This window comes from Mustela nivalis (genome assembly GCF_964662115.1).
Source record: "Mustela nivalis genome assembly, chromosome: 15".
Classification (NCBI taxonomy): Eukaryota; Metazoa; Chordata; class Mammalia; order Carnivora; family Mustelidae; genus Mustela; species Mustela nivalis.
In genome coordinates, this window is record NC_139034.1 from 65,793,822 (window position 1) to 65,865,910 (window position 72,089).

At 34.0% G+C, this 72,089-nt stretch overlaps 1 long non-coding RNA gene across 1 annotated transcript; it reads left to right on the top strand.

The window, feature by feature from the left end:
• The first annotated feature begins 13,119 nt into the window (after positions 1-13,119).
• LOC309849310 lies at positions 13,120-50,678 on the top strand. Its single transcript, XR_014303644.1, has 3 exons — positions 13,120-13,463; positions 50,306-50,369; positions 50,451-50,678. It is a non-coding gene; the product is annotated as an uncharacterized lncRNA (long non-coding RNA).
• The last annotated feature ends 21,411 nt before the right edge of the window (positions 50,679-72,089 follow it).

Genomic DNA, 72,089 nt, shown 5'->3' on the forward strand with positions numbered 1-72,089 from the left:
CATAAAACAATTTTAATTACAACAAAAGAAAATTTTAACATATATTGACACATACCTTTGTACATTGTTGATACTTTTTGAATAGAAAAATATAAAGATTGTCACATGAGTGATTCTCATCTGATGTGATATACATCACTGTCATACCATTATTTAAAACCGATAATTTCAGGGGTTTTTAGTTAGCTCAGTAAGATAAGTGTCCAAATCTTTGTTTCAGCACAGGTCATGATCTCATGGGTCCTAAAATTGAGCCCCAAATATGACTCCATTCTCAGCGGGGAGCCTGCTTGAAAAATCTCTGCCTCTGCCCCTCCTCCCAACCAGTGCAGGGTCTCTCCCTCAAATCAATTTATCTTTAAAATACATAAATACATACAAAGATAATTTTGCACATCTTCCACTAGATGGCAGCATAGTGTCACTATTTGAATCTCCGTTTACACTTAACTGGGCAAAACTGGAGGGTAAAACCACAAGAACAGAGAATATTGCAGAAACTTTTTTGGGGAGGGTGTGCAAAACATTTTTCTTCATAAAGAATATTATAACAAGACGTCATATTTATTACTGACTATAAATTATATTTAAGTATAGGAAAGATAAAATTCGAAATTGTGGTTAGTTACTCTCCAAATTATAATTTTTCCTAGAATTGTTTTCAATAGATAGTAGTTTTCTTTGAGAGAATATTATCACTGCCTAAAAACTTAAAAGTTAAGTAAAATATGTTCTATGTTTGCCTTAATTAATGAGAAATATTTATTGAATATAATTGTAACAAGTAGACATTTGAAGAATTTTTTTTAAACTTTATTTAATTTTTCAGTGTTCCAAGATTCATTGTTTATAAAGCAGACCCAGTACTCCATGCAATACGTACTCTCCTTAATACCCACCACCATCTCCCTCCCCTCCATCCCCTCCCCCCATCCCCCTCTCCTCCAAAAGCCTCAGTTTGTTTCTCAGAGTCCACAGTCTCTCATGGTTTGTCTCCCCCTCTGATTTCCCCCAACTCACTTTTCCTCTCCATCTCCCAGTGTCCTCTGTGTTATTCCTTATGCTCCACAAGTAAGTGAAACCATATGATAATTGACTCTCTCTGCTTGACTTATTTCACTTAGCATAATCTCCTGTTCCGTCCATGTTGATAAAAAAGTTGGGTATTCGTCCTTTCTAATGGAGGCATAATACTCCATTGTATATATGGACTGTATCTTCTTTATCCATTTGTCTGTCAAAGGGCATCTTGGCTTTTTCCACAGTTTGGTGACTGTGGCCATTGCTGCTACGAATATTGGGGAATGGATGGCACTTCTTTTCACTCCATCTGTCATCTGTATCTTTGGGCTAAATACCCAGTAGTGCAATTGCAGGGTCATAAGGTAGCTCTAAAGAATTTAAAGAATAAAGCATGGTATTAAACCACTTTCCAAAATGCCCAATTCTGTGTAGCATAGGCCAAAGAAAAAGAAAATTCCCCATTATCCAAACGGGCTCTTCTCTGTTTTCTAACTTAATATTATCACTGTCCAACTGATTTTACCAATTCAATAATGTCAATTTTTTTCAAACTGGCCATCTCCTTTTACCTTATTCTATGTATCAACTTTTGATCTGTCTTACCATTTTACCACTTAAATATTTATGGGGTCTGTCTGGTCCTCTCAATTCCCCTGTTACTTCCCTGGTCTGAGCCACCATATCACCTAGATAACCTAACCAGCCTCATAAAATACCTACCAGGCTCAAGATTTGACTGTTATGTAACAGTGTGAGAGAAATCTCTAAGACACAAATTGCAATATACCATTTCTTTTTAATATCCATTTAAATATTTCTCCTTGTTCTGGGGGTATATTTAACAAAACAAATGAAGAGAAACCTGTTGGTGCTTGAGATTAAGTATTGGGTAAAAGAGAAATTATCCCCAAATGTGGAGTTTAAATGTTTCAGGGAAAGTAAGTAAAAAATAAATATAACATTAAAATTATGGTTTGATAGTGTTGGAAAAATTCAGGATATTATAGGAATATAAAATAAGAGATGGCCACAGAAATTTTCCCCCAGAAATGACATTTATTTTGAGGTATTTTGATAAGATCAAGGAAGAAAAAAAGAAAGAACAAGAAAGTAGACTGTTTGGAGACTGTGGTACTGTCTAGGGGCTCTCTGTTCTCCCACGCAGCATTAATGGCATACTGAGGAGATTCTGGGCTGTATTTGAATTTTATAGTCATGGAATCCCTGATGCATGAGGAAATCTTTGGTCACATTTGTACTTTAGAATCTCCAATTTTGTGAGAAGAATGATTTGTGGCTGAGAGAAAGGAGAATACAAAAGAAACAGGGAGGTGAGTGAATAGTGGTTCTTAAGGCCTGATTTAATCTCTTTATTCATTATTGGTCTGAACAGGTTTTCTGTTTCTTCATGATTCAGTCCTAATAGGTTGTATATTTCTAGGAATTTGTCCATTGTTTCTGGGTTACTAATTTGTTTGCATATATTTCTCCATAGTAGTCTCCTATGAGCCCTTGTATTTCTGTGGTATCAGTTGTAATGTCTTTTCTTGTATTTACACCTCTTATTTGATTTTCTCTATCATATAGAAAATGTGAAAACTCCTGATATTTGCTATTTTAGCCTCCTTTCAATATGTAGTGAGGTATGTAATTTAGGTTTCACTGGTTAAGCATACCCACCACAGACTGAAATTACTATCTAATGGTGTGATAAATCAAAGATTATAGTGGTGCCACAACAGCTGTATTCAGTTCCTGTAACCGCAGGTACAGCTCTTTGAATGACAGCATCAGTGTCCTGTGTTTATGGATTCAGTGATCCAACCTATATTGTCTGTTTCAGTAGAAAAGAGAAAGAAAATAATTTAAACCCAAGAGAACACCTGAGTGTAGCATACAGTGGCAACACATAACCCACTCTCCTTCGACCTTTTATGTGCTCCAGGTGGTTTCCAAGAGGTAGTGTCCACATCCCTGATGTTGAAGGTCCTGTAATCTTAGATTTTAGGTAGGCTAACTTCCTACACAATGTTGGCAGCAGTCTGGACATGCCAAGGGAGAAGCACTCAACAAGTGATTCTTACCCCAAAAGGAGAGTACATAAAATGGGAATGTGCATTTGTTCTCTTTCCAAGAGTTTTCCCAAAAGATTAAGGCTGAAAAGCATTTTATTATAGCTGGCCTAATATCACATTCATTACTGATAGTTATTCTTTCACTTATCAATATCCTTTACCTCTTTAATAAGTTCATTTTACAACTAAAGAATTTCACTTGAATTCTGGACTGAGTCTGTTACTTGGTTAATGCAAATTGTGAGGCCAAACCAAATGTAATAATGTATCCTGATTTCTTTTTTTTTTTTAAAGATTTTATTTATTTATTTGACAGAGAGAGATTACAAGTAGACAGAGAGGCAGGCAGAGAGAGAGAGAGAGAGAGGGAAGCAGGCACCCTGCTGAGCAGAGAGCCCGATGCGGGACTTGATCCCAGGACCCTGAGATCATGACCTGAACCAAAGGCAGCGGCTTAAACCACTGTGCCACCCAGGCGCCCTATATCCTGATTTCTAATGAGAATCTAACATTTGCTTATGTAATAGAATTTGGAAATATTTTCACCCAAAAATCTTAGAGAGAGTTTCCACTACTTTATCAGATTTGCACGTATGTGAAAATGGGCTCAGGATAACATGAGAATAAGTATTTTTACACAATTCAGATATCCTGGACCACTTTAGACTCAAGCAGTTTTTATCTAAAGGCATTTTTATATCTTTCTGTATTTATCTCCTTTATAATGGGAAGAATAAAGAGGTTTCTGTTATCACTTTTGTAAAGCCACTGTTCCTTAGATCTAACACATTTACTGATATTGTATATTATATAAAGATTATTTTGGCTATGACCGGAGTATTTATTTTTCCTCAGCAGAGAAGGATCTCTGTATTATCATTTATATTTATATTTTGCTGTGTTTGATATCAGTTTTCAGAAATAATTAGTTTATGAGAAATGTATCTTTAAAAATCATATCCACATCTTAAAAATGTATCATGTGAAATTTACTTTCAAGCTATTTAACATGAAAGGATTCAATATTATCAAGTATACTAATTGATGATGTGTCCAGAGAGTTGTTTTTAAAAAGCATAAATATAACATAAACAAATATAAGCATATGCTAGAAATGATGCTTATTTTCAAAACAAATCATATTATGTTATTCTTTTCCTTCAGAAAACTACCTAATGTTTGTATGGTACATTCCTCATTTCATTCCATGCATGGTAATTAAAAAGAAGCTAAGTGACTTGTCTTAAGTTACAAGAATAATGAAAGGAGTGAGAGCCTAATTATTTAATTCTTCTATTGCATATTTGCATTTCTTGACCATTTTGTCATTGAGTCTAACATAATGCATTAAACCTAAGTTTAGATGTTAGACTTCATGTTATTATTAAAAGTTTAGTGAATCTATTTGAGCTCTAAATAATAAAACCCTGGGAATGTATGTGTGTTATGCACACATATTATTAGTTTCTAAGTAAAATTCCAAACAAAATTAGAAATAATGTAGTGTTAAATCTCAAAACCTGAGAAGAAAAAATAAAACAGAATTAGTAAGAAAAAGAAATAACAATTCCAATTCAAGGAAAACTTGCCACAGATATGCTTAATTAATCAACAAATAACTAATCATTGGAATAAAAATGTAAGTGTAAAATAATCTGTATTCCACTCATGGGTATTTCATAACTATTAGATTGCAAAATCATTATATAGCATTCTATTTTTTAAATCTGGTAGGTAAAAAATGATATGAAACAGGTCCTTTTGCTGCCTCATAACTAAATGATTTGCCATATTGCAAGGAAGCTGTTATATAATTAAAGGCTTCTAATATTTTGTCACTGGTATATACTAACATTGAATGCTGGTGAGGATGTGAAGCAACAGGAACTCTCATCCATTGCTGGTGGAATGCAAAATGATATAGACACTTTGGAAGACAATGGCAGTTTCTTACAAAACTAAATATATTCTTAACATACAATCCATCAATTGTGCCCAATGGTGTTAACCAAAATGAGTTGAAAATGTATGTACTCAAAAATGTGCACATAAATATTCATATAATTTTTATTAATAATTTCCAAAATTTGGAACCAGCCAAGTTGTCCTTCAATAAGTAAATGGATAAACTATGGTATATCTATACAATGGAATATTTTTCAGTGAATAAAAGAAATTGGGTCCAAAAGCACAAAAACACATGTAGGAACCTTAAATGCATATCTTTTAGTATAAGGAGCAAGTCTGAAAAGTATATATATTGTTAGATTCTAACCCTTTGGGATTCTGGAAAAGGCAACACGATGGAGACAGTAAAAAGATCAGTGGTTAAGGGGGTATATCAGGGAGGTGTGAATAGGTAGAGCAAAGGGAAATTTTAGGACAGTGATTTTTTTTTTTTTTTTGTATAATACCTAATGGGGGATATATGTTATTAGACATTTGTTAACCCAGAAAATGTACAAAATAAGAGTAAATAAATTTAATAACATGTATCAATCACCAATGTATCAATTCAGCCATAAAAAAGGAAAGAAATCTTGTTATTTGAGATAAGGATGGACTTTGAGGGCATTATGCTAAGTGAAGTAAGTCAGATGGAGAAAGGCACTTATATGTGGAATCTGAAAACAAAACAAAATGAAAACAAAAACACAAGTTCATAGACACAGAGAGCAGTTTGGTAGTTGTCAGAGGTGGGAGATGGATGACTGGGTAAGAGAAACGGGTGAAGGGGATAAAAAAAGTACAAGCTTCCATTTATTATTATTTTTTTAAGATTTTATTTATTTATTCGACAGAGAGAGATCACAAGCAGGCAGAGAGAGAGAGAGGAGGAAGCAGGCTCCCTGCTGAGCAGAGAGCCCGATGCGGGACTCGATCCCAGGACCCTGAGATTATGATCTGAGCTGAAGGCAGCGGCTTAACCCACTGAGCCACCCAGGCGCCCCCAAGCTTCCATTTATAAAATAAATAAACCATAGGGATGTAATGTATAGCATAGTGACTATATTTAATAACGCTAAGAGAGTAGATCCTAGAAGTTCTCATCACAATTTTTTGCTGTTGTTGCTCTGTAAGGTGATGGATGTTAGCTGTACTTACATTGGTGATTAGTTTGCTGTGTATACAAAGACCAAATCATTATGTTGCACACCTGAAACTGATATAACATTATATGTCAATTATACCTCAATTTAAAAATTGCTGGGCGCCTGGGTGGTTCAGTGGGTTGGGCCGCTGCCTTCGGCTCAGGTCATGATCTCAGGGTCCTGGGATCGAGTCCTGCATCGGGCTCTCTGCTCAGCGGGGAGCCTGCTTCTTCCTCTCTCTCTCTGCCTGCCTCTCTGCCTACTTGTAATCTCTCTCTGTCAAATAAATAAATAAAATATTTTTTAAAAATTGTTAAAATTGGTGCACCTGGGTAGCTCAGATGGGTAAGTATCTGCCTCTGGTTTAGGTCATGAACTCAGGGTGCTGGGATGTAGGGAGCCCTCCATTGGGGTCCCTGCTCAGCAGAGGGTTTGCTTCTCCCTCTCCCTCTGCTTCTCCCTGGATTGTGCACTCACTGTCTCACTCAAATGAATAAATACTATCTTAAAAGGTGTTAAAATTTTAAAAAATGACATATCAAAATTATTTTATTAATCAACAAATGTACTACATTAAGGGAGGATATGATAATAGGGAAAATTCTGTGTGGGAGAAAAAGGGGTTTATGGGAACTCACTGTACTTTCCATTCAATTTTTCTGTAAACTTAAAAGTGCTCTAAAATATAAAAGCTGTGAAATAAAAAAGTACAACAGAATATAGTACTACGAAGACATAATTGAAATTGTAAGCTGAGTGCATTGTCAGTTTGTGACTATACTATCTAATTTCTGTATGAGACTAAAAGAAAGATGTAATTAAAGACTTAAGTTAATGTGTAATTTTATCAAATTAACACTTAAACATATTTTAAGTATCAGAAGGCACCAAAAGGCTATTAGGAGAAGAAAGAAAAAGCATTTCTCTTTCCCAAATCTTGCTACTCCTGAAAACAATACACCAGAAGCAACTACACTCTGATCATTTAGGTCTTGATATTTAACTGTATAATTGTAAATAAACTTTTTCCATTCTTTAAATTTAAAAATTATGTATTATTTGTTTTAATACCATAGAAAATAAGTTCATCCTTTTTTTAAAATTTATTTTTTATTTATTTTCAGCATAACAGTATTCATTATTTTGGCACCACACCCAGTGCTCCATGCAATCTGTGCCCTCTCTAATTACCACCACCTGGTACCCCAACCTCCCACCCCCCTGCCACTTCAAACCCCTCAGATTGTTTTTCAGAGTCCATAGTCTCTCATGATTCACCTCCCCTTCCAATTTACCCCAACTGCCTTTTCCTCTCTTACTCCCCATGTCCTCCATGCTATTTGTTATGCTCCACAAGTAAGTGAAACCATATGATAATTGACTCTCTCTGCTTGACTTATTTCACTCAGCATAATCTCTTCCAGTCCCATCCATGTTGCTACAAAAGTTGGATATTCATCCTTTCTGATGGAGGCATAATACTCCATAGTGTATGGACCACATCTTCCTTATCCATTCGTCCCTTGAAGGGCATCTTGGTTCTTTCCACAGTTTGGTGACCGTGGCCATTGCTGCTATAAACATTGGGGTACAGATGGCCCTTCTTTTCACTCCATCTGTATCTTTGGGGTAAATACCCAGGAGTGCAATTGCAGGGTCATAGGGAAGTTCTATTTTTAATTTTTTGAGGAATCTCCACACTGTTCTCCAAAGAGGCTGCACCAACCTGCATTCCTGCCAACAGTGTAAGAGGGTTCCCCTTTCTCCACATCCCCTCCAACACATGTTGTTTCCTGTCTTGTTAATTTTGGCCATTCTAACTGGTGTAAGGTGATATCTCAATGTGGTTTTAATTTGAATCTCCCTGAGGGCTAGTGATAATGAACATTTTTTCATGTGTCTGATAGCCATTTGTATGTCTTCATTGGAGAAGTCTCTGTTCATATCTTCTGCCCATTTTTTTTTTTTTTATATGATTGCCTGTTTTGTGTGTGTTGAGTTTGAGGAGTTCATTATAGATCCTGGATATCAATCTTTTGTCTGTGCTGTCATTTGCAAATATCTTCTCCCATTCCGTGGGTTGCCTCTTTGTTTTTTTGACTGTTTCCTTTGCTGTCCTTTTAACACCTTTTAGCATTGCAAACAAACAGATACACATACACCTGGATACATATACACACTTCTCTTTCCCCATTGCTTCATTAAATTGTTATTTATTTTCACATTTGTGAATACATAATAATTGGCAGAATTAATTCTCAATAGTTACATTTTCTTCTATCTTTTTCTTTTAAAAAAATTTTTTTTATTAACATATAATGTATTATTAGCCCCAGGGGTACAGGTCTGTGAATCACCAGGTTTATACATTTCACAGCACTCACCATAGCACATACCTTCCCCAATGTCCATAACCCCACCACTCTCTCTCTACTCACTTTCCCCCGGCAATCCTCAGTTTGTTTTGTGAGATTAAGAGTCTGTTATGGTTTGTCTCCCTCCCAATCCCATCGTTTCATTTATTTTTTTCCTACCCTCCAAACCCCCCACTTTGTATTTACACTTCCTCATATCAGGGAGATCATATGGTAGTTGTTTTCTCTGATTAACTTATTTCTGTAAGCATCATACCCTCTAGTTCCATCCAAATCAGCACAGATGGCAAGATTTCATTTCTTTTGATGGCTGCATAGTATTCCATTGTATATATATATCATGACATCTTCTTTATCCATTCATCTGTTAATGGACATCTAGGTTCTTCCCATAATTTGGCTATTGTGGACATTGCTGCTATAAACATTTGGTACATGTGCCCTTTCAGATCACTACATTTGTATCTTTAGGGTAAATACCCAGAAGTGCAATTGCTGGGTCATAGGGTAGCTTCTATTTTTAACTTTTTGAGGAACCTTCATGCTGTTTTCCAGAGTGGTTACACCAGCTTGCATTCCCATCAATAGTGTAGGAGGGTTCCCCTTTCTCCACATCCTCGCCAGCATGTCATTTCCTGACTTGTTAATTTTAGCCATTCTGTCTGGTGTAAGGTGGTATCTCATTGTGGTTTTGATTTGTATTTCGGTGATGCTGAATGATGTAGAGCACTTTTTCATTTGTCTGTTGGTCATCTGGATGTCTTCTTTGCAGAAATGTCTGTTCATGTCCTCTGCCCATTTCTTGATTGGATTATTTGTTCTTTGGGTGTTGAGTTTGTTAAGCTCTTTAAAGATTTTGGATACTATCCCTTTATCTGATATGTCATTTGCAAATATTTTCTCCCATTCTGTCACTTGTCTTTTGGTTTTGTTAACTGTTTCCTTTGCTGTGCAAAAGCTTTTGATCTTGATAAAGTCCCAATAGTTGATTTTTGCTTTTGCTTCCCAATTGCCTTTGGCGATGTTCCTAGGAAGAAGTTGCTGTGGCTGAGGTCGAAGAGGTTATTGCCTGTGTTCTCCTCAAGGATTTTGATGGATTCCTTTTTTTTTTTTTTTTAAGATTTTGTTTATTTATTTGACAGTCAGAGATCACAAGTAGGCAGAGAGGCAGGCAGAGAGAGAGAAAGAAGCAGGCTCCCTTCTGAGCAGAGAGCCCAATGCAGGGCTCGATCCCAGGACCCTGAGATCATGACCTGAGCTGAAGGCAGAGGCTTTAACCCACTGAGCCACCCAGGCGCCCTGATGGATTCCTTTCTCACATTGAGGTCCTTCATCCATTTTGAGTCTATTTTTGTGTGTGGTGTAAGGAAATGGTCCAGTTTCATTTTTCTGCATGTGGCTGTCCAATTTCCCAACACCATTTGTTGAAGAGACTGTCTTTTTCCCATTGGACATTCTTTCTTGCTTTGTTGAACATTAGTTGACCATAGAGTTGAGGGTCCATTTCTGGGCTCTCTATTCTGTTCCATTGATCTAATGTGTCTGTTTTTGTGCCAGTACCGTACTGTCTTGATGATGACAGCTTTGTAATAGAGCTTGAAGTCTGGAATTGTGATGCCATCAACTTTGGCTTTTTTTTTCAATATTCCTCTGGCTATTCAAGGTCTTTTTTGGTTCCATATACATTTTAAGGTTATTTTTTTCCACTTTTTTGAAAAGAATGGATCGATTTTGATTGGGATTGCATTAAATGTGTAGATTGCTTTAGGTAGTATAGGCATTTTCACAATATTTGTTTTTCCAATCCATGAGCAGGGAACATTTTTCCATTTCTTTGTGTCTTCCTCAATTTCTTTCATGAGTACTTTATAATTTTCTGAGTATAGATTCTTTGCCTTTTTGGTAGGTTTATTCTTAGGTATCTTACAGGTTTGGGTGCAATTTTAAATGGGATTAACTCCTTAATTTCTCTTTCTTCTGTCTTGTTGTAGGTGTAAAGAAATGCAACTGATTTCTGTGCATTGATTTTATATCCTGACAGTTTACTGAATTCCTGTGTAAGTTCTAGCAGATTTGGAGTGTAGTCATTTGAGTTTTCCACGTATAGTATCTAGTCATCTGCAAAGAGTGATAGTTTGACTTCTTCTTTGCTGATTTGGATGCCTTTAATTTCTTTTTGTTGTCTGATTGCTGAGGCTAGTACTTTGTTGAATAGCAGTGGTGATAATGGACATCCCTGCCATGTTCCTGACCTTAGTGGAAAAGCTCTTAGTTTTTCTCCACTGAGAATGATATTCGTGGTGGGTTTTTCATAGATGGCTTTGATGATATTGAAGTATGTACCCTCTATCCCTATACTTCACAGAGTTTTGATCAGGAAAGGATGCTGTGTCAAATGCTTTTTCAGCATCTATTGAGAGTATCATATGGTTCTTGTTCTTTATTTTATTAATGTATTGTATCACATTGATTGATTTGTGGATGTTGAGCTGACCTTGCAGCCCTGGAATACATCCCACTTGGTTGTGGTGAATAATCCTTTTAATGTTGTTGGATCCTATTGGCCAGTATTTTGGTGAGAATTTTCACATCTGTGTTCATCAAGGATATTGGTATGTAATTCTCTTTTTTGATGGGATCCTTGTCTGGTTTTGGGATCAGGGTAATGCTGGCCTCATAAAATGAGTTTGGAAGTTTTCCTTCCATTTCTATTTTTTGGAACAATTTCCAGAGAATAGGAATTAGTTCTTCTTTAAATGTTTGTTAGAATTCCCCTGAGAAGCTGTCTGACCCTGGGCTCTGTTTTGTTTGGAGATTTTTGATGACTGCTTCAATCTCCTTCTGGTTATGGGTCTGTTCAGGTTTTCTGTTTCTTCCTGGTTCAGTTGTGGTCTTTAGGAATGTACCCGTTTCTTCCACATTGTCAAATTTGCTGGCATATATTGCTCATAATATGTTCTTATAATTGTTTGTATTTCTTTGGTGTTGGTTGTGATCTCTCCTCTTTCTTTCATGATTTTATTTACTTGGATCCTTCCTCTTTTCTTTTGATAAGTCTGGCCCGGGATTTATCAATCTTATTAATTCTTTCAAAGAACCAGCTTCTAGTTTCATTGATTTGTTCTATTGTGTTTTTGTTTGTTTGTTTCTTTTTCATTGATTTCTGCTTTGATCTTTATGATTTCTCTTCTCCTGCTGGGTTCAGGCTTTCTTTGTTGTTCTTTCTCTAGCTCTTTTAGGTGTAGGGTAAGGTTGTGTATTTGAGACCTTTCTTATTTCTTGAGAAAGGCTTGTATCACTATGTATTTTCCTCTCAGGACTGCCTTTGCTGTGTCCCACAGATTTTGACCTGTTGTGTTTTCATTATCATTTGTTTCCATGAAATTTTTCAATTCTTCTTTAATTTCCTGGTTGACCCATTCATTCTTTAGAAGGATAGTTTAGTCTCCATGTATTTGGGTTCTTTCCAAATTTCCTCTTGTAATTGAGTTCTAGCTCCAGAGCATTGTGTTCTGAAAATATGCAGGGAATGATCCCAATCTTTTGATACTGGTTGAGACCTGATTTATGACACAGGGTATGATCTATCCTGGAGAATGTTCCATGTGCACTAGAGAAGAATGTGTATTCTGTTGCTTTGGGATGAAATATTCTGAATATATCTGTGATGTCTATCTGGTCCAGTGTGTCATTTAAGGTCTTTATTTCCTTATTGCTCTTTTGCTTAGATTATTTGTCCATTTCAGTGAGGGGATAGTTAAAGTCCCCTACTATTATTGTATTATTGTGATGTGTTTCTTTGATTTTGTTATTAATTGGTTTATATAGTTATTAATTGGTTTATATAGTTTACATAGTTATTTTGTTATTGTATGGTTTATATAGTTGGCTGCCCCCATGTTAGGGGCATAGATACTTAAAATTGTTAGATCTTCTTGTTGGACAGACCCTTTGAGTATGATATAACGTCCTTCCTCATCTCTTATTATAGTATTTGGCTTAAAATATAATTGATCTGATATAAGGATTGCCACCCCAGCTTTCTTTTGATGTCCAATAGCATGGTAAATTGTTTTCCACCCCCTCACTTTAAATCTGGAGGTGTCTTTGGGTCTAAAATGAGTTTCTTGTATGCAGCATATTGATGGGTTATTATTATTTTTTTTTAATCCACTCTGATAACTGTGTCTTTTGATTGGGGCATTTAGCACATTTAAATTCAGGGTAACTAGTAAGAGATATGAATTTAGTTTAATTGTATTGCCTGAAAGGTGACTATTACTGTATATTGTCTCTGTTCCTTTCTGATTCACTACTTTTAGGCTCTCTCTTTGCTTAGAGGACTCCTTTCAATATTTCCTATAGAGCTGGTTTGGTGTTTTTAGTTTTTGTTTGTCCTGGAAGCTTTTTATCTCTCCTTCTATTTTCAATGAAAATATTGGCTGGATTTCTTGCTAATCTTCTGGGAGAGGCCTGTTGTAGTGATTCTCAAGTGTCTTTGCCTGAGGTGGAATTGTACCGCCCTTACAGGGGCAAGGTAAGTAATCTGCTCGGGTTCACTTTCGGGAGCTTTGGTTCCCTGAATGCTTTCCATAGAGTTCTGGAAGGCGGGAATGAAAATGGTGGCCTCCTAATCTCTAGCCCGGAGGAGCCAAGAGCTCAGGGCTCCACTCCTCAGTGCGCCCTCGGAGGAAAGCACTCAATCACTCCCGTCTCCCTGGCCTCTGGCTGTCCTTCAAGCTCACCCAGTCTGTGAGCAAGTGTCTCTGTCTCTGGCACACAGCCCCACCTGGAGTCTTTAAACCCTGCAGACCCCTGAGCTCTCCAGGGGTTCTCCCTGGATCTTGTGGAGTCCCTGCACATAGAGCAGTGGTATGTGCCATGGATCACAATTTAAGGTAACCCTGAGTTGCAAGCTCACTCCTTGGCTCCGTCTCTGTAGCTGGCTTTCCTGCTCTAATACCTGTGAGCTCTTCGACAATCAGACACCCCTGATCCTTCTGTGACCCTGCAGGACCTGAGACCATGTTGTCCCTGCATGGGCTTCACTTCAGCTTAGCCTCTGAAGCAATCTCCCTCAGTTGAGCAGACTTATAATTAAAAGTTCTGATTTTGTGCTCCCTTGTTCTGCTGCTTGCCGGGAGCCCTTCCCCCGTGGTCTATCTTCCTGTCGCTTTGGATTCACTTCTCCGCCAGCCCTACCTTTCAGAAAGTGGTCAATTTTCTGTTTCTAGAATTGTTGCTCTTCTTCTCTTCGATCTCCTTTTGGATTTGTAGGTGTTGGAATGGTTCGATAAGCTATCCAGCTGGTCTCCTGCTATTTGATGTCATTTCAGCCTGCTACTTCTCTGCCATCTTGACTCCTCCCCTCAGAAATTCTCCTTTTTTCTTTTTTAAGTGAAGTTTTATTTCCAGACTTTCTAATGTATTTTTCCATTTGCTTAACTTACTAAGTAACTGAGATTGTTTTCTTCTAAGCCTCTAAGATATTGTCAGTATATATAAATATGCTTAAATGTCAAATCATCTAGAAGTTCATTTCATGGTCTTATCTTTCATATATAAGGTAACTTAGATTTAGCAAATATATTTACACAAAAAAAGTTATTTGAAATACAAATTTAACTATCTTTTATCTTTGTCTATGCATTAGTTGGGGCATTGTATACTAAAAAAGTAGTTTATCTGAAATTGAATTCTCCCTGAAATCCTTGTGTCATTTATCAACCTTACCCCTGGGTGTTTTTGTTTACCTGTCTTGATATGAACTTTTTGTTACTGGTACTTTTCACTTACATATGTCTTCCAATTTTGTTTAATGTCATCCTTGACATCATCATCGCCGTCTTCCTCTTTTTTTAAGATTTATTTATTTATTTGAGAGAGAAAGAGAGCAAGAGGGGCAAGAGTGAGAGAAAGTCTTAAGCAGGCTCCAAAAAGCCAACTCCAAACTGGATAGGGAACCTGATGCCAAGCTCAATCCCAGGATCTGAGATCATGACTTGAGCTGAAACCAAGAGTATGCCACTTAACTGACTGTGCCACCCAGGTACTCTTTAGCCATCTTTTTGATAATTATCTTTATCTCTCATTTGTCATAAACTCTCTAACTTCTGTATTCAGCGTTTTCATTTTTCATGGTTTATTACATTAATGTCATTGAAAGCATCTTCTGGTAGTTTCATGACATGGTAAATGGGAGGCATTTTTTTGAGAGTGTGCATATTCAGTCTGCATTGGAGTAATAGTCTGGCTAGGAGTTCTAACTAAATATGTACACACACATACACACATCCTATAGAATTTTAATGTTTTCAGTTTTGAATAGCTTCCAGTTCTGCTATTAAAAATTTAACATTCTGATAATCTTTTATTGCTCTTTTCTTCATTTTTTTCTTTTAAATGTTTTACAATGTTTTACAAATGTCTTTTTATTTCTAATAATCAGAAATGTTGTGTCAATGTTCCTTGATGGGAGTATAATTTATTCATTGTCTGATAGCTAGTCTAAAAACTAAAGAGAAATAAAATCCATGTTTGTAAATGACCACAATCATGAGAGAGATTGTATAGTATAAAATCTGATGATGTGAGATTGAAAATTGGGAATTTATGGAAAAAGAATGGAATTTATTTTAAAATCTAGAATGAGGGGCCAGAAAATATATATACCACAATTCTGGGCCCATTGTGTAAGGGATGGGAGAAAAAGAAAAAAACAGAAAAAGAAAACCACTCCCACATATTAAAAATTTAGGAATAATAAAAATTTAGTCCTTGGGGGGAGACTCAGGAATGTTCAGAGAAGAGCTAATTGATTTAGGAATTTCTTTGATAATGAATGTTGAGTTCTAGATTATGTACTGGAGGAATTTTCAATGTTAAGGAGTATAAAATATGAAGAAATAAAACCTATACAAAGAAGTATTAAAAGTATTAAAAGACAATTATGAGGAGTAATTGCAAATAGGAGATGTGCGGAGACCTGGAGTTCTGGGACTTTTATGGGTGATTTACATAAATAAGGGTAATTAGTATAATGATACTATTCATGATGTCCTTACCAATTTTAATAGTGACACTTCTGCTGTTGCTGTTTTATTTTTTTCTATATTTTTTGCTTGTGTCAACAAAAATATATTCATTACAATCAAGAAAACAAGTAACTTTACTAAATTAGTATCTCTAATTTATGAAAATATTTAACTTTTTTTCTGCCTTTACCCTAGAAGATGAAAGCTGTATAAGGCACTACTTTAAGGAGGCATTGAATTTTAAAAAGTGAATAAAATAATCTTAGCCTATTTTCAACAGATTTAGGAATGTGTAAGGGAGAACTTTAAAGAAGGTTCAAAACTTGTCAGTAATGAATAATATGTCTTGTTTTGCATCATAGACTGCATCAACTTACTAGAGTCAAAAATAAAAGAAATAAAGCTTCCTAGCTCGAGGATATGTTAATATAGAAAGGCTATGTCTCCAAATATGTATCAATGATACTCTACTGCATGCCTTTCCTAAGTAATAGACTCATAATTCAAAATATTAGTGGCATGGATATCCCAGGTTCCTTCTTTTGTATTGCAATAAAAGATCATTTGCTTGACCTTTCTGGGAAAGTGTATCTGGAACTACATTCCTAAGTGTAGTGCTAGGGTAAATGGCAAGGGCTATTTTAATATGAGGAACACAGTTTCCTCCTTCTGTAGTTCATCTATCAAAACAAAACAAAAATATACACTCATAATCCCCAAGTGTCTAAATTACTATGCAGATAAAAGGATTTTGGTAGCTGGTTTTTTGGCACTATCTTTCATTGATGAAAGTGGCAGGCAATAGATAGAGAAGTCATGATTTCTCTTCACTCTGGGGCAAGACTTCTTTAGTGCCCAGTATTAAAGCTTATGTTTGTCTGCTAAAGGATTGCTAAAAAAAAATAGGGTTAGATATATAGATACAAGCCAAATTAAAGAAGATCAAATATGTCAGCTTGTGATTGGAGACTGTTTAGATATATGGTTTTATCCAGATCAATTTTTAGTACAGAGAGATTGCTTATTTCTACTTCATTATCCCCAAAGTAAAATCCCCAACATCACCAAAGGGGACATATTCTAGCAGTACCAATAAATTTCTCTGTATTGCATAAATATTTCCTGAGATTTCTTTCTTATGTAAGTCATTCCTTGTTCTGCATCACTGCTACCTCCTTTGTTGTTTACTTCCTGAAGTCTTATATCTGACTTTTTCATATTTCTAACTACTGCAAATAGAGGCACACGATCCTTTTTTAAGTTCTTAGATATTAACCTTTAGTGTTCAACAAAACAACTCAAGACATGCTCATTCTGCCCTTCCCTCTTCCAGGGTCTATCACCATGTTGCGGAAACAAACTAGCCTAATGTCTACTGTGGGTGTACTTGTAACCACACACCTACTTACACAGACCAGGTTCCATCGCATCTAGGATGTGCAGTTTGAAATGAATGTATTTTAACTAATTCTTTTAGGTTTCTCCAGAACAAATAAGTAGGAACTTCCCCTATATAGGTATGCTTAAACTCTTCACAAAAATGTACCATACCAAAGAGAATACCATAAGCAGAAATTCTAATTTCTACCCTAAAAATAAAAGTTTGATAGTTTTAAATTTTAGTATCCAGACTTTTATGGGAATTCACTTACTCATAAAATTTTGCAAAGAAATGAGGACAGGTTGTGTTAGAAAACTCTGTCGAGATGATATTTAAAACTTGATGACCGGTATATAATTTCCCCTTACATACAAGGATTTAAGCATAAATAATACCATTTATTTCTGTGGTAACTGGTTCTTTCTGAGCAGAGTCTCCTAATTTGAACTTTTGGGGTTCTTTCCATGTTTCTTTGAGCTGTGATTTGGGAAACAGATTTTCTATTCTATTTTACCTATCCTATGTCCTATAATGAAAATGTGTGCCTTATTTTTTGTACTTACCTCATATGAATTTTTATTTTAGCCTTTCTAAATGCAGGAAGCATTTTAATTCAAAGATGGAAGGGTTTTTTTCACCTACAATGTTACTAGGTTTGGATCAGCAGAAGCAATAAATTTAGTATATTTAGTAATTCCTAACATGGTGCATAACTACTGTCTTGGGCTGTTTTGACTTTGTGCTTCAGGATTAAACATTCAAGAATGTTATTAGAGAAAAAGCCTGAAATGTCTCCTGAGAGAAAATGGGCAGGAGGCTGGTAAGGCTGAGTGATCCACTATGCTACCATGCAAATTTGGCATGCGGCAACACTAGGCTGCATTCCTATTGGGAATGCAATAGGAATGCATGGAACATGGAGAGTATAGGAATACATGTAAAAGAATCTGAGACTGTTTTTCAGTCTTTGAAGAGTGGAGCACAGTGACTGGAGAGTTCTGGAGCCTAGTCTGGCAATCAGTTGAATCTTGTCTTCCTGGAATAGGCCAGCCCTAGAGCCCTTGCCACTCTGTCATTAGCTGGGAGCAGTTAGTGAGAAATTTGGCTTCAATGCATATGTGGTTGATGAACTTAAGTGCACAGCAGCTAGGGCTCTTGTTCATTCATGCTCCCATTCTCATGGCTACCAGAGTCTACCTCTTGTAGATTCTTCTCTACACGGATTAGGGTAGTTCTTCCGTGGTTTTCTGGAGTCTGTTTTTTTTTTTTTTTTTTGGTTGTTGTTGTTGTTGTTTTGTTTTTTAAATAAGGAAAAACTTAGAAAAGTGTACTGTTATAAATTTTAGCCTCCACTGATGCAACTGATCTTGAAGTAACAACTGATACCCTCTCCCAACACCACTGTCCATTCTAAATCCCTCCCAATCTCAGTTATCTCTTCAGAGTTCATGCTTGTTTATTCAGTAGTATGACCCAAAAATTAATTCCAGATGGGCCTGATCCCTTGAAAATCATACCATTCTTTTCAGCCCAGTATTGACATGTGTCTGTATTGAGAGTTAAAATGGGTCATAGAAGTACCAATGGAGCAGAGGTTATCCAAGTGGATCAACAGGGTTCTATACATCTTCCCTATTCTACTGTCTAAGAACAGTGTTTCTTTCTACTCATCAAGGTCAACTATGTCTCATGTTATAGTGACCTCTTTGCTTGGCTACTAATCCCTGGGCACATGGGTTCTGAAGTGACCTGTTGATGGCCGTAACTTAGAGTTAAATTTTGCCCTTGTGTCCCCTACTCAGTGCTATTCTATGTGGAATTCCAAGCCTGTGGATTGAGTATTCTGTTAGCATCTATGTGGTTGTGCAGGCTTTAGCTATGTGTGTATCAATGTTTATAAAAAAAAATAAATTAAAAAAAAATACTTAAAAAAAAAAGAAAAAAAAAAAAAAAAAAAAAAAACAAATGAAGGGGCACCTGGGTGGCTTAGTTGGTTAAGTGTCTTCCTTTGGTTCAGGTCATGATCCCTGAATCCTGGGATCAAGCCTTGTGTGGGACTTCACGCTCAATGGGGAGTCTGCTTCTCTCTCTACCTCTGCCCTTCCACCTGCTTGTGCTCTCTCTCTTGCTCATTCTTTATCTCAAATAAATAAATAAACAAAATCTTTTAAAAACAACTAAAACAAAACAAAACAAGCAAATGAACATCTGGAGTAAGTATCTATCATTCTGAGGAAAAAAAAAAAAATGGTCCTTCTCAGACCCTGCTTTGGAATTCCCCTAGAGGTAAAGGCAAATGGAAGTAAATGTGATTAAGTGTGCAATAATTTTATTAGAAAAAAGAACCATGAGAAAAATATGGGCTGAGATCTCGGAGTTGGGATAATCAGGGAGAACCATGAAATTGCAGTGTAAGTCTGACCCCAATGAAAGAGACAGGGAGGGAAGGCTGGTAGAAGCTTTATAGTCAGTAACAATCTAAGCAAATTTCTCAAGGATGTGGAGTTCTTAAGTCAAAGATGACTGTCAGAAGAGTCCTGTGTTTTCCAGAAATGAGTCTGGATTTTTATATCATACTGTCAACTTAGTCACTGGTTGGGAGGAGACTGTAGAAAGTCTGGACTTGGAGCACACATGGAAATGGATTTGAGAGCATAGCACCTAGGCATCTGGTCAATTATACTTTCATAGCTGGAAGTTCAGACAGTATATTCTCATCACTGATGCACTTCCCCTCTTATACATTATTTTGATAGTTAGTGATAGTTGATAAATATTTACTGAATAGCTAAATAATAAAATTAATTTAATTGAAATTATTACAAAAGTTATTTAAACTTATCTCTTTAGAATTGTCTTTAAAGTCCAGTTATGAAATCTAAAAGAAATCCACATCTTATTGTATAATGACTTACTCCCTTTATTTAAAAAATATTATTCAATCCCTATACAACTTTTATTGCAAGGACAATTTTAAAACATTGTTGTCATTTCAAAATAATTTACTCATATGCAAAAAAGGTAAATCACTACTACTCTTTTCAAGAAATTTTTCTTGTTTTGAAAAAATTTTTCATGAAAAATGTTACTATGTAATGGGTTTGTTATTTTTACATAAATAAACATTTAAAATTATAAAAGTAATTTATTCACAAAGTATGATACATTCTCATCATTGATGGTCAAAATCAGTTGTGTAACCTATGTGTTAGTGTGGAAATATTAAGGCTACACATAAATGAACTCTGCTATAGTGGCAGGAAATCAGCACAAGGAATAAGATATGATGTTCACATAATTATATATATATATATACACACACATATTAATTTTATATAACTGATATTCAGTATTTAATATTTTATTTTATTTATTTATTTATTGTTTTTAAAAAGATTTTATTTATTTAATTGACAGAGATCACATAGTAGGTAGAGAGGCAGGCAGAGAGAGGGGGGAAGCAGGCTGCCTGGTGAGCAGAGAGCCGGATGCGGGACTTGGTCCCAGGACTCTGGCATCATGACCTCAGCCGAAGGTAGTTTCTTAACTTACTGAGCCACCCAGTATTTAATATTTTAAAAGAAGCCAGAATGTATTTTGCGCACCAACATGTCAAATTTATCATGACAACTGTCATAAACTATTAGCCACTATTTTACACAAAAGACCATCAAATGGTATTATTAAAAATTATTAGGGACATTCCTTGAATAAAAAAGATTGAAGTGTGTTTTAGATATCCTGATTATTCTCCTGTCTTTAACTTGTGAATGGTTTTGAGAGACCATACATACTACGTGTATCACTCTACTTTCATATATTATGGTTGACTTATTTCAGGTTATATTTTCTTAATATCAGACAAATGCCTGCTTAGGAGTATCTGGGTGGCACAGTTGGTTAAGCATCTAATTCTTGGTTTCAGCTCAGGTCATGATCTCAGAGTCCTGGGATGGAGTCCCAGGTCAGACTTGAGATTCTTTCTCCTTCTCCCTATGCCACTGCCACTCGTGTGTGTGTGCTCTCTCTCTCTCTGAAATAAATTTATCTTAAAAAAAAAAAAAAGACAAAAACCCAAATACCTGTTTAAATAATAAAACCTTGCTTATGATTGCTTGTGTGTTTGAGTAGAAAGAGATGATTTTACTGGTTGTCTAAATATATCAATATAAAAAACAAGCATTTAAAAACTGTGGCATATATAAATGTGCAGGATGCAATATTTTATTTATATCTTGGGAAATTTCTAGGAGAAAATTAAACACATAATTATGCACAAGATCTAATCCCTAAGATTTGCAAAGTTGTTTTGCATCATATTCAGTATGTTACACATTCCCCTCAAATTTCACTAGATGGTGCTATGTATTAAATATAATAAATTTTATGTTTAGTAAGGGATAGTTCATTTTAATGAACTATCTTTTTATTATCATTTTATTATATTTATGACTATTAAACAGGAAACTGGCATTAGATAACTGTTTTTAACCGCATTTATGGACCTCATTTACAGAGAGACATAATTGGAACAAGTGATGAGAAAGCAATATGAAAAAGTGCAAAAGTCTTCCCCCTAACATGACTTGTCAAGTCTGTTTAATGGTGTGTGAAAGCTTATCCAATTTGTCATGGTTCACACTCACCTTCTGTGTTTTCATATCTCTTTTTTGATGGATAATTGAATTATAATTTATAAATTTCATATAAATCTTCTTTTCTAGAATGTGCAGTAATTATTGATATACACTAACTGGCCAGAGTGGATCTGATGAGCCATAAAAAAATTCAGGCACTTCCTTTGAAATTACATATCACAGGTGTTATCAGGCATATTGAGCTCTCTGTCAGAGAGGTCAAATGAAATTCTTTGAAAATGACAGAAGCATAACCATTACCTTCTAAAAATATGTATGTCTATTTTAGGCCTATGTCAGTAAACCATTCTTTTCTGATAAATCTAAATTAGAAAACTAGGATTCTGGCTAATCTGACATTACATAGCAAAAATTATAATTATTTTTGTTCAGTATTTGAATGTCATTATTAAGTGAGATGAAATATCTCATAAAATATTAAGGCAAATGTTGATGATGGGTGTGGAAGAAAAACAGGTCTCTTGGATCAAAGAGGATCCTGTATTTTTTTTTTTTAATTTCCCTTAGGACTTAGCAGTAGAAGTTATTTTAAAAATAATGTATAAAGGAGAATGGCTTTGTCCTTTATTGTACTATTTTCTATGCTTTACTGACCATAAAACTTTCCCTCTATCCCAAGAAGTCTCTGTCCTTCCTGGGCCTGCCAACCACTCCGAACTAACTTGCTATCATCTTCCTGTATTCACACTGAGTCCACTACACTCTGGCCCAATTTTGGACAGTTCTATGGTCATATCAGTGTCATACATATTTTTCCTCATTTGTATCAGTTGCTCTTTCTGCCTAGGAAAAATTTCCTTTAAATAATTCCGTAATTTTGCTATTTATTTGCTGTTTATTATTTGTCATATTCTACAAGATTTAAGCTCCAAAAGAGGAGGAGCCTTTTGTGTCTGGTCCAATGACATGTTTCCTGAACCCAAGATACACAGAGAACTGAATAGTCATTTGTGGTTGAAGGAATCAGTACATTAGCTAAAACCAAAGGAGCTTGGGCCAAACGAATGTCTTAATTTTAGCAAGTGAATTCAAATAAGAAATGTTGAAAGTGCATTTGGGTATGTATGTAGAGTATTGTTTTTTCCTAGTAGATTTAGAGAATTCTTTTCTCTTTGGAACCAGGATATTGAACTACCCTTTCATACTCAGCTGGATTTCAATAGTAGTTTTACTTTAATCTCTTTTCAAGGGGTGTGTGTGTGTGTGTGTGTGTGTGTGTGAGTGCATAAGAGAGAGAGATTACAAGTTTTCCTTTCATATTTTTAAAGTAAATAGTTTCATAATCTTTCAAGGTTTTTTTTTTAAGTGTGTTTTATTTCTTATTATGACTTTTTCAAAGCGTCTCTAGCTTAAACCATGGTATATATTGAAAGGGATAATTTTTTGATTTATATTATGTTATTTTAGCAACAGTACTATTGATGATAGGGCAAAACATGGCTTTTAAAAAGTATAAATAAACAAAGGGTTATGAGAATGCCAGTATCAGAATGGGAAATATCAAATTTCTTGGGTCTACTGATTTAGATGTGACTATAATTATGAATATAAATGCACTCTAATTCACTTCTAACCTGATTAGAGATGAATAAACTTTCAGACGTTAACCAATCAAGTGAAGTGTGGAACAACTGTATGTGTAGGTCATTACCCTTAGCAGGCTTTGAATATAAAGTGTGATTGCACTTCTTTCATTTTTTCCTAAAATCAAATTGTTAATGCATGAGCTCTTGTCAGTCCACTTATCAGTAGTTAGTTCTACTTGAAGTGTCTACTACGTGTTCTTTTGCAAATGACATTGATAAAGTTGACCTCTGATTAGACTAGTTATGTATCCCATGAGATATATATAACTTGCCAAATGATATTCTGACATTGGGAAGGTTCTTATATCTCTCAATGTTTGCCAGTGAGAGCAGATTTGAAATAATCCTTTGGAATTGTTAAGTAATTACATTTTCTGCCTTACATGTTAACTTTCAAAATTCATTCTGTAGCTTTCTAAAGATGGCAGAAGACTAGGGGACCTCATTTTATCTGGTCCCTTGAATTTAGCTAGATATCTATCAAGTCATTCTGAATGCCTAGAAATTCAACCTGAGATATAAGAAAAGAATTGCTGAAATTCTACAAATAGAAAAGTGACCACTTTTTGCAAGGTAGGAAGTGTGGAGAAGTGAATCTGAGGGGATATATGAGAAGATAAATGGCAGGAGTGGGGAACCTCCATAAGCCAGTTACTGCGAAGTGATATAAACCCCAAGTGCATAATCAGAACTTTTTGAAGTCTGCTCCACTGAGAGACATCCTTGCCTGAGAGGTGCCCAGATGGTGATGCAGGACAGGTCCTAGGTGGGACAGTGTGATCTCAGGATCCCTGTGGTCACAGAAAGAATAACAGGGTGCCTGAGCAGGCAGAGTTCGCAAGCACTGGAGCAGGGAAAAAAGCTATGGTCAGCAAGCCTGGGAGTGGGCTCTCAGGTCCATTTGTCATAAAATGAGAACTACTGCAAGATTGAGTAACTGCCCCCCCCCCCATGTGGTGCCCTACAAAGGACAGAAACGAGACCACCATCCTCCTTCAGGGGGTGGAGGGAGGCTGCAAGCAGCAGGCTCCTGGTAACCCTTTTTCTTCCCTCAGGAGGATCCATATGAGTTTGCACTGCAGGAGTCTGCAGAGTTTGGCACACATAAAAGTGAAGACTGCTTTTCCTGGAGGGTTGACAAAAGAGAGGAGGCCACAGTCTTTCACTCCTGGGCTGGAAATAGGGGAACCACCATTTTTATTTTCATCCTCTAAAGTGGTGTGGAATGCCTTCAGGGAACAAAAGTTACATAGAGCAACCCGAAGCAGCTTACACTGAGCCTGACCCCCTGGTAAGGGGTGGTACAATTCCATCCAAGCAGAGCTCCCTGAAAGAATCAGAGCAGCAGGCCCTTCTCCAAAAGACCACCTAGACTATCAGGTAAATACCAAGTTTTTGAGCACAAAGAACTGCAAAACTCCTCACTCTGGGGGGAAAAAAAAAAAAAAAACAAAAAACTATATAGAATTTGAGGTTTGTTCTCATGATTCTTTTTTTTTTCAGTTTAAATTTCTTTTGTTCTTTTTACTTTTTTTCTTCATTTTCAACTAGTTTCTTGTTTTATCAATTCTTTGTTTAATTCTTTTTTAAATTCACTTTTAAATTTACATTTTATAGATATTATAGATCTATATAGATAGATATATAGATATATATAGGTAGATAGTAAGATAGATATACTTTCTATATCTATATATAATAATAATTTTGGTATTTAGTACTTTCTAACAAACAGACCAAAATATATTGAGAAGCAAGTGGATCATCCTGTTTTGTCCACCTGAGAGATTATATCCCTCCCCCTTTGTCTTTTTCTTTTCTTTTTTTGATTTCTGACCTCTTTGGATTTCTCTAGTGTGTATTTCTCTTGGGTCATGGTTGATATTTTTGATTTTGCTTTCTCATTCATCTCATTTTGCCCATTCTTCTCAGGGCAAAATCACTAAAAAGAGGAATTCACAACAAAAGAAAGAACCACAGGTTATACTCTCTGCCACAGATCTAATCACTATGGATATGAGTAAAGTGTCAGAGCTAGAATTCAGGGTAACAAATATAAAGTTACTAGCTGGGCTTGAAAAAAGGATAAAAGACTCTAGAGAATCTTTTAGTGCAGAAATAAAATCTAATATGGCCAAAATTTAAAATGCTTTAACTGAGGGGCCATTGTGTGGCTCAGTTGGTTAAATGTCTACCTTTGGGTCAGGTCATGATCCCAGGATCCTGGAATCAAGTTGCACATCAGGCTCCCTGCTTAATGGGGAACCTGTTTTTCCGTCTGCCTCTGCCACTTCTCCTGCTTGTGTTCTCTCTCAAATAAATAAGTAAAAACTTTTAAAAAAATGCTTTAAATGTGATTAAGTCTAAAACAGATGCTCTTACAGCTATGATAAATGAGGCAGAAGAGAGAGTCATGACATGGAAGACAAGATGATGGAAAGGAAGGAAACTGAGTAAAAGAAAAACAACTAATGGACTATAAGGGGAGACCTCAAGAAATCAGTGACAACATAAAGTGAAACAATATTAGAATTTTGGGGGGCCAAAAGGAAGAAGAAAGAGAGGGGGCAGAAGGTATATTTGAGTAAATCATAGCCAAGAACTTTCCTAATCTAGGGAAGGAAACAGACTTTCAAGTTCAGGACGTAGAGAAAACCCTCTTAAAAATCAATGAAAATTGATCAGTACCCTGGCATAAATAATGAAACTTGCAAATTTCAGAGATAAAGATAAAATTTTGAAAGCAACTCAAGACAAGAACTCCTTAACCTACAGGCATATTAGGAACATTAACTCCTTAACCTATAGGTCTTAGGAACATTAGACTAGCAACAGACCTTTCCACAGAGACCTGGTGAGCTAGAAAGTGCTGGCATGATATATTAGGAAAAATAAATGAGAAAATGTGCAGCCAAGAATACTTTATCCAGCAAGGCTGTCATTCAGAATGGAAGGAGAGATAAAGAGCTTCTAGAATAAATAGAAACTAAAAGAATTTATGATCACTAGACAACCTTCCAAGAAATATTAAAGGAGATCCTGTAAGCAAAGAGAGACTGGAAATAACACAGACCCAAAAGAAAGAGACAACCTATAGAAACAGGGATGTTACAGGTAATGCAATAGCACTAAATTCATATACTTCCATAGTTACTCTAAATGTAAATGGTCTAATGTTCCAATCAAAAGACACAGGGTTGGGGTGCCTTGGTGTCTCAGCCCTTAAACTGCCTTCAGTTCAGGCCATAATCCCAGTGTCCTGGGACCAAGCCCTGCTTTGGCCTTCCCTGCTCAGTGGGAAGCTTGCTTCTCCCTCTCCCACTCCCTCTGCTTGTATTCCCTCTCTTGCTGTGTGTGTGTGTGTGTGTGTGTGTGTGTGTGTGTGTGTGTGAAATAAATAAATAAATAAATAAAATCTTAAGAAAAAGACTCAGGATAACAGTTTGGATAAAAAAGCAAGACCCATCCATATGCTGTCTACAAGTGACTCATTTTAGACCTAAAGACACCTACAGTTTCAAAGTGAGGGGATGGAGAACAATTCATCATGCTAATGGACCTCAAAAGAAAGCTGGGGTAGCAATCCTCTTACCAAACAAATTAGATTTTATACTAAAGACTGTGGTAAGGGATGAAGAGGGACACTATATCTTACTTAAAGAGTCTATCCAACAAGAAGATTTAACAATTACAAAATTTATGCTCCTAACTTGGGGGCAGCCAATTATATAAACCAATTAATAACAAAATTAAAGAAACACATTGATAATAATACAATATAGTAGGGGACTTCAGCACCCCATTCACAGCAATGAATAGGTCATCTAAGCAGAAGATCAACAAGGAAACAAGGCTTTGAATATCACACTGGATCAGAGGGACCTCACATACATATACAGATCATTTCATCCAAAAACAAGAGAATACACATTCTTCTTGAGTGCCCATGGAACCATTCTCCAGAACAAATCACATACTGGGTTATAAATTAGGTCTCAGCCAGTACCAAAAGATTGGGATTATTCCCTGCATATTTTCAGACCATAATGTGTTGAAATGAGCTCAATTACAAGTGGAAATTTGGAAGAAACTCAGATGCATGTAGGTTAAAGAATGTCCTACTAAAGAGTGAATGGATCAGTTAGGAAATTGAAGAATTAAGAAAAATTCATGGAAACAAATGAAAATTATGCAACTGTTCAATACTTTTGGACTACAGCAAAGGTGGTCCTAAGAGGGAAGAACATTGCAATACAAGTCTTTCTCAAAAGATTAGGAAAGTCTCAAATACACAGGATAACCTGGATCATTATACCTCAATGATCTGGAGAAAGAGCAGTAAGTAAAGGCTAAGTCAAGCAGGAGAAGAGAAATAACAAAGATTAGAGCAAAACTCACTGAAATATAAACAAAAAGAACAGATCAGTGGAACTAGAAGCTGATTCTTTGAAAGAATAATTGTGACTTATCAAAAAGAAAAGAGAAAGAACCCAAATCTATAAAATCATGAATGAAAGAAAAGAGATCATGTCCAATACCTAGGAAATACAGACAATGACCAATACCTAGGAAATATAAGCAGTCTTAAGAATATATTGTGAGGGGTGCCTGGGTGGTTCAGTGGATTAAGCCTCTGCCTTCAGCTCAGGTCATGATTTCCAGGTCTGGGATTGAGCCCCACATCGGGCTCTCTGCTCGTCGGGGAGCCTGCTTCCTCCTCTCTCTCTCTGCCTACCTCTCTGCCTACTTGTGATCTCTGTCTGTCAAATAAATAAAATCTTAAAAAAAAAAAAAAAGAATATATTGTGAGCAACTATATGCCAAGAAATTAGGCAATCTAGACTTAAAACTATGAAAACTGGAAAAGGAAGAACTAGAAAACATGAACAGACTCATAACCAGCAAAGAAATGGAAGCAGTAATAATAATTAAAAAAAAAAATCTCACAAGAAACAAATGAGTCCAGGGCCAGATGGCTTCCCAGGGGAATTCTACCAAACATTTAAAGAACTAATACCTATTATTCTGATGTTGTTTCAAAAAATAGAAAGGGAAGGAAAACTTCCAAACTTATTCAATGAAGCCAGCATTACCTTGATCCCAAAACTAGACAAAGACCCCACCAAAATGGAGAATTACAGACCAATATCCTGAATGAACATCGATGCCAAAATTCTCACCAAGATACTAGCAAATAAGATCCAAATGTACTCTTAAGGGATAATTCACAATGACCAAGTGAGATTTATTCCTGGGCTGCTAGGTGGTTCAACATCCTCATATCAATCAATGTGATACATCATATTAATAAAAGACAGGACAAGAACCATATGATCCTCTCAATTGATGCAGAGAAAGCTTTTGCCAAAATACAGTATCCTTTATTGATTAAAAGTCTCCACAGTTTAGGGATAGAAGGAATATACCTAAATATCATAAAAGCCATGTGTGAAAAACCCACCGTGACTATCATTATCAATAGAGAAAAACTAAGAGTTTTCCCCCTAAGGGTGGGAATATGACAGGGATGCCCACTGTCACCACTATTATTCAGCATAGTACTAGAAGTCCTAAGCTTAGCAATCAGACAACAAAAACAAATAAAAGGCATTCGAATTAGCAAAGAAGAAGTCAAATTCTTTTTCTTTGCAGGTGACATGACTCTCTATGTGGAAAACAAAAAAGACTCCACCACAAAATTGCTAGATCTTGTACAGGAATTCAGCAAAGTAGCAGGATATAAAAATCAATGATTTCTATACACTAGCAATGAGACAGAAGAAAGAGAAATTAAGGAGTCAATCCCATTTATAATTGCACCCCAAACCATAAGGTACCTAGGAATAAACCTAACCAAGAGGTAAAGGATCTATATTCTGAAAGCTATGGAACACTTATGAAAGAAACTGAGGAAGACACAAAGAAATGGAAAAACATCTGATGCTTATGGATTGGAAGAATAAATATTGTTAAAATGCCTATGCTACTCAAAGCAATCTACACATTCAATGCAATCCCAATCAAAATACATGGATATTTTTCACAGAGCTAAAGCAAATAATCCTAAAATTTATATGGGACCAGAAAGACTCTGAATAACCACAGGAAAGTTAAAAAAGAAAACCAAAGCTGGTGTCATCACATTTTTGGATTTCAAGCTCTATTACAAAGCTGTAATCATCAAGACAGTAAGGTACTGACACAAAAACAGACACATAGGTCAATGAAACAGAATAGAAAACCTGGAAATGGGCCCTCAACTTTATGGTCAAGTAGTCTTTGACAAAGTAGGAAAGAATATCCAATGGAAAAAAGACAGTTTCTTCAACAAATGATGTTGGGAAAATGGGACAGCCACATGCAGAAGAATGAAACTGGACCATAAACTCAAATGAATGAACTCAAAATGAATGAAACTCAAAATGAATAAACTCAAAATGAATGAAAGACCTAAATGTGAGACAGGAATACTTCAAAATCCTAGAGAAGAACATAGGCAGCAAACTCTCCAACCTTGGCCATAGAAAATTTTTTTATACCTATCTCCAAAGACGGGGGAAACTAAAGCAAAAATGAGGTATTGGGACTTCATCAAGATGAAAAGAGTCTGCCCAGCAAAGAAAACATCAAAACTAAAAGACAACCTATGGTATAGGAGAAGATATTTGCAAATTAAATATCAGATAAAGGGCTAGTACCCATGATCTGTAAAGAATTTACCAAACTCAAAACTCAAAAAAAAAAAATGCAGTCAAGAAATGGGAAGAAGACATGAATAGACATTTCTACAAAGAAGACATCGAAATGGCAAACAGACACATGAAAATATGTTCCACATCACTCAGCATCAGGGAAATATGGATCAAAACCATAATGAGATACCACCTCACACCAGTCAGAGTGGCAAAATTAACAAGACAGGAAACAACAAATTTTGGTGAGGATAGGCAGGGGAAGGGGAACCCTCTAACCCTGTTGGTGGGAATATAAGATACCCTGAAAAATGTTACGGAGATCCTTTAAGAATTTTAACCCAGCAATTACACTGCTAGGTATTTACCCAAGGAACACAAACATTGGATCCAAAGGGGCACCTGCACTTCACTATTTATAGCAGCGATGTCTACAATAGCCAAACTGTGGTAAGAGCTAAGATGTCCATTGACAGATGACTGGATAAAGAAGATGTGGTATATTTATATACAATGGAATAGTACTCATCCATAAAAAAGTATGAATACTTTCCATTTATATTGATGTGGATGGAACTAGAGGGTATTATGCTGAGCAAAATAAATCAATCAAAGAAAGACAATTATTAAATGTTTTCACTCATATGTGGAATATAAGAAGTAGTGCAGAGGATCATAGGGGAAGGGAGGGAAAATAGAATGGGAAGCCGTCAGGGAGAAAAAACATGAGATCTCTTAACTATAGGAAATAAACTGAGGGTTCCTGGAGGGGAGGTGGGTTGAGGGAAGGGGTAATTGGACAAGGGGCACTGGGTGTTATGTGCAACTGATGAATTACTGAACACTACATCTGAAACTAATGATGTACTATATGTTGGCTAATTGAATTTAAATAAAAAAAATAAAATATAACTCATTCTGGCCCTATTGATAATATGGAGAATGTTGTTGAGGTTCTGTAGCTAACATAAAGAAATGATTGGCATTGCATTTTTTTTAAACAGTCCACCTCTACTTTGTTATGGAAATTCATAACATCTACACTACCACCATCAGTATCAGAATAATCATTGAAACCTCCCTCTTATCAGAATCCGGTCCCCAAGGAAGGAAGGTAATTGTTCCTAGTCACTAATATTTACTGGTTGGTCTTCTTTGTTTTTTAAGATCTATTTGTTCATTTTAGTGAAAGAGAGCATGAGCAGGGGAAAGAAGGAGAGGGAAAGGGAGAGAACTTTAAGCAGACTACCTGCTGATTATGGATCCTGACCTGAGCTCAGTCTCATGACCCTGAGATCATGACCTGAGCCAAAATCAGGAGTTGGACTCTTAACCAACTGAGCTACCCAGGTGCCGTGCTGACTGGACTTTTATTTGGATGTTAGAAAGTGGGAATATCCATTTCACCATGTGAGAAAAAAAAAAAAAACAATAACAAATTCATTTTATAATATATGTATTTCCCAAATATTTCAAAATTAAACAAAATATTACTAAATAACTCATAGTTTAAAGAGAAAGTCTCAAGAGAAATTAGAAAATATTTCTAATTAAATGGAAAATACATCATAAAATTTGTGGAATACAATAAAGCAATGCTTAAACAAAAACTTATTATATGTATATATTAACCTAGAAGACAAATTTCAAATAGATCTGTGTTACACCTTAGGAAAATAGATTAAAGAAAATAATAAATTAAGCTCATACCACACAGAATAAGGTAAACAAAAAATATGGCAGCAGAAATTATTTAAAATGGAAAAAAGAGTACGATAAAAGCTGTGAAACAAAACTTGGTTCTTTGAAAAAAGTATTAAATCTTTAGCAAAATTCACCATAAAACAACCCCAAACAAAAATATCTCATATCAGGAATGAAAGGGATAATGAATATCCTTCTGTGTCATGTAGACATTAAAGGTTAATATGTAAGTACTATGAAAAAATTCATTATTATAAATTTGAAAATTTAGGTGCAAAAGATAAAAATCCTTGAAAGTCAAGTCCTAAATTACCAAAACATACTGAGGAAGAAACACATAACATGATAACACAATTTTTATTATATAAGTTGAATTCTCTGCCTAAATTGTCCAATAAAGAAAACCTCATGCCCAGAAAGATTCACTGTTACATTTATATGATATTTAAGGATTCAATAACATTGTTTTTTAATCTTTAAAAACACTAGGAGAAGAGAGAACATTTTCCAACTTGTTTTATGCAATCAGCACTTCTTACTACCTAAACTCAACAAATTTCAAGAAATAAGGAAACCACAAAACAATGCTTTTCATCAGTATATTTCCACAGTATTTTGTAAACATTAAAATAGCATACAAGCAAACACACAGACACAAAGACATACGGGATAGCTAGAGTTAACATGAGGTACGAAAGGATAATTCAATATATAAAATTCATTGTAATTCACTATATTTACAAAAGGCAGAATAGTCACATGATCACCTTGGCAGACTTACAAAAGCATTTGCTCAACATCTGATCAAAAGAAACTCTCAGCAGATTAAGAATAGGTAAGTTTTTTAACCTCATATTGCAAATTTGTAAAAACCCTACAGATAACATTATTCTAATCTGTGAAAGGCTGAACTGTTTCCCTGAGAAATCAGGATGTCTAGTTTCACCCATCTAAAATACCATTATAATGGAAGTCCTAGTTATTGTAATAAGAAAAGAAAAAAAATACAGATTGGAAAGTGAAAATTTTTCTAAAGAACAACTTGGTTGTCTATGTAAAACTTACGGTGAAATCTGCACAAAACTTTGTAGAAATAATGTGAGTTCAGCAAGATTTCTGGATACAAGGGCAATATACAGCTATCAATTGTGTTTCTAATTTCTAACAATATTAACAATTCTAAAATTTATATGAAAAGGTAAAAGAATTGGAATAGCAAAAATAATTTTAAAAATAACAAAGTTGAAAGAGTTACTTTACCTTATATTAAGACTTTACGATAAAGTTAAAATAATCAAGACCGTGTAGTATTAGTGAAGAAATAAACAATGAGATCCATGGAATATAAGAGTTCTGAAATCAACATACACAATATGTTCAACTGATCTTTGAAAAAAGTGACAAGACAGTTCAATGAAGAAAGGATAGATATTTTAACAAACGGTAAAGGAAAACTGAACATATATATGAAAGTAAAAAATACCTTGACTTATACTTGATACCTGATACCAAAATTATAGCAAAATGGTTTGTTGACAGACCTAAATGTAAACCTTAGAGCAATAAAAAAAAATTAGAAACAAAATTTAGAGGATTTTGTTATGAAAATATTTCTTAGGTTGCAATATTCCACTCTATCTGTACTATAAGTTTTTTTTTTTAATTCATTTGCTCATGGAAAGAAATTTCAGGTTTTTTCTAGATGATGGCTATTATGTAGAATGTGGCTTTGAAGATCGCTGTACAACTTTTTATATAAACTTCATTTCCTTTCTCTAGGATAAATGCCCAGAAGTACAATTATCCTGTCATTTGATAAGTGGATTTTAATTTTATAGAAAACATTCAAACTCTTCTGGAGTGGCTGCATTTTTTTACTTTTCTACTAGCAAAGTTTGACAGATCAAGTTAGCTTGCCATCACTATAAAATTTCACATTTTATCTTTTTAAATTTTAACTCTTTTAATAAGTTTGTAGTGATATCTTATTATGGTTTTAATTTAATTTCTCTAATGCTTAATTAAATTGAGGATCATTTGAAATGTTTATTTTCAATCTTTATATCTTCTTTAAGTGTCTGTTTAAATCTCTTGATGATTTTATAATTTAATTGTTTTTTACCTTTGAGTTTATGGAGTATCTTATATATTAAGGATACACATCCTTTGACAAATGCAAGATTTTCAAACAAATATTTCCCCCAAGTCTTTGTCTTGTATTTCCATCCTTATCACAGAGACCTCTCAGAGTAAATGTTTTAATTTTGATAAATTTTGAGGTATAAACTTATTTTCTTTTGTGGATAGTGTTTTATTCTTCATTATTTGGTCATTTTTAAGTACTCTTTGTTAACTCTAGGTTATGAAAATTTTCTCATATGTTTTGTTAAATTTGATATGTTTTTGAACATGGTAACTTTATTATTAATTATTTTTATTTTTGTCAGGATTTTATAATTTTAAGCATACAAACCTTCTACATTTTTTGCTAGATTTAAACCTAATTATGTCATATTTTTGGAGCCATTATTAATGATATTCCTAAAAAAAAAAACGTTCCTAATTTTACATTGCTTTTATTTGCATGCTGACTTTTTATCCTATAACCTTAGTAAACTCACTTAATATTTAAGTGAGTTTTAAGTTTCATTTTCTTTGACTTTTCTACATATGTATTTATGTATCCTGTGAATAGATACATTTTTCATTGATTCATTTCCAATCTCTCTACCTTTAATTATTTTTTTCCCTCAATCTGTTGCATTGACTAGGAATTTCTAGTACCATGCTGAATAGATGTTAATAGAGTGAATATCCTTGCCAGTTACTGTGTGTTATTGCCTTTGGCAGAAAAACATCCAATCTTTCACGATTCTTTATCATGACAAATAAAAGATTTTGTAGATGCTCTTCATAAGAATGAGAAAATTCCAATGAATTCCTATTTAGCTAAAATGCTAGTTATCTAGACTTTTTATCAAAAATGTATTTTGAATTTTGATAAACACTTAACGATACATCACCCTATATGGTTATGTGGTTTTTCTTCTTTATGTAACTCATCTTACATAAATTAAATACATTTAAATTACAAACATTTAAATTATTTTTTTTAAAAGATTTTATTTATTTGTCAGAGAGAGAGCGAGCACAGGCAGACAGAATGGCAGGCAGAGGCAGAGGGAGAAGCAAGCTCCCTGCCGAGCAAGGAGCCTGATGTGGGACTTGATTCCAGGACGCTGGGATCATGATGTGAGCCGAAGGCAGCTGCTTAACCAACTGAGCCACCCAGGCGTCCCTCAAATTAAATTGTTTTAATCAGAACAATAGAGGAAGCCGGACGCTTAGTATGAAAGTACACAGAGGAAGCCGGACGCTTAGTATGAAAGTACACTTGAATGACAGTATTTTATATTGTAACACGGGTAATCAGGTTATGTTTTATTTTGGAAACATTGGCTTTTCTCAGGTATCCTTACTGACTTCTGTTAAAAATGATAGAATATATGCTACTTGGATGTTTAAAACAAAATAGTGAAATCCCATAAAATGTTAAGAAGTCAGTTATGTAATATATGATTATTTGTTTTTAAAACCCTCATGATTGATTTCTGTCTCATAATTATACATATTTTATCTCAGAAGTTATTAGAGGATACCAATTAACTTATGCCTAATAAAATGCTTTTCCTGACCTTTGGCCAATAATTACTAAAATAGTTTTAAAATGATTGTTTGCCTTCATATTTTGTTATTGTTATAATTTATTTTGAGAATCATTCTGAACTTTGGAAAACACAACAAATAACAGAGTACACATGGATATATTTATCTATCATGGGAAAAACATCATGAGAAGATTAAAATATATATATTATTTTAAGATTCTGAAGTACTCATTTCAGCGAAAATCAAGTAATCCTGAAATAGAAGAAATCTAGTTATCAGTGTTTTCCCATAGATTCTTTTACCTTAGCTAAAGATGATAATTATTGATTATGTGATATGAAACAGTAGGTTGTTACAGAAGATTTATGAGTCATCCCTAGCAATAAAGAATTTCTAGGAATCTTAATAATTTCTTACAATTCCCATGCACATTTATTCCAAAGACAAAGCAATAAAGCTTGAACCATACCCTCATGAACCCCACTTTTGCTCATAAACACAAACCACAAAATTACATATCAAAGAGCCCCAGGGTCTAATACTACCCCAGCCTCCAGCCAGGAAGCCAGAAAGTTGCAACTTTCAAAAGGGCAATCAAATATTCAGTGTATATATTACAAATACCATGGATTTAGTACTTCCCATTTTCTTTCTTCTTTTTTTATTCATTGCGGAGCTAATGCATTGTTTATAAACATCTTGAAAACATCCTGTTCTGTCTGCTATGGAAAAACTGAACAAAAGCTGAAATTTTCTTAAAAGAGGTATAAAATCAATAAAGTTATAACAGAAGTACTTTCAGAGTTTTCACAAAAGTCCAGGAACTGTGGTACAAAATGAAAATTTCTTCATTTAAATATGAATAATTGCCTTAGAAAAAATTATTATTGATTTAAATGTTAATTTTTAAATTTTTATTTTTTAAGGATTTTATTTATGAGAGAGAGAGAAAGAGTGGGGGGAGAACAAGCAGGGAGAATGACAGAGGGACAAGACAAAGCAGGCTCCCCATTGAGCAGGGAGGCCAACATGGGGCTCCATCCCAAGACCCCGTGATCATGACCTGAGCCGAAGGTAGATGCTTAACCATCTGAACCACCCAAGAACTTCTAGTGATATTAATTTTTAATATTGATGTTAATTTAACGCAAAATTCTCAATCCCAACTTCAAATGGCACCGTGGGTTAGTGATATGCCAGGTAATGACCCACAGTAGCATACCCAGATAAATTTATCATAGATTTTGACTACTAAAAACATTCAATGTTATTATACTTGTTTTGATTATAAATTTCTTGAAGCAGAGACTGTGTCTTTACTTATTTGGCCTCTAGCAGTTATGATATATCTTACATAGACCAGATACTTAATAAATAATATGCAAAGAGGCATCTTGGATAGACATGTAAGAATATGTAACTGGCACAATGTACCTAATTTAACTGAGAGCAGTAACACAGACTTAATGGATTGAAGTTCTTCTGGTTGTTCTTAATCAAGCATTTGATATTTTTGATGCTTATTTCCTCATTTGAATTCAAATATTACGGAGCACAAATATATCTACTACATAATACTGGGCTTATATCACCAGAGTAGAAATGATTGTTTTTAAAAGAGCAAAACTGAACTTGATAATGCAAGAGGGTCAAGGAGATTTGTCTGTTACTCCAAAAATGTATTTGGCTCACGTTTTTCTTCTGAAGTGTTGATTAAATTAGAAATTTATAAAGATTGGCATAAAGCCATTTCTGACTTTATTTATAAATGACTGAACTTATATTTTTCTTTCTAGTTGTAGCAGTTATAAAACAAGATAATTTTCATTACTTTTATTAACTCCCAGTGATCTGACTCACAGTGACATCTATTCCAACATATATGATGAAAGTTTAAAAAAAATAACTTTAAAACCCCAGAACACAAGATCATTGAATTCGGTCAATTGATACTTGCTGTGCTTTCTTGACATTAGTTTGTGTCTTCATAGCTAAAAGAGTTGTATGTATTTGTTAAATTATAAAATCTACAAGAAATGAATTTGAAACAGTTTTAGTGATTTATATGATTTTATTTTTGCAAACTTTTTTCTCTATTTTAAAAATCAGTCACTATTATCAGTTAAGAAAATCTTTAAGAATTGCCATTTTGTCTTAGAGAAATTAAAACACGGCGCATATATATATGTGTGTGTGTGTGTGTGTGTGTGTGTGTGTGTATTACTTTAAGGTAGTCCTCTTTAATGGGAAGTGACTTTTCTAAACAAAATTAAAAATTTGTTACATATGTGGGCAAAATGATTGAAGCTTCATCTGAGTTATTTAGTGCCATGTTGTTAAGTTATAGGCACATCTAAATGAGGGTTAAATCTGATTTAAAATGGATTATAAAAACTAGAATTTTCTGCATGAAATGCTGAGTCCTTTTTAGATTTAGTTAATTTTTGTCTAAGCAAGTGTTGAAAGAGCTGACCCATAGGATTAAAAATCTTAATCTTCAAATCTTCTCAACTCTAAAAAGAGTTGAGATTAGCCAATTATTATTTTTTTAATCAATGAAGTTATGCTGAGCTTTATTGTTCACTACCACAGTAAATTGAAATTACAGTGTTCTATGATAAACTTTATTATGATAGCAAAAAGAAAGAAATAAGGAGAGACTGGGTGGCTCAGGTAGTTAAGCTTCTGTTTTTGGCTTAGGTCATGTTCTCCAGGTCCTGGGATCTAGCTCCCAGCTCAGTGGGAAGCCTGCTTCTCCTTCCCTCTCTGCCTCTTCGCCTGCTTGCCTTCTTACTGTCTCTGTCTCTCTCAAATGAATAAATAAAATATTTTTAAAATATATAGAAATAAATCCCAAGAACAAACTGAAAAGTGGGATGATAGCATTAATCAGCTATTTGATCTCACCCAAATGTAGGGGGACACAAATGTCTGATAAACAACTAAAGAGACTCTCAGAAAAGTACTTTCTCTTGCCAGTGTCAGTTACAAAGCAAACATAAGATCCTGTTGTAATCGGTGAATTACAATTTTAAAAGTCTGATTTTAAAACCTTCTTGAAAATATAGCATGTGAGTCATCACTTGCATGACTTTATGGTTGAAGGTTCTGTATACAGCAGCCTGAAGACATGCTTATTCAATGAATCATCAGTGGATGGTAGGGGTGGCTTATAAATCTATCCCCATTCACATTGCAGAAAGATAAATCACACTGAAGTTTATAGGCTTATAAAATGTTGTATCACGTACTTCTTATTCTAAAAGCTTTTTGTTGACATAGCTCTTACAAAATATGCCGTGCCAGCTATTCTTTTCATCAGTTGGAGTGGGCATCATTGCTTTTCTATGGAATTTACTTTTAATAGAATCCCTTACCTCTGATTGCAGTAACAGTTATTATTATTATTATTATTTTTGCTAAAGAAACAATTGATTTGTTCTTAAAATCTTGACAAAATAATATATTGCTGCTGATGAGCTGGCAGCTTACTTTTTAATTATTTACCATTTAAACTACACTTTCACCTAAATTTGGGTTAGTTTTGTAATACAAGGTAAGTAAAAGAAAGATAAAAAGGTTAGTTGATGGGCAGTAATGGCAGGGTCTAAAATGAGTAACAAAGCTTTTTAGAGATCAACCTGACAGACTTTAAAGATATTGTATTCTTAAGTACTTATTATGTAGATGACTGTAATTTGTGTGGAATTAAGTTTAAAGAAATTGAAAGTTACTGACATTATGTTTATAGAATTTTCCAGGATTTGAGATAATGTTAAGAAATTACAAATTTCTCCTCTCAATGCTTGCTTAGGTTTGTTCATTGGAAAAAAAAGAAAGAAAGAAAGAGGAAAGAAAGAAAGAAAAAAAGAAAGAAGCAAAGAAAGCTCTGAGGTCACTTTCTTCTTATATATTCACACCTTTATTTCATCAGTGTATATTGCTTAATTGCCTGACTGAAACTGAAAATGCCATCCAATGTATCCAGTAATTAAAGTAATCAAACTGAAAGGAATAATAGGTTTAAGTCTCCTTTGATATAGACAGTAAAGGAAAAGGAACTAAGTCCCTGCTCATCCTCCAAAAGTGATTTCAGTTCTTTACGAAAGTATTGTAAGGTCTCCTAGCCTAGAGTGAATGAAATCCCTGGGAAATTATATTGGAATAAATAAGCATAAATTGTGATTAAAAGACATATTTTATAATGAATATTATTAGAGTCAAGTTTACCTGAACAGTATAATTATTGAAAGTATTTATTATCAATAAAAATTTTTAATGAGAATCTATATAATCATTACGAATTTAATGAAAAATAAAGGCAGAATCTCTTACTTTTTTTTTTTAAGATTTTATTTATTTATTTGTCAGTTGAGAGAGAGAGAGCAAGCATAAGCAGGGGGAACAGCAGGAAGAGGGAAAAAAGTCTCCCCACTGAGCAAGGAGCCCAGTGTGGGACTTGATCCCAGGACCTGGGATTATGACCTGAAGCAAAGGCAGACCCTTAACCGAGTCACCCATGCATCCCTCTTAAGTCTTTAGAATAATAGAAATACTAAATATATCTGTGTATTTCTTTGTCTTTCTTAAAACTATCTTTTTGGGGTACTTGGGTGTCTCAGTCAGTTGAGTCTCCAACTCTTGATTTCAGCTCAGGTGATGATTTCAGGGCTTGGGCGTGGCACCTGCTTGAGATTCTCTCCCTCTCTATCCCTCTGCCTTTCTCTCCCAGCTCTCTAAAAATACATATATTTTTTAAACAATAGCTTTATTGAGATTATTCACATATAAAATTCACCCTTTAAAAGTGAGCAATTAAGTGTTTTTTTTTTAGTATATTAATAGAGTTATGCAGGCATTACTATTACTTGGCTTTAGAACATTTCATCACACCTAAAAGAAATTTCAAACACATTAGCAGTCACTCCCATTTATTACCCCTTCGCTTCCCAGGACTTGTCAACCACCAATCTATTTTCTTTATGAATTTGACAACCTGTACATACCACATAAATGGGGTCATAAAATATGTGGCCTTGTGTCTGGCTTCCACCACATAACATATGGTTTTCAATGTTCATACATGTTGTGATATGTATAAGTACTTTTATTCTTTTTATTACCAAACCATCTCATTGTGTATGGAGGAATATTCATTTTATCCACTCATTTAAGGATATTTGAATTATTTTCATGTTTTGACTATTAAAAATAAAGCTGCTGTGATCATTTATATATGTATTCTCTTGGACATACATGATCTTATTGCTTTTAGGTATATAACAATGAATAGAATTACTGGATCATATGATAATCTGTTTAACATTTTGAGGAACTGCCTAATGCTGTTCTAAAGTAGCTACAGCTATGTAGTAAGTTTTAAAAAAAGACAATGTGATTACTACTGATTTTTTTTCAAGATTCTTTTTGGCTAGTCTAGACATTTACTAATCTGGCATTTCCATTTAATTTTAGGAATATGATTTTCAACTTCCACAGAAAAATAATACAGCTAAGTTTTCCATAGGAATTTTATTTAATCTATAGATCAACTCATGGAACACTGCCATCTTAATAATGTTAGTCTTCTGTTCCATGAAAATAGGTGTCCTTCCATTTATTATTTTAAATTTCCTTTCAGCAGTGTTTTATATTTTTCAGTGTACAAGTTTTGCACTATTATTATCTTTTATAACAAGTTTATTATTTTTAATGTTACTGTAAATTGAATTTTTACTTAATTTCATTGCTTGGTATATAGAAATAAAACTTATTTTTATATCAATTTTTGACCTGTAAGCTTACTAAGCAAATTTGTTAGTTCAGATAGTTTTAGTGGATTCCTAAGATTTTTGTGCATACAAGTTCAAATTTCTGAATAGAGCTAGTTTTATTTTTTCCTATCCAATCCATGTGTTATATATACATATATTTATTCTCTTATTTTTTTTTTTTTTTTTTTTTTTAAAGATTTTATTTATTTATTTGACAGAGAGAAATCACAAGTGGGCAGAGAGGCAGAGAGAGAGAGAGGAGGAAGCAGGCTCCCTGCTGAGCAGAGAGAGCCCGATGCGGGACTCGATCCCAGGACCCCGAGATCATGACCTGAGCCGAAGGCAGCGGCTTAACCCACTGAGCCACCCAGGCGCCCCTATTTATTCTCTTATTGACCTAAGTAAAACTTCTACTACAATGTTAAATAGAAGTGACTATAGGGCAATTCATATATTCTTCTTAATCATAGAGTATTTTCTTGATCTTAAGGGAACAATGATTAGCAAAAATACTATGCAGTATCAGAATCAGATGTTGCAATTATTTACTCTTCTCAAAAAAAAAAAAAAATATACTGTCCACACATCATTACTCAAGGAAAATGGAAGTATATATTATGTTGTCAGTAGTTATTTCTGTGAACATAATACTCAATATGACCAAACAAAAACAGTAATGAAATTTGTAAGCTATTATTAATAGCAAACTTCAAATGCTTGCTACTAATCCCAGTGATTGTTTTGTAAATCAGTATTATATTGAGAGATATTGGAAAGCTAGAGTACAGCTCTACATCTTCACAGCATTTGTATTTTAAGGAAAACTAAAAGATTAAAACTTACATGACTACACAGAACTATGTCCACAAAATTTATATGAAAGTAAAAAAATTTGCATAAATATATAAGTGAACAAAGATTTACCAAATATTTATTTCCAAACCTTTATACATATACTCTTTTATTTAGTAGCTGATATCCAATGCAAACAGAATCATTTTATTACAGGAAAGAGCAGCTGTTTATTATTAACAGCCATTGCTGTTTATCTAATTTGCTGTAAATATATTTCAGAATCCATTTACATTTTGCTACTTCAAAAATTCTCTTTGTACTATAGGTTACTGTATAAATTTCTGTCCTTGGTTGGAATGAAAGCAAGTGATACAATTCTGTAATATACTTACTATAACTGAGAATGCAAGATCTTTGGAAAAATACAAAGTATTTATTCTGCCTTCATGCGGACCTTACTTGAAGTCCAACATTATAAGTTAGATCATAGAATCAGTAGAGCTTCAAGTGCCATGATTTAAAACTACATAATCTCAATTTCATATTGAGGATTCCTTGCATCTTTAGTATCATTAAGAATCATCAGGGGCATAATTTGAATGTATTCAAAACTGCTTATGAGTAATGTTTGTTTAGCCCAGCCTGCTTACAGTTCCTTAAACTCGTGCTCTCATTATTGCTCTAAAATGCCTTTGTTCATATTAACTTGCTGACAAGAGCTGGTCTTGTTTGTTTTCCCCATTTATTTAAAAAACACTGTGTGGGGCACCTGGGTGGCTCAGTGGGTTAAGCCGCTGCCTTCGGCTCAGGTCATGATCTCAGGGTCCTGGGATCGAGTCCCGCATCGGGCTTTCTGCTCAGCAGGGAGCCTGCTTCCTCCTCTCTCTCTGTCTCTGCCTGCCTCTCTGCCTACTTGTGATCTCTCTCTGTCAAATAAATAAATAAAATCTTAAAATAAACAAACAAACAAAAACCACTATGTGATCCCTTGTGACCTAGCTCTTTTTGGCATTTACAGTTGTTTTCACATCAAGTGTTCCCTACCTTTCTTGATAGCTGTTCCTGGATTCATTCTAAGTGCCATATTCTCCATTTGGAAACATTGTTCCCTTCAAAGTTTAACTCTTCATAATTCTTGACACCTAACAAATGGTGAATTTACTCTCAGGGGCATATTTTTTACTCTACATATAAATCCTGTTACATGCATCACCCAGAAGTCTACAAGACATGCTAATGGTTCAGATCAGTTGTGACCTTATAATTCACGTCTCCTTAAGTGACTTTGCTTCTATGACGGTAGTAAATACTATACGTGTATGGATAAAGGGGAGATGGAAGTTGTCCAATTCCACATAATAGACATTTGTGCATGTCAGCTGTAGATCAGCTGTGTACAAATACCTCAATTTTCCTATATTAAACAGTATTTACTTATGTTGAGACTAATCAGAAAATATTAAAAAGGAAAAAATAACTTTAATGTTTATCTATATTTACTCTAAAACATACCATATTTATTTAATGACTAACTCTATGAAGTTTTGCTTTGCTATTAATATTGCTAAGGGGAATGATGGTTAAAGTATTCTTGTATACAAAATATATTAAATGTACATAGGATTGATTTCTACCAGTGAATTTATTGGGTCCCAATGTATGAGAACAAATAAATTGTCAGAAAGCTTTAAATAATGGTGTACTTCCAGGAACCTCTTATCATATTCTTGCAAACATTTGATGAGTGAAAATCATATATGATATTATTATATTACTTTATGGTTACTACTACATGTGAATATTTTATTTTTTTATTTGACTATTAATGTTTCTTCTGTAACCCATCTTTTCTTCTCTTTGCACTTCTTACTAAATCTCTCTATTCTCTTCAATATTCCAGTAGAGCTTCTCACATCTATAATCATAGGTTTTTGTTGTCGACTATATGTGAATTTTTTTTTCTTCTGAACTTCTAGTATAGATTTTAATTTTGTTACTGTGTCCAGGGTTTCACAGCAGTTCTTCAAAATTTCATCCCTTTGCTGCTGATTTTCATTCTCTTTCCTTTTCTGTCCCAGTTCTTAGAGGCCTTTGTTTCCTACTGAAGAGGTCAAATCATTTCCTGTCATTTACAAAATGAAATATTCAGAGTGAAGCTTTTGCTATAATTATTCAAAATGTTTATACATTTGCTTTTTTGTGAGGTTTTTGTTTTTTTTGGCAATCAAGTTTCTTCATTTTATCTACTCTGCAGCATTTGACATACTTGATTCTATCAGCATCTTGGTGTATTACCTTCATTTAATTATTCTTCTATCTCACAAGACAGTCATTCCAAGTTATGATTGTTGGCTGCCCACACCCCTCCCCATGCACCTCTAATTACTGAGGTTTTCTAGAACTGAGTCTTACACCCACTGTTTTCCTTTGTGTACATTTATTATCTTGAGAATGAAATGCAAGGCTGGGAGTTTAAATGTCATTTATGCTAATATTTTCTGCATTTGTATTTCTAAACCTGATATTTCTATTTGACTTGGGTATTAGGTCTATTAGGCTTTCCTAAAGGAGAGTCTGAGAAGAGAATTTACATGCAAGGAAGTATTGTCATGGGTAATCTAAAAGAGCCAGAGGAGATAGAATAGGAAACAAGCCCAAAGAAGACTGGTTCTCAGATAAGTCTAGCCCTAGGGTGATGGTATAAATTAAACCATAGAGCTTGCCCACCAAGAGGAAAGGGATATTGGCTTTGTTCTTCATTCACTAGTGCCCTGGAAGAATTATCACTGTGAGGTGGTTCAGTAGTCCAAATGCAATCTCTGAGCAGGTATTGGCAGCAGTATAGGCAGTGCATGTGGTAGCTGGGTGAGCAGTAGGAATAAAGCAGTAAATGGGAACCTAAGGTATTTGGGTGGTGAACCAACAGTGTGTGCTCCAGAGCCAAACTGCCTACTTGGTATCTTTGCTTTCATATCCCGGAGTCACATAACTAACACAGATTTAAAATAAAGTTTTCTTTCTGCTCATACACTCGTCTCTTCTCATGATTGCCATTTTCCCTAAGTATTAAGTGACAAAATCTTTTACTCAGTTACCTAGACCAAAAACCCAGAAGACCTCTTTTATTAATTTTTTCTGTACATATACTGTATTTAAGCTTATTGTTAAGACTGTCACTCCATATTCAAAACTTTCCCTAATTTTCATATTTTATGACCAGAGGGGTATGGGGCTCGGCATTTTAAAAATACATAACTTTCTGTCAATTCACACAACTATATTGTTACCTGTTCATTATATATTGCAGAAGCAATTAGACAAGGAGAAAAAAAAAAGCAGAAAAAACTTAAAGCAGACTACTAAAATAAAAATAAACATTTGTTAGGTGGGCTAACTTATCAACTATATCTAGGCATTGTCATGTTTCTGCTTAGAGACAAGAATTCTTTTTTGTATAAAAACAGAAAAGTCTGAGTACTTAAGGGAATATATCCCTTATCAGTTATGATAAATTAGCTCTGTCTATATTTAGGGTCTTTGTTATGTCTTTCTCCTAGTTGAGTCATCTTTTGGAGTTCTGAGGGGAAAGGTTTCCAATCCAAGTCCGTAGCTTTTGTTGATTTAGCCCTATGCTTACATCATATTCAGTTCTTTAAATTGCTATAAGTCAAAGGTTACTTTTCAAACTTTAAAGTACTTGAATGGATTTTCACAGTACTGCATGTATTTAAGTAGAATTGTGCAGCTCTCCTGACTTGTTTTAATGCTTTATGTGTCTTTGATTTCTGGAACATCAAAGTAAGCTGAGACTTTTATGCAGTCAACCAAAATATTACACAATAAAATAAATAATACACATGAGTATTGGGAAATATGAAAAATCATAATAACAGCACAAATTTAACCAATCATAAATTGAGGTATACCATTTAGAAACTTTTATTAAATATGGTAATATATTAGGTCTTAAACACATATATTCATTGAGAGAGGACAAAAAAAGATATTCAGCTGGTCTTATCCTTGGCTGTAAGTCTTACTTTCTTTGGAAGTAGAACATCATAACAATTTTTACTTCCCTAAGACTTTTTTCGGTTGGATGTTTCAAAGTAGCCTATTTATTTTTAATGATTTGATATTCTGTCTTCACTGCCTTTTACAAGGTTAAGTTACTTTAACTTTTATATTACTAAAAATACTATTTAATCCAAAGCCCTAATGTTTCAAAAGCTACACATATAAGTGGAATTAATGACTTGCAGACAGTGTTCTTCATTTAGTCTATCCAAAATGCAGAGTGCTGCTTTAGCTTTTAACGGCTGTAACTATTGTTGCTATCATGGGGTCTCTGCACATATTTGCTGCTTGGTAGATCTCAGCAGGACAATAAAATGTATGTTCTTTGTTGGAAACTGGGATTTTTAAAGCCTTTAACAAAAAGGCCTAATGATGAATACTTTTTCCAGTCTCTGTGGTTGGTGAAATTCTGTTTTATAGAGAAAACATTAAAAAGGCCGATAATACACAAGTAAAAATCTACTTCTAAGCCACATTTTGTTAAATAAACATACTGAAGAATTAGTTATTTATGCTATTATTTCTACTTGAGCTACCAAAAATAGCATAAAAGTTGTATCTTGACTTGCTTCATTTTTTTTTAAAGATTTTATTTATTTATTTGACAGAGATCACAGGTAGTCAGAGAGGCAGGCAGAGAGAGTGAGAGGGAAGCAGGCTCCCTGCCGAGCAGAGAGCCCGATGTGGGACTTGATCCCAGGACCCTGAGATCATGACCTGAACCAAAGGCAGCAGCTTAAACCACTGAGCCACCCAGGCGCCCCGACTTGCTTCATTTTACATATCCAAAGACCCAGTTTGAAAATTTAACTGAACAAATTGTCATTACAATCTACTTTTCTCTATTTTCAGAAATGTAAAGATATTAGAAATTATTAAAAGATACAAATTTCAAAACATAGTAATATGTTATATTTTTGTTACGATTAGAAACCAGATATTGTAGTTATGACTAAACTTTATTCAAGAACAAAGGGCAGTGTCATGTGTCTGACCGTATTCCTTTAATCTAATTTCTTATATTTTACATGTATACAGGACAAAATCTATCTACCAAACAGAGCATGGTGTATATGTCCTTTCATGTAAATTATGAAAAATGTATACATAATCTGCTTGTTCCTTTTATTTTTACTTTTAACTATATTTATGATCTGATTTCACTTTCATGTAAGTTTCAACTGGAAGTATTCAAATTTGTGGATAGATAATCACATTTTGATGTTTTCATTCTTATATTGTGGACATATGCTTTGTTTCCAGTATCTCTACTATACCAAACTACTGCAATAAGCATTCAGGTCTAAGTTTCCTACTGTACTTGTGCTACAAATGTGTCAGGGTATTCAGCTAAGAGTGAAATTGCTGGGCCATAGATTATGCATATTTTCAGTTTAATTAGCTGGTGACAAATTGCTTTAAAATCATAACATCATTTTACCCTCTCAGAATCAGTTAAGGAAAATAATTCTTTTATTCTTACCAATATTTGAACCTGTCATCCTACTCTATTTTTCCCAATATTGTGGTTTGAAATAATAACTTTTAATTGCTTTAGTTTATAGTTATCTGGTAGCTTGTAAGGTTGAGCTCCTTTTCATATCTTTAAATGCTATAAATATTTGGGATTCTGTGACTTCTTAATTTCTGTTCATGGACTTTGTTCTAAACACTATAGGTTATCTTTTCTTTATATACCTTGGATACTGTGTGTCTTCTATTATGTTGAATTGTTCTCCCATCTGTCATTTGAATCTTTTGTTTGGGTAAAAACATTATCAGAATGCTGTGTTCTAAAATCAATCATGAGAACTGCTATTTAATTTTAAATAAATTAATTATAAAGATAAAGGAAATGGTAGATTGCATTGGTATAGAAAACATGACTTAGTTGATTATTTCTGTATGTATTACTTCTTAGGGGGGTTTGATCAAATGCCTTTTTTTTTTTTTAAGATTTTATTTATTTATTTGACAGAGAGAGATCACAAGTATATGGAGAGGCAGGCAGAATGAGAGAGGGAGGGAAGCAGGCTCCCCGCTGAGCAGAGAGCCCAATGTGGGACTCGAACCCAGGACCCTGAGATCATGACCGGAGCCGAAGGCAGAGGCCCAACCCACTGAGCCACCCAGGCGCCCCTCAAATGCCTTTTTATAAAGGATAATGTTTTGCATTTATCTGATTTACATGTAACAAGCAAGGATGTGTTTTGTTCTGATAAAATAAATAGTAGCTAACTTGCTCTAACATTTTAGGTTTTATTTCCACTACTTATTAAAACCCCATTTTCATCTAAGGCAGAAATGAAAAGAAAGAAAACATTGTAATAATTAGAAAACAATTATTGAGAAAGAACTTCTTATTTTGAGGTAGAGTTTTCCAGGTTACAATTTTCAAGTAAGGTAAGTTTTATCCTTATCATTTTGTCCCTATTTCTTTTCAGAAGTAGGTGCATAACCTCTCTCAACAAACAGCAACATTTCCTCCTATATTTTTGTTTTAATTTGATGTAGGTCTAAATTGCCTACAGTGAAAGTCACCCCTTTTAATGTGCAGTTATGTGAGATTCGAACTGCAAAGAGTTGTGTGACTGCAACCCCAGTCAAAATTCCCTCATACCCACTTGTAAACAAGCTTTGTTCTCATTTGATCTCCTGGAAGCTGATGATCTGATTTAGGTCAGTACAACTTTTCCTAATCCAGAATAACCATTTAAACAGGCTTAGTGTGTAGTCTTTTGGGTTTGTCTTCATTCTATTAGTATTGTGAATGTGAGATTAATCCATGCTGATGCCTGTGTAGGTAGTTGGCTGCTTTTTAACGGAGTGGTACTTCATTGTATGGATTTAACATTGACTGTTTACCAGTTCACTAGCTAAATGTTTGGGCTGTTTCTAGTTTCTGACAATTCTGAATAGTTGTTATAAATATTCACAAGGGATATTTGAATGAATACAGTAGTCATATCTTTGGGTAAATACCTAGAAGTGAAATTGCTGGATCTTATGGTAAGTGCACATTAGCTTTATAAGGAACAGTGTTCCATCTGTCTGTGCAATGTTGCCTCCCCTACAGAAATACATGAGTTTCCCTATCTCCAGTCCCTCATCAACACCTAATGATGGCAGGAGCTGGAACTTAGCCATGCTAGAAAGTGTTTAGTGGTATGTAACTGTCATTTTAAACTGATTTCACTTAAGGGCTAATGATATTAAGCATCTTTCCACAGTCTAATTTGCCATTTATGTGTTTTTATGATGAAGTTTAAATCTTTTTAAATCTTTTACTGATTTTTTAAGTTGCTTTTATACTTAGTGAGTTTTAAGAGTTCTTTATATATTCTGGATGCAAGTCTTTTATTAGTTATCTATTCTGGAAATATGTTACAATTGCCCTTTGCTTGCTGTTTTATTCATTTTTGTTTGTTTATTTGTTTGTTTTACTCTTTATACATTGTCTTTTGGCAGACAGAAGTTTTCAGTTTCAGTTTGTTTTTCTTTTATAAGTTATATTTTGGGAAAAATTTGCATGTCCTAAGGAAATAATTTTCCTATGGTTTTTGTAAAAATTAAAGTTAAATAGTCATGTATAATTGTTTATTTGGTTTTATGTATGGTGTAACAATTAGATTGAGCTTCAGCTTTTTTCTACGTGAATGTTCAGTTGTTCCAGCCCACAATCTCTAGAAGAGAAAAATGTCTCAAATCCATGATCTTAACACCAGATTTCATACAACTAGTAAATTAACATCAGAGAGGCACTTTATTTCTGTATAGAAAATTTGCAGAGTTTGTATTCATGGATATATAGGCTGTGCCTTTGTGTCTCTGTGTGTGTGTGTGTGTGTGTGTGTGTGTGTGTGTGTGTGTGTGTTGAAGGTGGTATCAATGATTAGTAAACACATGTTGAGCTCTCTCTAATTAAACTTTCTTGATAATACTTGAAATTGAGTGAATTTTTATTTAGGTCAAACACTTGCTCACAACTATGTTTTTAAATGTTTTTAAATTTGCTTTCTCCAATGAGAAAAGAATAGAAAATATGACATGTACACTATGGAATTAACTATCTAATCACATGTTTAAAATGTTGACTAAACATATTTCCAAATCCCTAAGTATGACTTCATGTTCTTTATGTTTGCTCTCATTTCTACTTTTTCCTAATGTCATTATATTTAACAAGTATATTTGGCATTCTTTAGAAATAACAAGAGTTATGGATATAGTAAAGTTATTGATACAGTTTATTTTAATTTTTGTGAAAAATAGTCATCATAAGACTTCCATTTGTAAAGCACGTATACAGTGTATCCAAAGTAGAACTCTAGAGATCATCTATTTATTTACTGTTTATGTTTTCTTCAAAGGCTCATTAAAAGGGGAATTGTAAATAATGCAAAACTATGAGGAGTTGTGGATACACACTCAAAAGTAAGAGAAAAATTGATAAGCTTGAATACATAGGTTTTTATTTTTTATTTTTTAAAGATTTTTTATTTATCCATTTGACAGACAGAGATCACAAGTAAGCAGAGAGAGAGGAAGGGAAGCAGACTCCCCGCTGAGCAGAGAGCCCGATGCAGGGCTTGATCCCAGGAGCCTGAGCTCAGGACCTGAGCCAAAGGCAGAGGCTTTAACCCACTGAGCCACCCAGGCACCCCAAATACATAGGTTTTTAAAGCAGCTCATTTCTCAATAATATGTGAGATAAAAAGAAAAATAAATATCTTGTGAAAATATGTTACAGTGTGCTATCCTCAGTACCTATCCTAGTAAAAAGTTATTCCTGGGGATAAAAATATATGTTTATAAAAAATAAAAAATTTTAAAAAAAAGTTATAAGTGCTGTATTTTCTATTAAATTGAAGGGAAAGTTTCAGTCCTTTTGTCTGTAATGGCAATAATATATGGGTGTTAAAAATTTTATTCCTGTTTCTAACATAAGAACAAATATAAAATATTAAGAAATAAAAATGTTCCAAAGTTCTGTAGCATGATAAAAAATAGCTTTTGACTTAGAATTAGCCCATAGTTCTGCCCATGTAAATAACCTAGCTCTCATTTATCTGACATATGATGACCTAACTACATCTTTAATTTCTTTTCTAATTTACTGGTAATGAAGACTAGTATAGTAAATAGTCACTTTATTATCTTATATTCAGCAATCTACACTTGTGCTAGTCAATTAATAAAAAATGATTAATGTGATAGAAGTAGCTCATTTCATCAGAGAATGGCATTTACACTTGCTTTGACACTGCATTGTGGCAGTCATCTCCAAACATAAGGTCACAGCTGTTCTGTGACATTTTTACACAATGGAAAATCAAGTTGTTCCATAGAGAAATAAAAAAGAAATTTAATAACCTGACATTTGAAAGTAGAAAAAAAGCATTTCAAGTACAGGTAATTTTACATGGATCTTATGTGAAAACAACATCAGTGTTAAAGAAATAAAGAGGAATATTTTCTTAGGCCAATTATAATACACAGACCTAACAAGGCCATCATTGTGAGTCATTTTTCCAACCAGTGAGCAAGACTGACAGTTTATGAAACCTTTTTAGTAACTTGGGTCCATGCAAACCTCTTCAGTTTTTATCATATATGGAAAATTGCTATTTACTTGCAGTTTACTAGTGCTTTTATAACTTCAGGTATGTGTTTATTTTGATGTAGAACTGCCATAAATAAGTATATCTGTATCTTAAAATTGCACTTTTTTTTTTTTTTTTTTCAAAGTAGTCTCCTTGTCCAATATAAGGCTTGAACTCATGATGCTGAGATCAGGAGTGGCATGCTCTACTAACTGAGCCAAGCAGACGGCCCTAAAATTACACATTTTAATTGCAATGCAGTATAAGGAATATTATTACATTATTGAAAAGTTTTCTGTCCTCTCTTTTCAGTCCATGAATATATCTATTCTACCACTACTGTCAGGTTGTTTTAATAATTTGAAGTTTTATTCTCAATTTCTATCTTATCTATAGTATACTTGCTAAATTTCTGTTTATTATTATTAAAAATTTGAGACTGGCTTAATAAAGACTAATCTACGAGTCTGTATAATTAGGCTTTTCATACTGAATATTGTAATTCTCATTATAAGGCATCTGGGCTATTACTTTTGATCTAACTTGAACATTCATTCAACTATCAGGTATGGTTTCTAGTAAAGGAAATATTGGGTTTTATGCACACTTGACTCCTTGTTCTGTAAAACAATTGAAAGCAGTGAGTCTTTTTACCGTTGTGCTTTTTGTCTTATTTTTTGAACATGCTCCAAATTCTGTGTATATATGATTCTTCTTCCATTATTTCATGTGTCTCCATGTATCTAAAAGCCTTCCATTCTGGTGACTTGGATTTGTAGTCCTCCCCTCCCCACCACCAGAATAGTCTGATATGTATTTATGTCTGTTTTTGGATTTGTAATGTGTATCTCAAGTTTAAAACTAAACTCAAAATTGAAACATTTTTTTTAACCCCACGAAATCCATGCCCTACCATCATCAAGTACCTTCCTTCTGTGTATCACACCAAAAGTTCGGTCACACACACATAGAGGAGGTATTCTTGACTTCTCATTTCTTTCCATGCTCCCACAACCAATCATCTTGTGAGTTGTTAATGTCTACTTATAATATTTAGTCTAAGTTCATCTTTCCTATTACCCACTAGTCTAAACTATTTGCTCAGACTACTGTATAAGTGTCTCTTCATTGTTTGGTTTGCCTTTGTTTTGGTCTGTCTTATAGTTCCATTTCCAGATAGCCATTTCTAGAGCATAAATCAAATAACATAATATCTCTTTATAAAAAAGGCCAATATCCCATTTAAATCAGATTGAAATTCAGACTTTTTACCACATGGCTTACCAGGTGCTATATAAACTGGCCCAAATCTGCCACTGTAATTTCATCTCCCACTGCTGTTTGTATCCATTACGGGGGCTCGGAATTCCCTAGCCTTCTTTCTTTCCCTTGCACATACCAAGTTCATTTCAGTTTCAGAGTATTTGACATCCACTTGGAATTATAGAAACCATATCTTCAAATATCTACTTTTTATTGTATAGGTTTAAATGCAAGTAGCTTTTCATCAGATTACATGTCTTTGTCTTCCTAACTAAAAATCAATTAATTTCTATCACTTTACCAAGTGTATTTCCTTTATAATACTGAAAAGTACCTTAAAATTTTTTTATTATTTTTTGGCCTGTCTTTTCAATATGGTAGTATTTCCTTTGAGAGCACAGATTCAGATTTTTCAATACACTGTATTCTTGGAAACCAATTTAATTCCTAGATTATAGCATCATTCAAAAACATGTCAACTTACTGATATGGACTAAATGTTTGTGTCCCCCCAAATTTCATATGTTGAAACCCTCATTCCCATTGTGATTGTATTTAGAGCTAGAGCCTTTCAGAGTTAATCAGATCATGAAGGTGGGGATTTCATGATAGGATTAGTGCCCTTACAAGATGAGACTGGGAAGAGCTTGCACTCTTTCTGCCATATCCAGTCATGCTGACACGCTGATTTTGACTTCCAGCCTCCAGAACTGTGAGAAATAAATGTGTGTGTTTTTTAAGCCACCCAATCTATGATATTGGTATGGCAGCCCAAGAAGACTAAGACACCAAATTCTTTTGTAATTAGAGACAAGAATATTTTGAAAAGACATTTCAAGGTACAGAATTAGTGTGACATTTCTTTATCAAAAGTCATACACACTTTTTTCTGATATGTTTGTCTGTTTCCTTATTTATTTTATTTCCATGGAATTGTTTTTTCTAATATATCTACTAGTTATGTCAACCATCTTCTGTGGATTAATAAAATAGGAGGATGAAATAATCCTTGTTGATATTTTCCATGTATCCATTCTGTAATTCACTGAACATTATTTATGAAATACCCACCACATGGTGGGCTGTATCTAGGGTTGTCCAGGGTGTTGCCTTCATATATTTACTGGTCTAAGTAGGAGACAATTTCAATAAATAAAGAAACAAACATATTAATATGGCAAGTGAAGTAAAAACTATGGGGGGAATTAAGCAAGGTGAATAAGATGTGGTGTATTTTAAGAAAATATTTACATAGTGAATTTGGGTAAGAATTTGTTGACATAAAATTTGAGCACTGACATCAAGAAACTGAGGCCATGACCCACAAGAGGACATACTCATGGTGCAGAGAAATACTAAGGATCTGCAGACAGAAGGGAATTGTTCTGTTTGGGGAAGAGCAAAGATTCCAGGGTTGCTAATTGAGTAGATAAAAGCAAGAGTTAGTAGAATTGAAAGTGATGTAAATTGTGCTGAGTTTTATGGCCTAAAAAAATGACTTTTTTTTTTCTTTTTCTTTTTTTGGCAAGATGGGCAGCCATTTGGAGGGGTTGATGCAGAGAACTAATATGGTTTGATATATGCTTTAAAATGACCACTTTCACTGTTGTTTGTGCAGGATAAAAATCGAAAAATCAGCTAAGAGACTTATAATTACCTAGGTGGAGGATACTGGGTAACTTGGGAAAGAATAAGTGGTAATATTGAAAGTAATTGCTTGTGAGGTGTGATTGTTTATCAAAGGTAGTTGGGAGACATTGGATTTCTAATGTTCAGTTGGCATGTTTATTGGATATCCAATAGGAAAAAATCAAGTACACAGATTCATAGGCAAGCTTGAAATTTAGGGGTCTGGACAATGGGTATATGAATACAAATTAATGAAACCAGCTGAGATACTCAAGAATTGCATATATAGAGAAAATAGAAACCATTCCTGTTGTGAGCCCTAAGTCATGTTTAATTTAGAAATGGTCAGTTATTGAGGGACCATCAAAAGAAACTGGTGTGTCCCAGTAAGCATAGGAAGAAAAGAAGCAGGTAAAGAGGTGTTGCATAATTGAGAGCATGGAAGTAAGATTTCCTCTTCTGGTTGTTGTAAGTAAGTGATACTGAATTTAACTTCCTGCTGAAAATAACCGTAAAACTGTGCACAATGAATGAAAGAGGTATTTTTAAATATTGTGCTAGTTCAAACTTTGATCCTTGAAGGGAAGGAAAATCATCAGGTGAGACTCATAATCAACGTGTAATCACCCCAATCCTACCTTGGCGTCCTGCCTAGAAATACTTTACTCCAATGATTCAGGGAAGATAATCTCAAGTGGAGCAGTAATCTTACAAGTTGAGGAGGCTGAGGACTGCTGAATTAGTTATATTTGATTAGCAGAGTACCAGAGGAAAGAGTATTATAGAGTGGGGGGTATCAATAGTCTTTGTATAGAATTTTAATTGAAGATTATGCTGGACATGTACAGAGCAAGATCGCAAGGTCAAATTACACTTCTAGCATTGGTGTAACAACAGTAATGATGTATACCTTCCCATCGAAAGCAAATAAAATCTGGACAACCATATGTAAACATCCCTTAGACACTGGACATCAGATACTGAATTAAAGTGATCGCTGAGATATAAAACACATACCAAGTGAAACTTTTAGTTACCCAAGTTTACTATCTGGAGAATATTCCCAGATTGAAGCAAAGGAGGAATTTAAACTTAACTGTTGGTCTCCTTGAATTGATAAAAGAGACTGGGATCTGAGATGCACATGGTGTCTGGAATTTGTCAGCAGTTTGACAGAAGCACAGAGACAGACCTCCAAATAACAGCAGAGCCCCTTGATATTCTGAAGAGGACTGATCAGCATATGCATTTAAGAAAACTACAGAAGGAAGGAAGGAAGGAAGGGGATAAAACACTCAAAAGGATTAAAGGAAACAATACCCAGAGCTGACACAGAACCTGGAAGAGTGCCTATTTAAACAGCCAAGGTGGAACCCTTCATGATAATGGGCATTAGTTAGAGTACAAGGAAGATTCTTGCTTCAATCCTGGGACAAATTAACCCTATATTAAACAGACATAGTTATGCATAACAAATATTAAAAATAAAACCCAAGATGGTCCCAGTAACTTATTTATGTTCCAGAAAAGATCAAGACTATACATAGGAATAAAAAAAAATATATACACCAAACAAGGTAAAAAAAAACAAACAAACAAAAGAAAACTTAGGAAATTAGGAATAAAAAGAGTATTCTACAAGTTCTAAAAGACATCTATGAAGAGCCTATGGCTAATATCATACTTAATAGTGAAAGAACAAATAGTTTATGCTTTACCCTGAAGATCATGGATAGGGCAAGGATATCCACCCTGACTACTTCTTTCCACAATATACTGGAACATAGCGCTAGTGAAATCAGGCAAGGAAAAAAAAAAGTCATCCAAACAAGGAAAGAAAAAATAAAAAGTCTTAATATTTAGATGATGTGATTATTGACATAGAAATCTCTAAGGGATTTAACAACAACAAACAACAAAAAATTATTTCAACTGATAAGTAGGTTTAACATAGCTGAAAATTAAAATTGAATATAATAATTCTATTTTTACGTACTGGCAGTGAACATTTGAATATTGAAAGATATGAAATAATTATGATATTTGGGACCAAGGATATTCAAGGTCTACACACATGTTCTATGTAGGGTTAACTCAGCAAGCATGGAACTGGCCTGAACTATTTTTCTAAATTATCTGCAAGGCAATGACCTCCATCAGGTCATGACATAATTTGAAAATAATATTGCCTTGTAACCATGGGTTTCGGTTATTACTGAGTAGCTTACATAAGGTTGTCACATTGCTTATTGATAACAGGGAAATTTAAAATCTATATTCTTTCCTGGTGATACCTCCAGAGTGCTTTACTTCTAGGTTGCTTATATAGCAAAAGCATCTGTATATGTGTAGCAGGGCATGAGAATCCTCAACTGAAACTGCATTTTGGATTTTAAGATTCTTATGTACTCTGTACACATGTCAGTAGCTTTTGACCTAAGAGATAAGTGTTCCCTGATAAAACATTTGTAAAGGGAAAACAGAATTTAAGATTCACCCTCTGGTAATGGACCAACTCTTGGTTTCAGCTCAGGATATCATTTCAGCATCCTGAGATTCAGCACAGCAGTGGACTCCATGCTAAGTGTGGATCCTGCTTAAAATTCTCTTTCACTCCTCTTCTTCTGCCTTTCCTCCCAACTTGCATGCTCTCTCTCTACCCTGACCTAAATAAATAAATAAATAAATAAATAAAAATAGATTTCCCTTCCTGGATCTCATACTCTGAGGGAGACTTTGGCTTTCATGAATATGTTTATTTTAGTCTTTTACTAGCATAGTATTATTTTCCAAAAACCAACCAAACAAAAACAAAAAACCAAAACCAAAAACAAAAAGTCCCCAAAACTATAGCTTTGTAAGCAATCTCAGTATGGTTGTTGTTTTTCTCCTTTGGCAATCAAACCCTAAATGTCATTTTTAGTGCAACATCATGAACTACTAAACATTGCTGAAGGAAATTAAATAAGATGTGCATAAACAAGGAGATATACTGTGTATACGAATTTGAAGATTGAATGTTGTTAAGATGTATACTTTTTCCCAAATTGATCTATAGGCTTAATGAAATCACATTAAAATGCCATCAGGCTCTTTTATAGAAGCAACCAAGCATATTTAAAAAGTCATATTGAAATGCAAAAGATATAGTATGGCTAAAACACATTAAAAGAAGAAAAAAGATTTATAAGACTTACACTGTCTATTGTCAATCTTATTATAAGGTTACCATAATTAAGGGAGTATAGTAGTAGGTCAAGGTAGACAAATAGATCAATGCAAAATAATATATTCCAGAAATAGACCCAATTATTTGTGGTCAGATGGTATTTTTACAAAGGTGTTAGGGTAATTTAATAGAGAAAGTATAGATTTTGCCGTTAATGATCTTGATAAAGTTGGATATGCATGTGTAAAAAAGTGAGCTTCAACCTATCCTTTGTACCACATACTAAAATTAACTAAAAATGGGCACTGATCTGAATGTATAGGCCTTAAATTATAAAATATCTCTATGTGAGCATAAACAAAGATCTTTGTGATCTTCTTCCCTCTCAGTGAATGTCCTCTCTTGATTTACATGGTATTATTCTGCTCTCCCGGGTCATAATTAATACACACTGTATGAGGGGAAGGCATTCCATGCATAAAAAGGACCACTCTTTTCCATCCTCCCTGCTAGTGATACTATGTAGAAGACATGAGTTTGATCAATATTGGAATAAATCAAAGCCAGAAGTGTAATGATTATAGCCTAAAGATTTTAGAAGATTCCATGGCTGGAGACATGTTCTGTGTTTACACAATAAAACTCTGATCACAAATTTAGTACAACCATAAAAGGAAAGCTTGTTCCCACTTGCCTGCACATTCTGGGTAAGAAAGACTTGCTTTTTCATCAATGCAACATGCTAACAACATTTGGGAAAATCATTGAAAGTAAGTAGTTATGGTGGTGCTTCGTATGATGCAGCATCATGAGTAATAATGTGGCCAGAAATAACTAAGTGGTGTTATGAAGCAGCAGAGGATGCTCTCTATTGGTCCATGTATACTGGCCCTGTAGGGCCAACGCATGTGAGTAAGAGTGATGTCACCATTGTGTTCTTCATGTTGGGAGATAGTAAATCAGCCAGCAATGGCACTTTTTGATAAATGAAAAGATTAAGAGATGGTTCTTAGACCCAGCCAAGAGGAGATGGTATTATATACTATGAAGAATCTTCACATGCAGTGTTTGAACAAAGAACAAATACTCTTCTCTACCCATTATTTTAAATCATCATAAAATTACTATATGAACCCATGAATTTTATAGTACATTTTAAAATAAATTATGTATATAGGAAAGGAAACAATAAAAATGTTTTCCTTGAGTCCTACACAACTGAAGGACAGCTCTGGTAATCAATATTGATTGTACTTATTTCAAAATTGTACTGTTGTGTAAGAAAATGTATGGGGAAATGTATATGGAAATATTTAGGAATAAAGGGCTCATTGCATAAAATTTACTCCCAAATAATTCACTAAAATATTACACACAATCACACATTAATATACACACAATCACTTTGAAATGTTTTATTTTCTTAATATTCCACCTTTTATTTTATTTGAATTTTTAGAACTATAAGGCAAACTAAAGAATCACTTTTTGAGAATGTTAAAGTGTAAATCTGAATATCATATATATGCAGTGTCCTACCTTATATTATCCTGTTTTATTTTCCAAAATAGAGTGCTAATCAGTGGGACATAGCAAACCCTGGCAATGTTAATCTCTAAATAGATCTTATACTAATCAAAAGGAGCATAGCATACCATGCAAATAGGAGTCAAATATTCAAAAGATAATTTATAATCTTAAAAATATTTTGTCATGTTATGTTTTCTTTTTTTCAATTTCATTTTTAAAGAAACTTAGTTACCTCATATAAAAAGGAACTGATTTCTAGGTTATATTGCTAAAAAAAAATTATGTATTGGTGTGAAAGGCCAGACAGAACAACTGTGTATAAATTAAGTGGTGGTCTCTACATGTTATTCTTATACTACTCTGATTTGCAAAAAGTATTAATACAAAATATATTTGTTAATTTCATTTATAGTTGTAGACTGATGATTATTCAATCACTAAGAAGGACTCTGATACCTGGAATAAGATGAAACAGGAAGTAACTTGTAGGACCAAGGTAGTAGAATGAGGTGAGTCTGAGACAAATGCAGGCCAAGAGATTAAGAAATAACCCCACTTGTGACCTCACTTCTGTGTTAATATCATATGATTATGGGCATGAACAAAATAAGTATTGAAACACTCAGAACTAAATAATTCAAATATGATAGGATTTTCATCTCTAAGTTGATAAAATATCATGTTTATTAATACCTCAGCAAATACCAGTTAATCATACTAGTAAAATAGTGATACCCACAGTGGATATTACTCCTCAGATTGTCAAGACTTAATAGATTTAACAATAATGAAAATGATCAATTACACTTTCTTGTGTAGCTCCTTAATTTAATGTCAGTAATTGTAATAGAAAGTAAAAATTATGAACTTAAATGAAATACAATTTGTATTTGGGTTTCCTCCTTTGCTTTTATTTTCCTCTTATTTTAAGCATAAGAAAATGTTCCCCCAGGTGAAAAGGGATAATGTAGACACATTGTTTCTTCTTCCTTTTAAATGAGAAAAAAAATCAGAGTTTTGATAGAGCCTAGTATTTTAGATTCTCTTTGGTCTTTGACGCTTTTCTGCAATAGTCAGTTTTCAGGCAAGACATATTATGTATTTGCCAAGTCTTCAATTTGGAAAAATAGAGAAAGGGTGAAATTCCATTTATCTGTGACTCTACTATATTATTTTAAATATTTTGAGAGATTTGAATTTAAATTTATTATCCATTTGCCATTTTAAAGTACATATTTTTTTTAATGTGAAGACTTTCGGAGTCCTTATGGTTATATGTATTTCAATTCCTCGGTCATTTTGTTACCATCAGGGACTTCGAGAAGATTTCAGATCATAATCTTCTAACTCCAGAGCTCTATCCACTCTTCCTCTAATGGGCCTGCTGCCCAGGTTCAGGGTTTAATTTCTGTTGATTAGATGAAAACTCAAGAGCTGCATTATATTTATTCAGTTTTAATAATGAGACAGGGCGCCTGGGTGGCTCAGTGGGTTAAGCCGCTGCCTTCGGCTCAGGTCATGATCTCAGGGTCCTGGGATTGAGTCCCGCATCGGGCTCTCTGCTCAGCAGGGAGCCTGCTTCCCTCTCTCTCTCTCTGCCTGCCTCTCCATCTACTTGTGATTTCACTCTGTCAAATAAATAAATAAAATCTTTAAAAAAAAATAATGAGACAGATAATATGTCTGCTAAATGACAAAACTAAAACAACGTGGCAATAGCTGTAATGTCCTTTATTCAAGGGTAAACAATTTATGAATTAAGGGAATACAGTTCCTCACAAGCAGGGGAGTACTCTTCATGAGGATTTGGGGAAAGAGCAAGTTTCATAAAATGTTAGAAGAGATGATGCAGGAACAGGGCATGGTAAATTAGGAGGTCAGGCATTTCCTTATAAGGCTAGAAGGTTCTATATTTTAGGGTGAGATAGGCTAGCTAACACTGAGTTGGATGATGATGATTGGTGTATGTTAGGTTTCTTTTTTTTTTTTTTTTTTTTTTTGTATGTTAGGTTTCTTTAGCAGGTATTTCCCGTAAGTGCAGGCTGACTTAGGTTGAGATTTGGGGTAGCCTCCCTTTTGTGGACCCTCATACATGAATTAACTTTGTCATATCTTAAAAGTGGTTAACTCTACAAGAGTCTTTTTTTTTTTCAGTCACGTATAATTAACATGCAGTTTGATATTAGTTTTAGGTGTACAATATAGGGATCCAACAATTCTATACATTACTCAGCTCATTACAATAAGTCTACTTTTATTCCACCCATCCCCCACCCCTCTGTCTTCTGGAAACCAGCAGTTTGTTCCCTATGTAAGGGTCTGTCTTTTTGTTTGTCTCTTTTTTCAAGAGTGTCCTTTTGTGTGGATGTTCTATGTTCTTAAAATTAATATAGCTTTTGTAATCTTTATTTTAGTCATTTTCTATTTATTTAATAGATTCAAGCTATAGAAAAATTGTGCCAGAATGAAATTGCTTCATGTTCATAAAATGTAGTTTTTCCCTATTGATCTTCATTCTACCATGACCTCCTCTTAGACTTTTGTCCTGTCACTTTCATAAAGTCTGTGACTTTTCAGAATCTGTGACTTTTCTAAAACTGTTATTGTTTTGGTTGTAAGCTGCAGTGATTTTATTCTAGCTTAATTCCCAATTACCATAGGTAGACTTTTTCTGAAAGTAAAAATTTGTTATTTGCTATCTTCATCTGTGTACTCTGTTTAATTTTGAATAATTCATTTAAATAAAGCTAGGCATCAGCTATAAAAAGTGACTAACCTTTAAATGAACATTCATCTTCAAAGAGCACTCACAGCATGCTTGCAGTATCTCCTCAGGGAAACCTGCTGATCCCATACCTGAGTACTATACCTCTTCCTTGCCAGGCAAGCAATGATGATGCATATATTGATTTTTCCCCAAAATCTTATCTGTTGGTCATATTTTGAACTATGTCAACTAGTTTTATATACTGCATAACAAATTATGAAAATATTAATAGCTTAAAACAATCTCAGTTACTGTAGGTCAGAAATCCAAACATGAATTGCATGGGTCATTTCTTAAGGTCTCAGAGGGCTGAAATCAAAGGTGTTTCAAGACTGGGTTATAATCTGGAGGTGCAATCAGGGAACAATCTACTTCCCAGCTCTGTTAGGTTGTTGGTAGAATTCATTTCCTACAGTTGTAGGAATTCTGGCAATTTGCTTCTTAAATCAGCCACCCACAGGTAGAGACCAGGTGATTCTGCTAGCAAAACTAAGTCTTATTTAATGAAATCACAGGGGTTGCACACGACTGCCATGTCTATCAGTTAGAAGCAAGTCATGGATCTTTTTCATTGTAAAGGAAAGGAAATACAGAAAAGCACAAAATATGAACAACAAAGTGTTGGTGTCATTAAGAGCCCAATTTCTAGTTCATTTACTGAGTGCTAAGTAACTATAACATCTATTTGATGATTCCTGGAATCTTGTAATTTTTCCTTCTGAATATTAAATGTTAAAGCTTAAGATTTTATACTTCATAGAATAGTTGCAGCTGATATCTACTACTAATACTACTAACTTATTATCATAATAATTATTTTATTTTTATTATTGTGTTTATTGTATGCTAATTACTATTATAATCTTGTACACTTGCTTTGGAAAAGAATATACTTAATAGCTGGTTTTATTCTATGCCACAATTTCTTGAAAGTCTTAATATGGCTATAATTTCTTAAAATTTGTAACATGGCTACTTTTGGACATATCATAGGTATAAAAAATTTAAATAGTCCATGGTATAAACTTCAGGACAGGTATCATGCCATTTATTGTTCTAAAATACTGAAATAGGAACATAGTATTCCTTCTGTATACATAAAAAGTTAGCTCAGTTATTGACATTGTTAAGAACAAAATCTTTAATTAGTATTTTAAAAAGTATGCATTCATTTTGGAATACTATACCTAACATGACATTAACTATGAGGTGTTTCTGGTGTTTTCTAATCTCTTAAGATTCCATATTATATGTTTATAAAATGTAACTCTATCTTGGTCATTCATTTATCTTTTACATTTTTCTGAAATCTTATTTCTTATACTACTCAAATATAATTAAACATATAATAGCAAGGAAGTTAAATTTCTCATTCTGATCATAATTCTGTAAAGGGATTTAAATAGTTTTACCCTCGTGAAGCTCATAAATACTAATGCACTCATTGGAACTCTTTTATGTATTTAATTTTAGCAAATATTTGAAAATGAAAAAGCTTCTAGTAATTTAACTGTCAAATAGGTTAAGACACACACATGTCTATACTTACTAGGAGATAGGGAATCAATTATTCAGTATCATGCAGTGATGACTTCACACATTGATCTAACACATGCATTTCCATTTGTTTAAGTTGGGTTTTGAGAATTTAATATTTTTTATTGTTCCTGAATAGTAAATAATAAATAAACTTTTCCATTTTGTTTGTTTGATAGCGTCAAAATTTAAACTTCCAATTTACACCTGATTGCTTGTGGATCTTGCTTTAGTATTGTCTTGCAAATAAATTAAAGTGACTTTTATTTCATTATAAGAAGTTCATTAAGGTGACCAAATTGTATATCATATAGTACGGCAGTAGTCTTAAAGACAGTTAAATTTAATATTCTTAACTAGATGGAAGTCATAGCTCACTAGAACTATAAGACAGAATATTTAACACTTGGTTTCTCTCTTTGTATAAAGATTTGGTAATGAGCTATAACTACAAAAGAAAAATGATGCAATTCTAATGGTCTAAAAGTACAAATGAGCCCCAACACCCAATCACATATATTTTAGATTATTTATATAAATTTTGGTAATTTTCTTAATCTTAAAGTTTATTATATCTATCTGAGACAAATTGAAGAAAATAATGTTCAGTTTAAGTATAGCAATGGAAAATTTTCAAAAACGGGTTATAGACAGTGTTACTTTTATATTTATGGAATTAGAACGAGTCAAATCAATTGTTCTTTGAGGAAAATATGATAGAGAAATATCATTATAAACACAAATGTGCTTGCAAGTGGTTTAAATTGAAAATAGACATGAAGTTAAAAATTAAAAAGAGAGATCTAAAGTGTAACTGTCCAAAGCCAAGTAGTTATATCTGGTCGAGCATTTTTAAATTTGATAAAATAACCTTTCTAACAAGTCACCGTCAGCTCCTCTTCCCCAAAGACACTGGAGCTTCAGTGGAACCAAGTTTGATTGACACTTTGGATAGGTTTTATGCCAGCTGAGGCCAAAATTTAATAGATTGTCTAACTTATGAACTTTCAAATTTGATTTAATTAGCATCCTATGTAACTTTTAAATACAAAGGAATACATTTATAATATAACTGCTGGGAAAGAGAGGCAATGCAAAATGCATTTCTCATTGATGACCTTTTATTGGCATTATAGAAATACCTATGTTTCTAGATTGTTTACATATATTATGGTGTATCTCAAATAAATATGAAATAGAATGGCATAATGAATCTTCATAAGTCAATCTTTCAGCCTCAATAATTTTCAGGATACAAACAATCTTGTTTCATCTAGGCCTTGCCTAGTCTCTCCCCACCTCAGATAACTCTCAAACAAATTTTAACAATATGTAATTGTAAGTATTAGAAAGTGTTTTTAATGAAGTTTTTTTTCAGCCATTGTCATAATAACATTAACATACCTAAAACTTAACACAGAGCCTGTCCTATCACTCTTTATGGAGTCGTTGACGAACAGACAAAAGTTATAAATTTTAATTGGTTATTTTGACTTCTTAAGTATCCTTTAAAAAAATGAGGGTGGGGAAACCTATACAAAGTAAAGTGTGTTTATGGGAGAAATACTTTTCTTTTAATGACATATACAGTCTGGCTCTTAATGCTTTCATCCCAATGGTCATTTTACATGTTCTTTTTCTGAACTGCCTGTAAATTCATAGTTAAATCCAGTGTCTAGATAAATTCAGGTTTAATATTTTGGCAAGAATTTTTCAAAGATGATTTTATAAAATTCCATTATATTGAATATAATATCTGATTGTCTTTTAGTGATATCAAAACCACTGATGATTATTTCTTTGCTCCATTTATTCCTGAGGGCTTGTAATATGTTAGCCTTCTAATTTTCCATAATACTTTTATACTCCTATGCTTTAATAAAGAGATAGTGTCTAAATCCCATGTGTTTATCCTAGGCACAATCTATAAAACAGAGGCAGGATAATGATTAAATTTTATTCTAACAATCATTTTTTATAATAATGAATTGTTTCCATATCTCCCTTAATGTTACCAATATTTTTACTTTGATAAATATTCCTATGAAATTGTGAATTGAAATTTTAACACATTGAAAACCTCAGGTGTATTAATTAAAATATATTAAGTTCATTAAGTGCCCATAGTCTAAATAAAACTTTTAAAAATCAATATATGCTCCCTGTTCAAAGTAATTATTCTAAACACTCAATATATATTCCTTTTCCTATGATAAAATGACCTGAGAATTTTGCTTTTTCCAGTTTCAAAACCATGACAAATTGTTTAGAAAATTTGGATTTATTGTACATTTTTGACTTTTCAGAGAAGAGTGATATATATATATACCCTTTTCTCTGATATCATGAAGAGTCCTTTTTTTTCCTTTTATTTTTTTTTTTGCATGTTTAATTTTTTATTTTTTATAAACATATATTTTTATCCCCAGGGATACAGGTCTGTGAATCACCAGGTTTACACACTTCACAGCACTTACCAAAGCACATACCCTCCCCAATGTCCATAATCCCACCCCCTTCTCCCAAACCCCCTCCCCCCAGCAACCCTCAGTTTGTTTTGTGGGATTAAGAGTCACTTATGGGGACGCCTGGGTGGCTCGGTGGGTTAAAGCCTCTGCCTTCAGCTCGGGTCATGATCCCAGGGTCCTGGGATCGAGCCCCGCATCGGGCTCTCTGCTCAGCAGGGAACCTGCTTCCTCCTCTCTCTCTGCCTGCCTCTCTGCCTCCTTGTGATTTCTGTCTATCAAATAAATAAATAAATCTTTTAAAAAAAAAAAAAAAGAGTCACTTATGGTTTGTCTCCCTCCCAATCCCATCTTGTTTCATTTATTCTCATGAGGAGTTCTTTATTCCTACTACATAAACTAATGTTTTGCCTTCTAACTACTGCTACTATGAAGCATATGATACTGCTGTTAAAGTTGTAATATAATGCAAATAAGTAATTATTTTTGTGGTTTTGGGGAACTAGATTTTGCTTAGTATAAAGATATACATTTGTAAGGTCAGTAATGTGAATGATAAACATAAATTCACAATATATTTTATCTTAAAAAACCACAAAACGTAACCATATGACGTGAAAAGCCGAAGATATAAAAACAAGCCAGATTGGAGCCAAGATTGTAGACTGTATATATAATTTCTGCTAAAAGAAATGTTAGCCAAATGTATACTTCCCAATATAGAACAGGAGATATGAGTGATTATTATCCTGCAGTATCTTATATAGGAGGAAGTAAGAATGAGATCAATGATTATTTGAGTCCTATTAAAAGATAGTAGAGGGGCGCCTGGGTGGCTCAGTGGGTTAAAGCCTCTGCCTTCAGCTCAGGTCATGATCCCAGGGTCCTGGGATCGAGCCCCGCATGGGGCTCTCTGTTCAGCAGGGAGCCTGCTTCCTCCTCTCTCTCTGCCTGCCTCTCTGCCTACTTGTGATCTCTGTCTGTCAAATAAATAAATAAAATCTTAAAAGAAAAAAAAAAAGAAGAGTAGGAGTTAATTTAAAGATATCTCCCATGGTCCAAAAACAAAACAAATAAAAATAATCTCAAAATTCGTTGAGTATACGTAAAATATTTTTCATTTTCTTTATTTTACATTAACCAAATTTTTGTTAGCAACAAAATCAAATGAATGCCACACAAATAAAACAATTATTTTTGTTTTATAGAAATGGGAGCCAAAAATAAATTAATATTAGAAAACAGTAATTTAATTAGGCAGAAAGTGAAAAAATAATAATTTTCCATGACCCATGCCATTTACATGAGTAAATCACAATAGTTCTAATAAATAATTTGGTTATATAATAGCAAATGAGTACAAAGCATTTAGTACAAAGTATTTTAATACACATAAATATACAAGTGGACCAAAATGTAATGTTTAAGGATAAAATCTATCTTTAATAAATTGTCACTCCAGTATCTAAAATAAACCGTGACCTCCAGTTAGAGCATAGTTCATTGTTAAGTATGACCATGAAATTAAGGGTATCTATGAAAATGAATGTATAAGACCTACTTCTGTTCATTTAAAAAAGTTTTATCTTGGGGGCATGTCTTCCCCTCAGGTCATGATCCTAGGGTCCTGGGATAGAGCCCCACAATGAACCCCACATCAGACTCTCTGCTCAGCAAGAAGTCTGCTTCCCCTTCTCCCTCTGCCTGCTGGTCTGCCTGGTTGTGTGCTTTCTCTCTCTCTCCCTCCCTCTCAAACAAACGAACAAAACAAACAAATCAATAAAGTCTTAAAAAAATTATCTTACAGTCAAATATATACCAGGCTATAAAACCAAATATGACTGGCTTCATATTCAAACCAACATCCTGTTTGTGTTGTTCCTTGGTTCTCTTCAAAGCAGTCTGACTCATATTGCCTCAGAATAGAAAATGAATCAACCTAATAGGATCGGATGTCAGCATTTTACCAAAATTTCTTTTTAAACAAATGACTTTAAAGCAAATTTTACTATAATCTAGGTGCCACACTAGTCAGTAAACATTGAACAAATAGTTCTTTTTTGTCATACCAGTAAATTGATACTATTGCCAGCAACAAAATTACTGTACTTTTTTAAAGTTTGTTTTCTGTTTTTACTATGAAATATATATATTTTTAAACATATTCAGTTAATTTTTTGTCTCTTAAAGTGACTGAGTAACTCTTTTCTGTTGAATATGTATACACACACACACACACACACACAGAAAGAGACGGAGAGTGGGAGGGAGAGAGGAAGCCCACGAAATTAGTTTTATTTCATAAAAGAATGGTGACCAGTCTGTCTTTATATTGTCAGGAAAACAAGATTAACTATGGTCTACTTTTCAAGGACATTGTTTTAATAAGTGAAGATATCTGTGAATGGATTTGGGGCGCCTGGATGGCTCAATGGGTTAAAGCCTCTGTCTTTGGCTCAGGTCGTGATCTCAGGGTCCTGGGATTGAGCCCTGCATCAGGCTCTCTGCTCAGCAGAGAGGCTGCTTCCTCCTCTCTCTGCCTGCCTCTCTGCCACCTTGTGATTTCTGTCAAATAAATAAATAAATCTTAAAAAAAAAAAAAAGAAAAAAGAGTTTCCGGTGTTACACTTACATAGTGGAAAAGGGTCAATAAATACTATTTTTACAATTATATGATTTGATAAAATTAACGTTTTCTCATTAACAACAAAACAACCCCAAATAAGTTTCCATGTCTTGGCATTGATTGAGATGTTCTTCAATATTTTTCAACATTTTAAATATATTCCATGAAAAGCAATAACTATAATATTCTGTTATCCCTTACATGTTTCTTTAAGGGGCTACATTTATCAACTTTAATAACAGATACATTTATGATGACTTCAATATATAATCTTGTTATACATGACTAGTTTGACAGATGCAGTAGGAAATTAAAAAAAAATTGAAGTCTGATTTTATGTTTTTCAATTCCACTATAGACTAATATTAAAGTGAGCAAGTACATAAATTGTTTCATCTAATGCAGCTTATAAAATTTAATAAGTTAAACAGTGAGTTGTTTTATCAAGTTCCTTTGAATTTTTAAAGCCATGCTTTTCTGTTTCTGTATTCCTGGTATAAAGAGTACAGAAGAAAATTTCATTTATACTGTGGAATTTATTACGACCCTTCTCTGAGTATATTTCAGTCTTCATATGTAATTGTTTAAAACCTTGCAATAATTTGGGGCACCGGGGTGTCTCAAATGTTTTAGTGTCTGACTCTTGGCTTTGGCTCAGGTCATTATCTCAACCTGCTATTTGGGCTCCACACTCAGCAGGGAGTCTGCCTGAGATTCTCCCTCTCCCTCTTCCTCTCCCCCTTCTCTCTCTATCAAATAAATAAATATTAAAAAAAAAAGTTGAAGTAATTTAATATGACATCACTAAATAAAACAGAGTTGTCTATTGAAGACAATGTTTTTTAAAGATTTTTAAAATTTATTTACTTGAGAGAGAGAGAGCACCAGCAAGAGAGAGCATGAGTGGGGGTAGGGGCAGAGGGGGAGGGAGAAGCCGACTCCCCGCAGAGTAGGTAGCCTGACACAGGGCTCTATCCCAGGACCCTGGGATCATGACCTGAGCCAAAGGCAGCTGCTTAACTGTCTGATCCACCCAGGCCCCCCCATCTATTGAAAAAAAATATTTCAGGAAAAGAAAGTATATCTATGCAGAGACTTCATCCTATATTTCATTATTTCAAGAACTTAGATAAGCTACTCAGGATTTATTCTTACATAAGGATTGTTAAAAGTCCCTATTTCTGGAATAAAAATGTACAGTATCTTGGGAACATATGCATAGAGAGAAATAGAGAAATATTCTTAACATGGATAATTGCAACTCTAAAAAGAATGATGTATCTCATATTTCTTAAGATAGAGGAGAGGACATTATTAAGCATTCTTCTGTAGAAAAAATATTTAAAGTAATAGTCCATTTATTATTACATAGTGATTATTTCTGCCTTGAAAAAAAATTACATAATTTTTTTCTTTTTTGACCTTTTATCAACATATTTTTCATTATTCTCTAATTTCCTACTTATTGCTCATGTTTCTTTTTGTGTTGCCAGCAACTTTCCATAGACTGTTATGGAGCCCCTTACTACTTTAGTTAGAACTTTCATACTCTCTCTGCTATAGGATCTTAGGACATCTTGATTACTTTAGTTGAGAAGTCTTACCTTCAGGTAGTTTTTTTTCAGACTCCGTCTGCTCCATGTCCTTCTAGAGATTAAAAATCTTTAGTTTCCCCTATTTACTTTAGCTTAGAGCTGATAGCATTGCATTATAGCCTTCTGCTTCCTTTGTACTCCTCCAGAAGTGGGCCATGGTTATGGTCTTACTCAACTTTACATCCTTACACTTTACATCTTTAGCTTGTGTTAAATTATTGGCTCGATGGCTTCTACGTGTAAAATTATTTTTATGAAGATTCATAGATAATACATTACAGAAGCCACATAAGAAGCTTACTTCAATATAATATATTAGCAAAAATACTGTAAACATAATAAGTTGTTGAACTTACTGGACAAATAGCAATGTGGAATGTCAAATTTAACAATTTTGATCTCTAGTTTCCTTCTCCCTGTAACATTTGGCAACATGGCAACTATAACATTTACTCATAAAGTAAATCAACTTATACATATTTAGTGATTTGAAGTCATTAAGACTGTAAGTTTGACTACCTATTTAGATACCTCATAAGTGAAATTATGCATCTTTACATATTTGGCTTAATTTATTTAGTATAAGAGCCTTCATTTCATTCATGTGACCACAAATACAAAATTTCTTCACTTTAAAGGTTTAATAATATTCCAGTGTGTGTGTGTGTGTGCGCGCGCACACGCATTACCTCTCTAAAAAATCATTTATCAGTTGACAGACACTTAAGTTTACATATCTTGGCTACTGTGAATACTGCTGTAATCAATGTAGGGGTGCAGATATCTTTTTGAGATAATTATAACAAGTCCTTTGGGTATATACCCAGAAGTGGGATTGCTAGATCATAGATTAATTCATCTTGTTTTATAGAGGTTTGGGTCACCCAATTTGATGACCTAAAATAAAAAGAAATGCTGTTTTATGGAAAATACTGGTTTCAAATCAATTTTAATTTTTTTTTTTTTTAGTCAGAGTTCCTAATTCTTTGGATTAAGGGATATTGCTCCTAACTGAAAGTAAGATTTAGCTCATCAAGTAAAGTCTATGATATGAAAAAAAGAGTTCACTGTTTAGGTGTTTTTTTTTTTTAATTTTTTATTTTTTATAAACATATATTTTTATCCCCAGGGGTACAGGTGCAACATGGAGGCTTAAGTGTTTAGGTGTTTTAAAGATCTGGTTCCAAAGCACCACAGAATATTACTTTATTTTTGCTTTAATTTTTTAAAGATTTCTGTACCACAATTAAAATGGCAAGCTACATTTTGGGTATTAGTTAATTCTTAGGATTAAAAAAATTGTTTGTTTTGTGTTTTAAAGTGAACCACTGCCCTAGTATGAAAGTTTAATCTTCTCCTGAGACCAGGGCTTTTGAAATTCCGCTCTTGGAAGTGATTCAGTGAACTTGTGCTGTCAGTGACTGAACTCTGCCACCAATGATTTCAGAGTTCAAAGTTCAAATAACAGGCTCCAAGAGTTTTCCACCCTAAGAGCAGGGGCCCTTGTCTTTCTCTACTCTCCCACTTTCTACACCACCCTCTTCCCCTCCCCAAACACCTCACAGCCAGTGGTGTGGATGGACGTCTTGAATCATGAGATCCATCAGTTCTTGACATCGTCTAGACCTGCATTCTAGAACTCCATTGTAAAATCTTTTTAGGCATGTGTTAGGTTTCTGTGGAAACTTTGTTTAAATGTAAACTTCATACCACATTGTCGGTTTTTGTCTTAATAAAACTATAGATTTATAAAAAAAAATAAATAAATAAAAAAATAAAATGGCAAGCTACAAATAAAAGTCTTCTTTAAACTTTATAGTTTATATTAATTCAGGCTACAGTACTAATTCGAATATGAAACATATCTGGATCCGATTGTATTTTTAAAATTAGTATCCTTCACACACTCACAGACACACACAGCCTGGGGTAGATTATTTTTAGAAATAAAATTGCATTATTTTAAATGCA